This window comes from Pelobates fuscus, chromosome 8 (assembly GCF_036172605.1).
Source record: "Pelobates fuscus isolate aPelFus1 chromosome 8, aPelFus1.pri, whole genome shotgun sequence".
NCBI classification, from domain to species: Eukaryota; Metazoa; Chordata; class Amphibia; order Anura; family Pelobatidae; genus Pelobates; species Pelobates fuscus.
This window is the reverse complement of record NC_086324.1, coordinates 61,957,010-62,029,098: the sequence shown is the minus strand read 5'-3', so window position 1 is coordinate 62,029,098 and position 72,089 is coordinate 61,957,010. Positions and strand designations below refer to the sequence as shown.

Here is a 72,089-nt window from a genome sequence, read left to right as displayed (position 1 = left end):
GTGGTTTAGCTCAAGCAAATATTTTCCATGCAAAACATTTGGGGAAACGATTTGTGTGAATTTAAAGGGTGTAAACATGGGCCAGTGTACTGAAAAATATATACATAATAGAAATAGTATGTATATATTGCAGTTCATTGATAGGTGCATTTACCTATTTGGCTCACAGATCAAGTTAGATAAAGTAACAGATATATTGGAAAAGAGGAGAAGCAGAAGAAGACAATTTATTTTATTTATTACATATATAATGTAGAAATATATATATTTTTTTCCGCTGTTGGCCACTTCTCATTTCATCTACCAATAAATCAACATTTAGTGGCTGTTCCCTAACAATCAATCAACTTTTTACCCATCAATTATTTCTTTTTTGGCTCCATGGACGGAACTCCGAATTTGCAAAACAGCAATTCTCTTCCATTTCGCAAGATGTTTGTTCGGTTAAAGGTACATATGGCGCTTAAGAGTTATGGAATTTAGATGTCGAATTGTAATTCAGCCAAGAAGGAATGCACAAATCTAAAATTCACACTGTTAAAGGGAAACTGTCATTTCCCAGGACTTTTAATATTATGTTTACCTATCCCTATATTTAACAAATATGCTTTTGTGAAGTGTGAATAATAAAATATCTGTAGAAATTCTCACCTCTTTATCTTGCTACTGGGTGCCTCCATACAGCTCCCTGTCAATCCGTATTCTATGTTCTGCCCTTTGAATCTGGCAGTCAGCATAGAAAGAGCATACAGAAAAGAGAAGAAATTAAAGGGAAACTGTAATCACTTAGACCCAGGGCCAGACTGGGAAAGAAATTTGGCCCGGGCATTTTTTTATCACAGCGGCCCACTAAGAAGGCGGCGGGGCAGAGAGAGTGTGTTTTGTCATCACCAATGACAAGCAAGCCCCCTCTCAAAGTGAGCATGTTGGTTCAATGCCTTCCAAGGCAGATCATGCGCAGAGCTCTGCTGAAGAGATCTCACATGGGAAAAAGGCCCTGTATTTGTTCTGCACAGTGCAAGCAAATTTAATAACATGCTTGCGTTCTGTTTGCTTGAAACTTGTCTCTGGTGTCTCCATAAATGGGATACCAGGAGACAAATGGGCCAGGAAAGAGTATTGTGCATTTGGAGCCTGCTTGTGGGATTGATTGTGTGTAGAGTCAGCTGATTGTGGTGTGGTATTGTGTAAGAAGTTTTAGTTGTGTTGTGTTCGTGGTGTAATGTAATGCATGTGTGTATAGGGGATGTAGCAAGTGTGTGTGTGTGTGTATGTATAGGTGATGTAGTGTTTGTAGGGGTTGTAGAGAGTGTGTGTTTAGGGAATGTAGTACGTGTTTGCTTACAAGGAATCTAGAGTGTGTATAGGGGATCCAGAGTGTGTATGTCAGGAATGTAGTGTGTGTGTAGTGTGGTGCAGTGTGTGTGTGTGTGTATAGAGGTCTAGTGTGTGTTTGAAGTACCCATAATGTGTATAGGAGATCTAGTGAGTGTGTGTATATAGCGGATTCAGAGTGTATATAGGGATTTAGTGTCTGTAGATTATCCAGAATTGGGTAAGGGATCTAGTGTGTGTCTGCAATGTAATGTGTTTAGGGGTGCAGTATGTGTGTGAGGGGTGCTGCAATGTAATGTGTTTAGGGGTGCAGTATGTGTTTGGAAGTATTGTGTGTATGTGTGAGGGGTGCAGTGGATGTGAGTGAGGGTGATGTGTGTATCTATATATTAGGAGGGATTGTGTGGAGGGAACAAAAAAACAGGCGTTATATCCTCCCTCCCCCTCCCCCTCCCCCTCCCCCTCCCTTCTTACCTTTTTACCTTTAGCCTGGGAGGGGCCGTGCTGGCATCTCTGGTGGTGCTAGTGGAGAGTTCACTCTCGCGAGATCAATGGCATTGCCATGGAACTGCAAGAGAGAGTCCTTTCCTGTCTCCTTTCCCAGCCGGCAGCCGCATGTCTTTGCAAGTTGGCCGGTAAGTGAGATCTTTGATGACGAACATAAACATTGTGCAACGTTTACAATGCAGGTTTAAGGCCACCTCTTGTTGCTGTCATACAGACAGTAACGAGAGGCGCTTCTGCTGTACTGATTCAGTAAAGCTTGGTCACGTAACGCAGAAGCCTATAGGAAATCATTGAAAAGTATGTCATTTATAACGCATTGATCTGTGCACTTCAACACCTGCTATGTGAGTCTTTAAGCCTTTGCTGGTTGCTTTCTGCAATATATATATATATATATTTTTTTAAATCCGTTTAGAATAAAGGAAATGTGTTTTAATAGATTGGCAACAGTATTTTTTATATAATAGGATACAATGTCTTCATTATTTTGTTTATGTAAAAAATAAAATGTGGTTACTTTTGTTTTTTACTTAATTGCCATTCAATTTTAGTTTTTAACATTGCATTTAACCCTCTACCAAAACATAGTGTGTATCTGATGCACCCCTCCCACCCTCCCCCTCTCCCCCATTGTTACCCTGCTGAAGACTGCAAAATGAAGGAGTAAAGTAGTTTGTTTTATAAATGTAAAACTGGTTAACATTTTCCATTGTGGAATCTGTCAAGTATACATTTTGGATGGTCTTTGAAGGAATAGGGGCTGCAGGTCATCCCTGCAAAATTAGCAGTTTCAATGGGTAAACAACTGCAATGCACAGCAACAGGTAGCATAATGCACATTAACTTACTTTACAGTAATTACTTTTATTCCAACAATAGTCCTACCGACATATAGTGCTGGCTAGAATCAACATCATAGGAAAGCAATTACAGACAATTCCAAACTAACTTCAGTTATCATAATTCAAAAAGCTCACTACATACATTGAAAATCACTAACAGTATCTAACCAACAGCAGTGGTACTGAAAAACAAAATACATATTAAGATACTAAAACTCACTGCATACATTAAAATGGTACCACGCAATGGATCCAATGTAAGAAAAAAATATTCCCAGGAATCCACAGAACTGGAGAGGGAACAACAAATGTTTCCACATTCCAATAATGGGCAAATGGAAGCCTATAGACCCACATTTAACAGGGGGCTCAACAAAGTCTCTACTCTTCCTTCTGAAGTGAGGGGGAATAAATCATCAAAACCAATTGGTGCTAACCCTTCTCTCCGCAGTGGTCAGTAGACTTGATAAGATAAGATAATGATAAGTCGCAGGCCAGGGGGTGTCCAAGTCTCCTAGCCCAATAGAGGAAATGGAGGAGGTTGTTTCCCTGTACTTAACAAATATAGGGCGAGAGGGTCCACAAGTACCCCAATTTTCCTGGTCCCAACATAACAGTACGCCCTCGAAGTCCTACCAATTGAGTGTCCAAGAGTCCCCAAACAAACATGTCAATTTGAGACCTTACAAGGCTGAAATGGTCATCTGGGGTTGCTGTATCTGTCAGTCTGATATGCAAATGTTTTAGGCTCACTCTGTAATGGCACAAGATGCTAAAAGCAGCTTAAGAACTGAGCAGGGATGCACTAAAGGGGAAGCTATTTGAGTTGTTGTCCATTCTCCATTTTCAGTTTTCTCTTGCACCGTATTTTTTGTTGTTGCTCTCCCTATGGAAATTTGATTCCAATGAAAGATATTTCACAAGTTACATTTTCCTAAATGAGACTTACCTTACTTGTCTGCTTCAAATTTTTGTTCCACAAAGGGACATTAAGTGTACGGACACAGTACTAGCTGTTACATAGTTACATAGTTACATAGCTGAAAAGAGACTTGAGTCCATCAAGTTCAGCCTTCCTCACATATGTTTTGTGCTGTTGATCCAAAGGAAGGCCAAAAAAAAACAGTTTGAAGCACTTCCAATTTTGCAACAAGCTAGGAAAAAAATTATTCTTGACCTCAGAATGGCAGTCAGGTTTATCCTTGGATCAAGCAGTTATTACCCTACATTGAAAGATTATATCCTTGAATATTCTGTTTTTGCAAGTATGCATCTAGTAGCTGTTTGAACATCTGTATGGACTCTGATAAAACCACTTCTTCAGGCAGAGAATTCCACATCCTGATTGTTCTTACAGTAAAAAAACCTTTCCTTTGCCTTAGACGAAATCTTCTTTCTTCTAGTCTAAACGCATGACCTCGTGTCCTATGTAAAGTCCGGTTTGTGAATAGATTTCCACACAATGGTTTGTATTGGCCTCGAATATATTTGTATAATGTTCTCATATCCCCTCTCAGGCGACGTTTTTCTAAACTAAATAGGTTTAAATGTGTTAACCTTTCTTCATAGCTGATATGTTCCATTCCTTTTATTAATTTTGTAGCCCGCCTCTGCACTTTTTCTAGTGCCATAATATCCTTCTTTAGAACAGGTGCCCAAAATTGCACATCATATTCAATGTGTGGTCTTACCAGTGATTTATAAAGAGGCAAAATGATATTCTTGTCCCGAAAATGAATGCCCTTTTTCATGCATGACAGTACCCTACTGGCCTTGGCCACTGCTGATTGACATTGCACATTGTTGCATAGTTTGTTGTCTATAACAATTCCCAAGTCCTTTTCGTGTGTTGTTATCCCTAATTCGCTTCCATTAAGGGTATACGTTGCTTGTGTATTCTTTACGCCGAAGTGCATAACTTTGCATTTTTCAACATTAAATTTCATCTGCCATTTGAGTGCCCAGTCCTCCAGTCTATCTAAATCCCTCTGCAGCAAAGTAATATCTTGCTCACATTGTATTATTTTACAAAGTTTTGTGTCATCTGCAAACACTGAAACATGACTTTCAATGCTGTCTTCAAGATCATTTATAAACATGTTAAATAGAAGGGGTCCCAGAACAGACCCCTGAGGGACACCACTTGCCACCTCTGTGCAGCTTGAAAATTTACCATTAACGACAACTCTTTGTACTCTGTTTTTAACCCCTTAAGGACACATGACATGTGTGACATGTCATGATTCCCTTTTATTCCAGAAGTTTGGTCCTTAAGGGGTTAAGCCAATGTTCTACCCAAGAATAAGCATTTTTATCTAGACCGATTTCCTTGAGTTTGAACCAGGCCCGGACTGGCCATCGGGCACACCGGGCAAATGCCCGGTGGGCCGCGGTGGCCGTGGGCCGAGGCCGGCAGGGGAAGGTCCCAGGATCTCCCCTGCCGGTCTTTGCAGGGCCGGCACTATCCTAGAGCCGGCCCCGCTGTATTCCATGGAGGGCCGGTGGGGAGATCAAAGATCTCCCTCACCAGCCCACATGCTGTCAAAGGTGGCCGCCGGCGGGGAGAGAGAGGGAGGGAGCCAGCCTGCCAGCAGAGGAACCCGGCAGAGCTCTATCTTGCAGCTCCGCCGGGTTCCTCTCGCGAGATCCGGAGCGTTGCCATGGCAACGACCGGATCTCGCGAGAGTGAACTCTAGCCCGCAGGCTAGAGTTCACTCACCACTGGACCACCAGGGATGGTGCACCATGCCGGTCCCTCCCTCCCACTCACCAGCGTGCCGGACCCCCCTCCCAGGCTAAAAGGTAAGAAGGGAGGGGGGGACATAATGCTTACTTATGTTTTTATTTTTTTTATTTACCCCACACACACACACACACACACACACAATCCCTTCTAACATGTATACAGAGCACTCTCACACACATCACACTCAGCACTCACACACACATCACACTCAGCACTCACACACATCACCCACAGCACTCTCACACTCAGCACTCTCACACACATCATTCCCAGCACTCTCACACACATCACACTCAGCACTCTCACACACATCACCCACAGCACTCTCACACTCAGCACTCTCACACACATCATTCCCAGCACTCTCACACTCAGCACTCTCACACACATCACACACATCACACTCACACTCAGCACTCTCACACACATCATTCCCAGCACTCTCACACACATCACACTAAGCACTCTCACACACATCACACTAAGTTCTCTCACACACATCATTCCCAGCACTCTCACACATCACACTAAGCACTCTCACACACATCATCCACAGCACTCTCACACTCAGCACTCTCACACACATCACACTCAGCACTCTCACACACATCACACTCAGCACTCTCACACACATCATTCCCAGCACTCTCACACACATCACACTCAGTACTCTCACACACATCACACTCAGCACTCACACACATCATCCACAGCACTCTCACATCTGCACTCTCACACACATCACACTCAGCACTCTCACACACATCACACTCACACACATTACACTCAGCACTCTCACACACATTACACTCAGCACTCACACACATCACACTCAGTACTCACACACATCACACTCAGCACTCACACACATCATCCACAGCACTCTCACACATCATCCACAGCACTCTCACACACACATCATCCACAGCACTCTCACACACACATCACACACAGCACTCTCACACACACATCACACACAGCACTCTCACACACACATCATCCACAGCACCCACACACACAAATCACCCACAGCACCCACGCACACAGCATCCTCACACAAATCAATCACACACAGCACCCAAACACACAGCACCCTCACACACATCACACCTCACCCACACATACTGCACCCCTCACATACACACAGAACCCCCCCGCAACACTGCACCACACACATACACAATACTTCCAAACATATATATATATATATATTGTAAGGAAACCAAGTTTAGACAAACCGCGTTCGGTAGTTTCCTCCCGAAAGGTCAGAGTCTAAGGTAGTGCGAGCTTGCTTCGATAGTTACAGGAACCGAAATCCATACGGAATAAAACAGCTGCATAAGATAATTCCCTTGTTACAGCATACGAATTCCAAATAACAGTCAGAGTCCAGGTTCAGGATACAAGTAGAACTCACGTTTATTCACACACATGGCTTTTTATGCAGGTCCCCATGCAAGGGGACATCCCACAGGCAGGAGTAACATTTATCCAATCCCGAACAGTAAAAATATAAAACACACCCAATACAAACAGGCAGTTCCCTCCCCTAGTCCTGGAGATAATCAGGTCTGATATAGTAACAACCTAATTATCTCCAGGCTGAAAATTCACTATTTTCCCCAATTTCTGGAACACCCCTTTATACCTGGGGTATCCCCACAAATACTATATCCCCTGATAGCCCCGATCCGGGTGACCAACATATCCAAATTTCACCCGGATCGGTTCAGGGGTTCGCAAAAAGTATGGAAGTCCTTTGTGACCGGTTCACTGTGGGCGGACTGCCCAAAATAGTTCCAGAGGTTCGTGTGGTTTTGCCGGTCACTTCAGCAAAAGGGAAAAAATGCATAAAAGTACCGAATGAATTCCCCTGGCTCCTAGCAGCGATTGTTCCCCTCATTCGTGTGCATATTTGTACCGAATAGCGCTCTCCTAGCTAATCGGTATCACTAGTTCCAGCGTTCGTATGATTGAGACCGGTGTTTGGGAAGTCGAGTGTCCGATTTTAGTTCCAGACACTCGACGACCAAGTCCCGCTGCCTTTGTTTGGCGAAAAAAAAGATGGCCGCGGTTTTCTCTGCCACGTGGCGTTCGGCAGTACGAACGCTGACCGCACACATAGAGGGTGAAAGTGATGCCGGCTTTGTAGTTAAGTGAGCCAGGGGTGGTCTCTGTTCGGCAGTCCCATCTGCCGAATGAAAAATACACAAAAAAACAAGAACTATGCAACAAAATATCGAATAATATAGTCATTTCTTCACACTGCTCCCCTATAAGTCCATAGGTCGGCATACCCGCCTAGACCCTGTCGGGTTGGCTTGGGGATGTCCGAGAAAAGTAGCGGTTTAGGAGTCCAGTTCGGTCTGGCGTGACAGGCCATCCGCATTACCATTTTGTTTTCCGGGCCGGTACTGCATAGTGAAATTATAAGGTTGAAGGGCTAGGCTCCACCGTAATAGCCTGGGATTGTCTCCAGCTACCCGGTTAAGCCATACCAGGGGGTTGTGGTCCGTCATAAGGGTAAATGCCCGCCCATACAAATAGGGCTGTAGCTTCTTGAGTGCCCACACGAGGGCCAAGCATTCTTTTTCTACGGTGGCATAGCTGACTTCTCGGGGTAACAGTTTACGGCTGAGGTATGCCACCGGGTGTTCCATGCCGTCTGTGCCCACTTGGCTTAGCACGGCTCCCAGTCCGAACATGGAGGCATCTGTGTGTACAAGAAATTGTTTAGTGTAGTCGGGTGCTGCCAACACAGGAGCCTCACTCAATGCCGCTTTAAGCTTCTGGAAAGCGTCCGTGCACTCTGGGGTCCAGGAAACCTGTTTGGGGAGGGCCTTTTTGGTAAGGTCGGTGAGGGGTTTGGCCAGGGCGCTGTACTCTGGGACAAACTTTCTATAATAACCGGCCGTCCCTAAGAAAGCTAGTACCTGGGTTTTGGTCCGAGGTTGGGGCCAGTTCGCTATGGCCTCTACCTTAGCTGGCTCTGGACGCTGTCTACCGGAGCCCACCCTGTGGCCGAGATACTGTACCTCGGCCAGACCTACGTGACATTTGTCGGGTTTTAACGTGAGCCCTGCTAGGTGGATTCGTTGGAGTACCCTGGACACATGGCCCAGATGGTCTCCCCATTTTCCTACCCTTTGGCAGACGTCGCACGTCCTGCAGTAATACTTGAGGTCCTGGGTGACCCTGGGCCAGAAGAAGGTTTGGGTTAACCTGTCTCTTGTCTTTTTGACCCCTAAATGTCCTGCTAGGGGAATGTCATGACTGAGTTTTAACAACTCAGCCCGGAATTTACGGGGTACAATTAACTGTCTTTTGATGACCTGGGTGGCCCCCTGTCCCACCCCCTCGGTCACTCTATACAGCAATCCCTTATACCACTCAAACTTTTCGTGCGGGTTGTTCCCTGGGGTAACGGCCGCGGCCTTCCTATAACCCTCTAATGTGGGGTCGGTACGCTGCTCTTGTTCAAACCCCTGGGGGGTATCCCAGAAAGGAAAGGGAGGATCGGGTAAGGGGGGTATTTCGACTCTTACCTGGTTTTCCTCAGAGTGCAGCGGAGCTTCCAGTCTGGCTTGAGCTCGGGTGGTAACTGGGTATGCCTCGGCAGGTGGGTCTCGGGCCAGTTGGGAGGTCAAGCACCCTACATCATTTCCCAACAAAACTTCGGCGGGTAGTTCTTGCATAATCCCCACCTCCAGCTGTTTGGACCCGGAACCCCAATCAACAAGGATATTAGCGGTGGGCAGTTTGTGGATAGCGCCCCCAGCCACCCTCACAGCGACTGTGCGTCCGGTGCGAGCTTGCGCTCTGATCGTGTGAGGTTGCACTACAGTCAAAGTAGCCCCAGAGTCTCTCAGAGCCCGGGCCCCCACGCCATCTACGGTAATCCATTGGCGGTGGTGGTCCCGGTTGTCACCCCCAGCTTGAACTGGGTTGACCTCGTGTAACACACTCCACTGTTCTTCTTGGTTAGGAACACCGGTTGTGCCTTCCTGTTGCACACAATGAGCAGCTGCCCTGGGTTGTTGTGGGGGTTGCCTTTCCCAGCTTCCCCGGTTTAAGCGAGGGCACTGATTCTTATAATGCCCTGGTTGCTTGCAATAATGGCACACTGCAGGGGGACGTGGTGTGTTTGCTGGGTTCGGTGAAGGGTTACTCATGGAGGGTCTAGGAGGGGTAGGGGTTGTTGGAGCCTGGTAGTTAGGCTTAAAAGGTGGTCTGCTCACCCCTTGCTCCTTCCTCCTATTATCCTGATACTCATCCGCTAGCCTAGCGGCTTCCTCCACAGTTTTTGGTTTTCTATCTTTAACCCAGTCTTTTATGTCCTCTGCAGAGTGATTAAAAAATTGCTCCAGTAACATTAGTTGCAAAGCATCCTCCAGAGTGGTTGCTTGGCAGCCCTTCATCCAATTGCGGGCCGCCCGTTGTAGCCGAAAAGCCCATTCCGTATGGGAATCTCTCCCAGTCTTCCTCAGCTCTCTAAATTTTTTTCGGTATGCCTCCGGAGTTACAGCGTATCTGGCCAACAAAATGTCTTTTACTTTTTCATAATTATGTATGTCCCCCTCAGGTACTGCTCGCAGCGCCTCGGCTGCTCTACCTGACAATTTACTGCTAATGACTGCAGCCCATTTCGTGGAGTCTAATCCCTCCAGTGCACATTGACGTTCAAAGTCTTGCAAGTAACTGTCAATTTCCATCTCATTGTCATTAAACGATTTAAAGGCTGCATAATTTACCTTCTTTGGTATCTCCCCAGTACTTCCCGGGGAGTGCAGTAAATCTCCTTGTGCCGGCCTGTCCCGGTCCTCTCGCTCTTTTTGCGCTTGTCTGGCTTGTGCCATGACCTGCAAAAGCGCCTCTGTAGTTGGGTTGGGTCCCAATAGACTGACCATCCATCGGATGTCCTTTTGCATCACGGTTTCTTCCTCTTGATCCATCTCTGTATTACTGGTATTATCGCTCTGTATTAATTCCGCAATTAACGTGGCTTTTGTCTTGTTACTTGCCACTCTGCCTCGAGCTTCCAGTAAATCCTTTAGTGTGGTTCTTTTAAGTAGCTGGTACTGCTGAGCCATTCATTCCCTTGCTTGGTCTGTAACGTCCATTCGGGATTCGAATCCCTCCGCTTGCCACCAGTTGTAAGGAAACCAAGTTTAGACAAACCGCGTTCGGTAGTTTCCTCCCGAAAGGTCAGAGTCTAAGGTAGTGCGAGCTTGCTTCGATAGTTACAGGAACCGAAATCCATACGGAATAAAACAGCTGCATAAGATAATTCCCTTGTTACAGCATACGAATTCCAAATAACAGTCAGAGTCCAGGTTCAGGATACAAGTAGAACTCACGTTTATTCACACACATGGCTTTTTATGCAGGTCCCCATGCAAGGGGACATCCCACAGGGAGGAGTAACATTTATCCAATCCCGAACAGTAAAAATATAAAACACACCCAATACAAACAGGCAGTTCCCTCCCCTAGTCCTGGAGATAATCAGGTCTGATATAGTAACAACCTAATTATCTCCAGGCTGAAAATTCACTATTTTCCCCAATTTCTGGAACACCCCTTTATACCTGGGGTATCCCCACAAATACTATATCCCCTGATAGCCCCGATCCGGGTGACCAACATATCCAAATTTCACCCGGATCGGTTCAGGGGTTCGCAAAAAGTATGGAAGTCCTTTGTGACCGGTTCACTGTGGGCGGACTGCCCAAAATAGTTCCAGAGGTTCATGTGGTTTTGCCGGTCACTTCAGCAAAAGGGAAAAAATGCATAAAAGTACTGAATGAATTCCCCTGGCTCCTAGCAGCGATTCTTCCCCTCATTCGTGTGCATATTTGTACCGAATAGCGCTCTCCTAGCTAATCGGTATCACTAGTTCCAGCGTTCGTATGATTGAGACCGGTGTTTGGGAAGTCGAGTGTCCGATTTTAGTTCCAGACACTCGACGACCAAGTCCCGCTGCCTTTGTTTGGCGAAAAAAAAGATGGCCGCGGTTTTCTCTGCCACGTGGCGTTCGGCAGTACGAACGCTGACCGCACACATAGAGGGTGAAAGTGATGCCGGCTTTGTAGTTAAGTGAGCCAGGGGTGGTCTCTGTTCGGCAGTCCCATCTGCCGAATGAAAAATACACAAAAAAACAAGAACTATGCAACAAAATATCGAATAATATAGTCATTTCTTCACATATATATATATATATATATATACATACACACACACACACACACACTAGATTCCTTGTAAGCAAACACATACTACACTCCTAAACACACTCTCTACAAACACTACATCACTTATACACACACACACACTATAGCCTGTATGCACACTCTTGCTACATCCCCTATACACATTCTCTACAGCCCCTAGCCACATATGCATTACATTACACCAAAAACACAACACGCCTAAAACCGACCTTATAACACAATCAGCTCACTCTGCACACACACAATACCACAAGCAGGCTCCAAACACATGCACAATACTCTTTCCTGGCATTTTTGTCTCCTGGTATCCATTTATAGAGACACCAGAGACAAGTTGCAAGGAAACACAGTGCAAGCATGTTATTAAATTTGCTTGCGCTGTGCAGAACAAACACAGGGCTTTTTTCTCATGCTAGAGCTCTTCAGCAGAGCTCTGCGCATGGTCTGCCCTGGAAGAGCATTGAACCAACATGCTCACTTTGAGAGGGGGCGTGTTTGTCATTAGTGATGACAAAACACACCCTCTCTGCCCCGCCCCCTTCTTAGTGGGCCGCTGTGGTAAAAAAATGCCCGGGCCGAATTTTTTTCCCAGTCCGGCCCTGGTTTGAACACTAATCTTCTGTGTGGAACTGTATCAAATGCCTTGGCAAAATCCAAAAAGATCACATCCACTGCAACACCCTGATCTATACTTCTACTTACTTCTTCGTAGAATGCAATTAAGTTAATTTGACACGACCTGTGCTTCATAAACCCGTGCTGATATTTGCTGATAACCATGTTCTTCTCAAGGAATTCTTGAATACTATCCCTTAATAACCTTTCAAATATTTTACCAGCCACAGAAGTTAAGCTCACAGGTCTATAATTTCCAGGCAAGGATTTATAACCCTTTTTGAATATAGGAACCGCATCTGCCTTCCTCCAATCCTCCGGAACACTTCCTGAAAGAAAAGAATCTTGAAAAATTAAAAACAGAGGTTCACTTATTTCTACACTTAGTTCCTTAAGTGCACGTGGATGGATACCGTCAGGCCCTGGAGCTTTGTTTATATTAACTTTCTTTAGTTGCTGCAGCACCTTGTCTTGAGTTAACCAATTACAATTATTCTGCAAGTTTTTAGTAGCAATCATTTGCACATCTATTGCCATGGGTTCTTCCTTAATATATACAGAGGAGAAATAGTTATTTAAAATTCCTCTGTACCAGTGCCGATACGCGTTTCGCCCCTATGGGGGCTTCCTCAGTCGGTGTAATGTTCTGGGTCCTCTTCGCTTTATATATCTTCTTGCTGGCGTCTATTTACGGGTTTTTCCTTTTAGCTCATAGCTTCCGGGTTCCGGCGTTGTGCGCACGTGGAACGCAACGTGCGTTCCAAATTGTACGTCGTTCGCTCCATTTCCGGGTCGCACAGGGTGACGTCATTCATTGTTTCGACCCTTGCGTCCCTGGAACGCACAACGTCACAAATGTGCGTTCCAGTGTATCATCTCTACTCAAATGGTGTCAACAGATCGAATACATATTGCAATCTCTAATTTCGAACGAAAAAATAGCAACAACTTTAACTCTTAGAACTATATTGTATAGTATTCAATTTTGTATGGGAAAAAGCAGTCCATAGCACATACTATTGCAGCTAACTGTTCTAAATAATAACTACATCCATATAAAACCATATTCAGTTAAAATACTTAAATAATTGGTATATATATAAAATAACGTATGTTCTAAATTTCAAACTCTCATATGTAAAAATATATATATATATATATAAAAATAAATAAAATGGTGAAAAATATGAACAATCTAAAGGAATAATTTTTAAAAAAATGGCACAGTTCAAAATCCGAATTAAGACCTTGTGGTATTAAAGAGTTAAAATTAAAGATAAACTTCATTTCCTCCTTCCCTAGTTTATTAATATAGTCCCCACCTCTCCAATCTTTTTTCACTAATTTGAGGGGACAGAAAAAGAGGTTTTCTGGGTTTTGGTTATGATGTACCTTGAAGTGATTAGAGACGCTGTGGGTTTCTAGTCCCTTTTTAATATTCCTAATGTGTTCTGAAACTCTCACATTAACACATCTAATGGTCCTTCCTATGTATATTAAATTACATGGACACTTCAGGAGGTATATGACCCCTTTTGAATAGCAAGTTAGTTGATCCTTAATAGAGAAGGTGGTATTGGTAGATTCTTTCACTTCTGTTATATGTCTTTTTCCACTCTTCGTACTTCTGCAGGCTAGGCAAGACCCACATCCAAAAAAACCTGTTGTTTGATTCATAAAGTGCTTTAGTGCATGGGGTTCCTTACTACTGTGGACTATGGCTTTCTTCAAATTTGTGGCCCCCCTATAGGTGATCTGAGGTTTTGTAGGTAGCACTTGCTTAAGTATTGGATCGTCTTGTAAGACGTGCCAATACTTTCTAATGGTTCTATTGACTCTTTTGCTGTTGCCATTAAAATTGCATATAAAACGAGCACTCTGTGATGTTTTTTCATAATTTTTCTTTGGTTTGTAGGTCAATAATTGTTCCCTTGGGATTTTTCTCACCTCCTCTATCGCTGTGGTTAGAAGTGAGTCATCGTATCCCTTCTCCAAAAATTGGCTCTTTATCTTTCCTGCTTGACTTAAAAAGTCTTTGTCGTCGGTACAATTCCGTTTAATCCTTAGGAATTGGCCTTTTGGTGCATTGGTTAGCCATGGTTTGTGGTGACAACTATTTTGATCAATGTATCCATTGGCGTCAACAGGTTTAAAATAGTTTTTGGTCTTAATTAAATTATCTTCTATAAAAATATAAAGGTCTAAAAAGTTAATACTTGTTGGACTGTGGATCGTAGTGAGGATAATTCCCCATTCATTATTGTTAAGAAAGAATAAAAATTGTTCTAAAACTTCAATGGAGCCATTCCAGATCAAGAGGATGTCATCTATATATCGGCGATAGGACACCAAATTCGCCACCCATGAATGTTTCGAAAAGATACATTCTTCCTCCCAATAAGCCATAAAGAGGTTTGCGTAACTGGGTGCGAATTTGGTGCCCATCGCCGTACCGCGGATCTGTAAATAAAAAGAGTCTCTAAACCAGAAATAGTTATGGGTCAGGATTAGTAAAATCCCTTCTAAAATGTATTCTATTTGGTCGTCTTTAAAATTGGATCTTGTTAAAAAATGCTTGACTGCTTTAAGACCTATCTCATGAGGAATAATACTATATAAGGATGTGACATCGCTGGTGACCAGATGGTATTGGTCTTTCCATTGAATCGTGTTTAGGAGCTGAAGGACATGAATCGTGTCTTTTAAATGTGCTGTCGTATTGCTCACTAGGGGTTGTAACAGGGTATCGATGTATTCTGAGATTTTTGATGAAATAGAATCAATTCCAGATATTATTGGACGGCCTGGAGGGTGCAGGGGGTTCTTATGGACTTTCGGAAGATAGTAGAAAACTGGGGTTTTGGGGTGCGGGACAGAGAGGTATTTACCTTCTTTCTCAGTTAAAATTCCCTTATCAAGCCCCTTCTGTACAAAATTTGCAAATTGTTCTTTAATTTCATTAATTGGATTCGAGGTTAATTTTTGATAAGTTGTGGTGTCGGATAGAATTCTCTCCGATTCCTGTATGTACAAAGTCTCGGAGAGAACTACCAGACCCCCACCCTTATCCGCTGGTTTTATAATTAATTCTTTATTGTCTTGAATGTTCTTTAAAATCTTTTTTTCTTTTACAGTCATATTTTGTTGATATCTATTTAATTTCTTAATTTTATTAATATCCTTCATAACCATGGTCTCGAATGTTTTCATCTCATCCGAGACCATGTGTTTGGGGTAGAATTTTGATTTATCTTTTAATTCTGTATGGATATATTCAGTATCTTCATTTTCTACTACGTTTCCTTCCTTCCCGAAAAAGAACTTTTTCAAACTTAGTTGTCTCATAAACTTATTTAAATCAACAAAAAAATCAAATTTATTTAGGTCACAACTAGGAGCAAATTTTAATCCTTTTTTCAGGACTTTTATTTCTTCCTCATTAAATACATATTCTGAGAGGTTAAAGATGCCATCCGTGTTTACTTCTTCCCTCTTTTTCCCTTGTTCTCTATTTCTTCTTCCTCTGTTTCGTATCCTGTTGATCTTTGGCGTTTGCCCGGAGATTCCCACGATTGTGGTTTCTCTCGCCATTTCAGGTTCTCTATTGTTGGGTCCTTCCGAAAAAAAGAAGAAGTATAGGTAGAAAGGGTTTCTTGTTGTTCTCTGTCTCTCCTGTTCTCTTCTTCCATTGTTGGAGGTTTCATCATTCTCTGTTTTGGAAGAGATCTTTTTCGATCTCTTTTGTCATCTCTTATGGGGCTATTTCTTATATTTCTTTTTGGACTCTCTCTTGAATTTCTTCCCACCTTTCCAAAACCTCAGATCACCTATAGGGGAGCCACAAATTTGAAGAAAGCCATAGTCCACAGTAGTAAGGAACCCCATGCACTAAAGCACTTTATGAATCAAACAACAGGTTTTTTTGGATGTGGGTCTTGCCTAGCCTGCAGAAGTACGAAGAGTGGAAAAAGACATATAACAGAAGTGAAAGAATCTACCAATACCACCTTCTCTATTAAGGATCAACTAACTTGCTATTCAAAAGGGGTCATATACCTCCTGAAGTGTCCATGTAATTTAATATACATAGGAAGGACCATTAGATGTGTTAATGTGAGAGTTTCAGAACACATTAGGAATATTAAAAAGGGACTAGAAACCCACAGCGTCTCTAATCACTTCAAGGTACATCATAACCAAAACCCAGAAAACCTCTTTTTCTGTCCCCTCAAATTAGTGAAAAAAGATTGGAGAGGTGGGGACTATATTAATAAACTAGGGAAGGAGGAAATGAAGTTTATCTTTAATTTTAACTCTTTAATACCACAAGGTCTTAATTCGGATTTTGAACTGTGCCATTTTTTTAAAAATTATTCCTTTAGATTGTTCATATTTTTCACCATTTTATTTATTTTTATATATATATATATATATTTTTACATATGAGAGTTTGAAATTTAGAACATACGTTATTTTATATATATACCAATTATTTAAGTATTTTAACTGAATATGGTTTTATATGGATGTAGTTATTATTTAGAACAGTTAGCTGCAATAGTATGTGCTATGGACTGCTTTTTCCCATACAAAATTGAATACTATACAATATAGTTCTAAGAGTTAAAGTTGTTGCTATTTTTTCGTTCGAAATTAGAGATTGCAATATGTATTCGATCTGTTGACACCATTTGAGTAGAGATGATACACTGGAACGCACATTTGTGACGTCGTGCGTTCCAGGGACGCAAGGGTCGAAACAATGAATGACGTCACCCTGTGCGACCCGGAAATGGAGCGAACGACGTACAATTTGGAACGCACGTTGCGTTCCACGTGCGCACAACGCCGGAACCCGGAAGCTATGAGCTAAAAGGAAAAACCCGGAAATAGACGCCAGCAAGAAGATATATAAAGCGAAGAGGACCCAGAACATTACACCGACTGAGGAAGCCCCCATAGGGGCGAAACGCGTATCGGCACTGGTACAGAAGCTACCTAAGGTACCATTTGGACTTTCATACGACACATTGGACTTTTAATTTGTTTTCCTTTTGGGACTTTTACGATTGGGTCTGATCTGATTCCAGACAGTACCCATACAGAGATATCCCACATATATTATTTTAAACCACTACCAGCACTTATATATAGGTGCTTACTTTTGCAATAAAGAATTGTCCTTTCACAAAGACGTCGTTTTTCATCTATCACCTGCACCAAACACAACAAGAAGCAGGATTGAGGACGTCCTAAAAGAGTCCTCCTGCGCTACTCATGAGAGCCTTATGATTATATTTGGCTCCATGTTTATTCGCCCAAAGTGTTCCACCAATTGTATGTATTTGTATTTTGATATTTAGAGTGGTATAAGGGGTTCCCACTCAGGTGGTTTATAGCACTGGTTGCTAACACTTCCTCTCCCGCATATTGTGTATTGTATCCTTTTTTCATTTAAAATTCCTGCCTTTTCCTGTGAAAGGTTGCTGGGTGACGTCATCAAGCTAACAATTTCAAAGAGGAATACTATAAATTAAAAAGATCAATTGTCTTGTCTGGGAGATAGGTTGTGGTGTCTAGGCAACCTTTCAGTTAGTCCATGAATGTAGAGATCAGAAGTGGTACCTTGTCAATAGGGGAAGGTGGGGCCCTAGGTTTTGTTAATAAAAGTTCCAATCTATTAGGATCTTAAGGACCTAGTGAAATGGTTTTCAACATGAGATGATGTCCCATCGGGGCAAGGTTGAGTACGTGTAGCTAAGTGGGCAGAGCTATCAGGACAGGGGCAGCAGTGCTTCGCCATCTTTAAACTTCACTACCTGCCAGTGAGGATCAGGGGAACAATATCGAAGTTATATTCCCATGTTTGTAAAGTAGAATTTGGTTCAACAGAATGAGTCATGGGTTTCAAAGTTGGGTTTCAAAGTTCTGCAGTGTATTGAGTTCCATGTGAGCATATATGAGTGCCTGCAAATTGTCATATTGTCGTCTCATACCTCATATTAATTGTGTTTTTATATTGTTTAGTTAGTTGACAAAGCACCAGCGAAATGTTAAAACAATGTAGGTAAGCATAGTGTTGCGATAGTTAAGCTTGAAGTTGCTGTTTTTGTGGGTTTACCTTTCTCATGCTAAACCAGATTCAATTCTGACACAGGATGAAGTTATTTAAATTCCTCTCTGCTCATACGGAAATCCCTTATATTCTACTTTCTACAGTGCTACAACTAATCAAACTTATCAGAGGACCAGAGTGTGCATTTTGTTTTACAAAGTAGCTTAATATAAATTGGGAGCTCACCAACAACTTGCCAAGCCCTTTATATATAAGAGTGCTGTAAATGAAAGCTCACAGACATGGTCACTTCAGTACTGTGTATTTGTATTGTATTATCTGTATTCATCCAAATGTACATGAAAAGTAAAGAGATAACTGAAAATTTAAATGGTAATGCCAAGAACCATGACCACTTCACTGATTTAAAGCTGTTGTGATGCCTGGAGTCTGTATGTGCACCATGAAACATACATATGAAACGCTGAACATACAGAGTTTTAACCCTCTGCTGCCAGAGGTGTAACTCCACCACAACTGTGTCAATGGGGCGTCATTGGGGCGTTATTAGCCAGCCCAGAATAAAGGATGATAGGGAGTGATGTTAGCTGAGAGGACAACTCGGCCTTGGCACTGGAAAAAAATATATTTTAGTTATTTTATTTAAAAAACATTTGGGGGAAGGGGGGAACCTGTATTGGAATGGTCAGTATGACCAAAAACAATAAGGGTTATTCACTAAAGTGAGAACTTAAGGTTAATTCAAAGTGACTTGCAAATTTGAGGTCAAAATGGTTGAACTGGAATGTAGAAATTCACTTTAAATTCCCATCGTAGTAAATAATGTTTTCTGAAACCACCGTCTTGTTTTGTTTTTGGTCAGAGTAGCCCTTTTCGTAACAATAGAAGATAATGGATAATGATAGATTCTGCCCATTTTAGCAGATTTTGTGATACATTTTTTATTATTTTCTTTGACTCTTATTACTTCACGATTCTTGTTTGTCAAACTTCATGTGAAACATTTACAGGGATATTTACTAACATGAGATTTCAACATGAACTTAAAATGTAAGTTCAAACCCTTGCTGAGAGCATAACTAACATGTAGATTTTTTTCTAGTTTGGTTATTTTCACCTTAAATTTGAAAATTCACCTTAAATTCACTTTGTATCCTCATTTCACTGAAAAACCCAGTTGTACTCACCAGCAGCTATTTTATTAACAACGCATTCTACAATCTTAACCACTAGATGGCAGCAGAATACAGTGACACAGTAAAGGAGAACTGTCACCTTGACACTTTTTTAATATAATGATCCTTTCGTCAAGGTTTGAAAGGGAATAGATTATTTCTGAAAGGCTATAGGCACCTATACCACTTCATCTCATTGAAGTGATGTGGGTGCAGTGTCCCTGTCCCCCTTAATTTAGCAATGTAAAGCACCACAGTTTTAGACAATCTGAAATGTTGACATTGCAGTACTAAGACTGGCTATTGTGGCTGTACACCAGACAGCTATTAGAGGTGCTTCATGGAGTTTCACTGAGTTTGACTCCATGAAATGATAACATTTCCATAAAAAGACGCTTTGCATAAGGACATTCAACATCTTCTATATACCCATAGCAAAGCTTTGATACAGTGCCTTCCTAAGGAGAGGCCTATTGTACATGAGACAACTGACATTGGCAGAGCAGGAGCCGGGCCCTCCGTTCTGGAATTAAGAAAGTGAAAGAACCATTTTTAAAATCATTTCATGGACATGGGGCAGGGGGGGCGGGGGACGCACTGTGGGGCACAGGGACACGTTAGGGTTAAGAATGCATTTTTGCATCCCTAACACTAGTGTTCCATTAAATGAAGTATATGTAAAAAAAATTAGAAGACTCGTGTATATCTTTAGTATATGACAGGATCCTTCTGCCATATACATGCACCTTGGATCAGACAGTGATAAAAAAAACCTCTATATAGTCTCTATGGTCTTCCCTGCTTCACATTCTGCACAGTGCAGTGACATCATCAGGCAAACTAATTGTCAAATTCAAACGCTGCCTGACCCAAGGTGTGTGTGTGGCATATGTGCCTGCTAGCTAGCCTACTGCCATATACGAAGACCCCGTTTGGGAGTTTACCTCCCCAGCTGCCATTAGCAGCTCTCCCTTGGTGCCCCTGATTCATCACTTTCCCTTCATTCGAATGGAACCAAACACAAGCTCCCTGACGGCCATTCGCATGAAGAAACCAACAAATTGACCTCAGCGGTCCTTAGCCGCAATCGTTATGGGACTTTTTTCGGCATGAGGTGACCGTGCGGCTCCTGGACAACTTGGTCTGGGGTTTTGAACGACTTTACAATCTGCCAGGAGAGCGCTTTTTGAAACGCTACATGAGAACTAGGCAGTGCACCCCATATTTCGGACGCAGGAGCTCCCGAATGTTGACCAGCCAAAGCACCAAACGCCCTGGAACTATTTTGGGCATAGGACCACTTGTGCGGCCGGTTAGAACTTTAACACGGTGGCTTTTCCCTTATACTGCATGGATCTGAGCGCTATTTGGAGAACTTAGGCATTCGGATGAGGGCTATTTGGGGATGTATTATTTGTTGGTTTATTCCATATTTTTATGATATTTTGGGGTATTTTTATGTTTTATATTTTTTGTGTTTGCCTCTCTGTTCCTGGGAGATAATTAGCTTACCGGTCTTTAACGCAATTATCTCCCAGGCACAGAGATCTTTGGGAGGGGCTTGCATTGTATTGTGTAGAGACCCCCTGCTGGGGGTTGTGTATATAAGCAGGCAACTTAGCCATAATAAAGGAGTTGCTTTACACCCTTCACTCAGTCTGGGCTAGTGTTTGGGTGGATCAGCTATACTCTCTGCAGGAGAGCTTAATTACTTGAAGCTGTACCCAGGACCCTGTTCCAGGGAGGGAAGCGACGGAGAGACCCCAGCCAAGCTGCTGCGGCAGCTAGGGGCTGAAGCACTCCTGTGTCTCAGAGGAGAGCTAGGAAGCAAGCTTGACTGAGGTACGCAGTTGGGGTGCTAGGCGGTCCGTCACAGTGTGAATATGGCTGAAGGATGAAGGATTAAGGTTTTTTTCCTTTTATTTTTTTCCCATTTATTTAACTTAACAAATAATTTATTTCCCTTCAAAAGGCTAATTATATTAAAAGATAGTGTTGAGTTAACTGTACTTCTTTAAGTTATTAGCATACATGAACAATGAGAAAGCGGACCAAGTGAGCATCTCCCACAGAAGGATAACTATAATGCACAACTCGAGACATTAGTGGATTAGTAAAGTTAAAAGGTAAAAGAAAAATCTCTGAGTATTCAACTTTGAGTATTCAACTTTGAAGGGTATCCCGATATCTGCCTATAAATGACCTAATTAGTCAAAACCAACTAAACACTGTGTCTTCGAGGGCACTTAAGATGAAAAACCAAGCAGTGCTACAATGTCTAACACTATATAGAATCATTAGCTACATTAAGGCCTCATACCCAAATTAGCCAGAGAATAAATCTGTTTGCTCAATATAATGATCATGTATATGCATAATGTCCCGGTTAAAATAAGAGTTGGAGCAGAGCTCCAAAGAATATTTTGCCTGTCAGGCGGCTCTCCCCTTTAAGGCTTAGTGTTTAGGTGGTTTTTACTAATTAGGTAATTTATACTCACATATCTGGATACCCTTCGAAGTTGAGCACTTAGTGTTTTTTCTTTAACCATTTAACTTTTGTAATCCACCAAGGTTGTGAGTTGTGCATTATAGTGATTTTTATCTGTGGGAGATACTCACACTGGATGCTTTATAGATAACGCAATTTACATAATTTGTATCAAATTTCTTTCCATGTCTGATATATATATATACACTGCTCAAAAAAAATAAAGGGAACACAAAAATAACACTCAGATTACTAAACTACGACAACATTCAACTTTCTGGTCAAAATACTATGACTAAAACTAAAATGAAATTTGCTGCCAAAATTAACATTGTTTAACTGTGCTATATATCCTCCAGCAGGGATTGTACCACTTCACTTGGACCTGGTCATAAGCTCCTACACGTGTGAGTGTAAAATCACCACCTATCTAAACTGTAACTTTATTCTACTTACCAGATAATACTACAGCATTGTTTTTTTTTTTTATTTAATTTTTTTTTATTCTTTATTTTGGCGTGCTGTGAGCGGAAGATAGGGTTAACATTCACGTCGATTTACATTACAGTATTATACAGTAGTCATTAAACAATTTGTGTGCTACAGCTTAGCACTTAGCACATTTTGCCTAGGCGGTATTAGGAGACAGTAGTGAGTTTATTTACGTCTGTTGGATCGTAAATGCCGTTATCTAGGTTGCGTAGTGGTATGATCCGGAGTGGTTGCTTTATGTCAGATATACAGATGAATGCTTTTTGTCCCATGGGAAGCAATTTAGATAAGTGCCACCAGTGGATCAAAAGGGTGGGTATAGTTTTGATTAGAGATGCATGAGAGAAGACTGTGTGAAAGCTTTTCCTCTTTGTGGAGGTGTAGTATATCCATGCTGTGTAGGCTACTCTGGAGGGGTAGTGACCCTAACCTTGGCGTCGCTAGGAGGTTTGCGCACTGTGTTACCGTACGCCTTATGTTGTTACGCTAGTGGACCTGGTCTGTAACCGTACAGCGACAGTAGAGCCACACTGTCTATATGGTAGTCAGCAGCAAAAAGTATAAAAATAAAGAGAAAGTACAATTTATTTATTTTTTATAACTGATAACTTTGTATAGCCTTTGATCAAGCTTGGATACGAGACTTCTCCTCCCAAACCCGTCAAGTGGCCAGAGGGTCTTCTCGTCTGTTCCTTGGTGTGAACGGCTCAACTGCCGCCAAATCCCAGTTCGGGGAGGCGTTCTGGCCGCGTGTGGTTGTCGTCGTATGCGAGAGACCTAGAGTTCATAGTAGCGTGAGGACTTCAGTTCCTGAGGTGATTTTGTGTGTGGCACAAGTGACGATGAGGGATTGTGGGGTTCCCCATCGGTATGTCACCCCTGCTGTGCGTAGGCGGCTGGTGAGGTGGCTGAGTGTCTTCCTACACTGTAGCATAGCTTTAGTTAGGTCTTGGTAAAAAGTCAGTTGTGACTCTTCAAAATTGAGTGGTGTCTTGCCCTTTATCACGGCCATAATGTGACTCTTGTCTTGGGCTAGGGTGCTGTCACGTATTCATCTGCTTATAGAAATGTGGTTAATGACATTTACTGTCCACACAGGAAAAGTTGTGCCGAGCAGCAACCTAATCCACAGAAGGGTTAATGCTGAGCAGCAATTATGCAAATGAAACCTGGTAACTGACTTTTGGGTCAAAGGTCGGTTACAGCCTATCAGAACTGAAGGAGGGGTATTTAGGCTCAGTTCTCATCCTGCTCAGTGCCCTGTCGTGGTTTCCCTTGTGGTTGTCCGAGAGTGTGTTCCTGTAATTAGTTTTCTACCTTCTCTATATTCTGGTATCCTGACTCCTGGCTTTCCTCATCGCTGCATCCCTTTCTGTGTTCCCTGACCTCGGCTAGTATTTTGACTTTCCTATGTACGTTAAATCCGGCCATTCTAAGGACCGGTTATACGTTACTTATTTGTCATCCGTGCTATACAGTTCTATGTGCTGGATCAAACAGTAATCCTGACATTACGACATGGCCATAGATCCTGTAGAACTGTGTCAGCACATAGCTGCTTGCGAGAGGAAATTAGAGGAGAATGATCACCGCATGGATCAATTCGCTCAGGCTTTCAGTACGCTTCTCACTAGAACGGCGCATCTGCAGCCTGCAGCGTCTCCTCCTATAGCACCTCTACCCTGTGTACCTCCACCCACTGTTAATAGGACTCCTAGCATCTCCTTATCGCCATCCCTACAGTTTGATGGCAATATCCAGGAATGCCGTTTTTTTTTTTAATCAGGTGGACTACCATTTTGAGGCCTCACCAGGGTCGTTCCCCACTGACAGAGCAAAAATTGGTTATCTAATGAATCAATTAGAGGGCAAGGCCCTTGCCTGGGCTAATCCGTTGTGGGAGAGTAATCGGAGCATAGCTCATAATTACCAGGAATTCCTTGCCGAATTCAAACTCACGTTTTAGCCATTGGGTAGAGAGGATGACGCCTCCACTACCCTAATGCACATCAGACAAGGTAACCGGTCTATCTCGGATTATGCTATTGAATTCCGTACGTTAGCTTCTGAGGTAGACTGGACTAACAATGGGTTAATCTCAGCATTCAAAAAGGGTCTCTCAGAGACTATACTAGATGAGATAGCCGCTAAAGAATTACCTAAGAGTCTTAACGAATTTATTACGTTTGTCATGCATATTGATAATAGGTAAAGACTCAGAGAAGTCACCAGAAGCAAGACCAGACGTACGGCTATGTCCCTAGCTCCTCAATTCTCTAAACCTGTTTTGTCTAACCTCCCTGTACAGTCCGAACCCAAACCTATGCAGTTGGGGGTCACTAGACTGTCGGAGGCCGAAAAACAGTATAGGAGAAGGGAGGGGTTATGCCTATATTGTGGTAGAAAGGGACATATGATAACTAATTGCCCAGTGCGTCCGGAAAACTTCCGCACCTAAGAACCTTAAGGGGACAGATCTTAGGTGTGATGGAGTTGTCCTCTAACAAAAACAAAAGTAGATTCCTCCTTGAGGTATCTATTTTACTTGATAACAAGAAGTTTTCTTGCAGTGCCCTAATGGACTCAGGTTCTGCTGGAAATTTTATTGATGTCCAGTTTATTAGGGGTAATGAGTAGTGATGTCGCGAACATAAACCTTAGGTCCCCCACCCCTTTTTTGTATTTATGGCCCCCACCCGCCGCTCAGGGGTGGGGGCCAGGGGGAGGACCTTAGGTCCCCCCCTTATTAGTATTTAGGGCCCCCACCCATGTCATTGAGTAAACTTTGACAACCCCCCACCCCCACCCCCGAGCGGCGGGTGGGGGGGTTGTCAAAGTTTACTCAATGATATGGAATAGGGGGCGGACCGAACATCGCATATGTTCGCCCGCCGTGGCGAACGCGAACAAGCGATGTTCGCCAGGAACTATTTGCCAGCGAACTGTTCGGGACATCTCTAGTAATGAGATACCGGTCAGGGAGAGACCTACGCCGCTAGCTGTAGAGGCTTTTGATGGTAGACCATCACCATCACAACCACTTATAACCCACGAAACTGTCCCTATTACGATCTCTATTGGGGCCTCCCATAGGGAGGAGATGACGTTTCAGGTTATTACTTCTCCATCATGTCCTATCCTATTAGGGTTTCCGTGGCTGAGTAAGCACAATCCCTATATTGACTGGGCTAATGGGGAGATATTAGAATGGGGTAAAGAGTGTATGGGGAGATGTATAAAACCAGTACTAAAGAGATTGGATACTATTGACCTTCCCACTACCACTCCCCAAACTCCTGGAGTTTCCATACAATACCGACAACTTCAGGAGGTGTTTAACAAGGCTCAGTTCGATGTATTGCCTCCCCACAGAGCATATGACTGTGCCATTAACCTGTTTCCAGGCGTATGCCACCTAAGGGGGCAGTTTATGCCTTATCTCACCAGGAGAGTAAAATAATGGAGGAATACATCAAATAATCATTGAGCAAAGGGCACATAAGAAAGTCATCCTCACCAGCTGGTGCAGGATTCTTTTTTGTTGAGAAAAAGGCTGGTGAGTTACGCCCTTGCATAGACTACAGGGCACTTAATAAAATCTGACTTCAGGGAGCTAAAGTATTTACTAAGCTTGACCTTAGGAGCGCTTACAATTTGGTTAGAATTAAAGAGAATCATGAGTCAGGCCCGGACTGGCCATCGGGCAAACCGGGCAAATGCCCAGTGGGCCACGATGGCCACGGGCCGATGCCGGGGAGATCCAGCCGGTCTATGCAGGGCCGGCACCACTGTGGTGCATGAAGGGCCGGTGGGGAGATCAAAGATCTCCCTCACGGGGGGGCGGAGCCAGGGACTGATCCCGACAAGACGCACATTCTGCTAGCTTCCGCTGAAAACTAACTCTAACCGACAAAAAAGGCAAAATCACGCTAAAATACCAACCTGAAAACAACACCGATTGAACTAGGGCACCGGGAGGAACAAGCTGATGCCCTTCTTCCAGCCCACGAGAACCGGTAAGGCCAAACGCAAAACTCAGGTCTACCGCCAGCCCACACTCCACACCCTGGAGACTTACCTCGACGGCTTCTGGGGACTGTAGCGGTACTTACCTTATCCGGGGGCCGGCCGCGGTCCTCTCTTCAAGCCGCGCGCGGTCCTGCGGCTGCACGAGCCGCGCGCGGCTCATCCGACTGCTCAAACAGGAAGGCGGGCAGTGACCGCGAGAAGCGGTCACGTGTCCCGCCTGCAGCTAAGAGCGCGCCGCGAATCTCGGGCGCGCTCTTAAAGAGACAGTGGGAGCCTAAATTGCAAAAAGGCTCCCATTGGCTCCTGTCACGCCAATCACCCCATACACTTACCTGTTGGGGGAGTGGAAGAGACAGGAGCCAATCACGTTAGTTTGAAGGCTACTTATACTTACCCTTTTCCCTTAGTTCCTTGCCCTATCGTGGTTTCTGCTACAGTTCCCTTTAGTGCTTGTTGTATTCAGTTGTGTTTCTCCGTACTTGACCTTGGCTTTGTATTCTGACTTCGTTTTCGCTTTATCCTTGTCTGTACTGTTTGCCGGCTTGCTGATTCCTGTGTACCAGACCCCGGCTAGTTCTCGTTTACGCTGTCTCTTTGTGCCCTTGACCTCGGATCGCTCCTGACTCTGTACTTCTCCTTTACGTCGAGTCCGGCCACTCTAAGGTCCGGTAGACGTATCTCTCCTCTGTGCTGTCTTCTGTTTTGCTGGATCCTGCGTGTAGGGGTATATACACGTTACATTACGATAGGGCCATGGACCCCGCAGATTTAGCTCAACAGATGGCGACCCATGAGGCTAGATTTGTAGAGCAGGATCACCGTATGGATCAAATAGCTCAGGCTCTCCAGACGCTCTTAGCTAGAACCATTCCAGCAACCGCACCTAACCCTCCTGCACCCCTGCTTCCTGAAGTATCGACTATGCCTAATGCTACAGCACATTTAACGCCTCCTCCTAGGTATGGAGGGGATTCTAAGACATGCAGAGGGTTCATTAACCAAATAGAGTTTCATTTTGAAATGTATCCACGTTCATTTCCCACAGAGAGGTCCAAAGTTGGGTTCTTTATGCACCAACTTACCGACAAAGCACTTGAATGGGCAAACCCTATTTGGGAGGCTAATGGACCTATGGTGCATAACTTTCACAGTTTCCTAACAGCTTTTCGCAGAACTTTTGACACTATGAAAAGGTCTAAGAATGCCGCTAGAGCATTAATGAGGGTTAAACAGGGTTCTAGGTCTGTGGCTGATTACGCTATACAGTTTCGTACCCTTGCCTCACAGGTCGATTGGACCAATAATGGGTTAACTACTGCCTTCATGGAAGGCTTATCAGATTCTATATTGGATGAGGTAGCGGCTAAGGAACTTCCTGTTGCCTTAGAGGACCTTATTGACTACCTCATCGATATAGATAATAGGATTCGGGACAGGCTCTATACCAAGAACAGGAATAGACGTTTTGTTACGCCTATTCACCCCAGAGTTAATCCACCGGAGAGTGTAAAAGTATCTGAAGAGGAGCCAATGCAATTAGGGGTTGCCAAACTCTCTGATAATGAAAAATTACATAGGAGAAGAGAGGGACTCTGCCTATATTGTGGTAGGAGAGAACATATGGTAAAGGAGTGTCCTCTGCTCCCGGAAAACTCTCGCACCTAAGACCTTATAGGGGACTGGCCTTGGGTGTGATTTCTAAGTCTCCTACATTGCCTCCTAACCGACTGCTTCTCCCTGTTTCTTTACATATGGGAGAGAGTTGTATAGTTGAAAACATATACGCCCTGGTTGACTCTGGGGCAGCTGAGAATTTTATAGACTCTGGTTTTGTAAAGAAAAACAATATTCCCATCAGGGAGAAGGAGATACCCTTGGCCGTTGAGGCCATAGATGGTAGACCATTGATATCTCCAGTTGTTACTCACGAGACTGCACCGCTACACATGTACACAGGGGTTCTACACTATGAAACCATTCGGTTCCAGGTCATCACCTCTCCCTCTTCACAGTTGGTATTAGGGTATCCATGGTTACGTGCCCACAATCCCATTTTTGACTGGGAGACAGGGCAGATAAAATCATGGAGTGAAGCCTGCCATGAGTCATGTACTATTGAAGTCACGCCTGTGAATTCTATTAACGTTCCTACTGTTCCTCCTTTATCTACGGCTATACCCTCTCAGTATTTAACTTTAAAGACTGTCTTTGATAAAAGAGAGGCTGACAAATTACCGCCTCACAGACCCTACGATTGTGCTATTGATTTGTTGCCTGGTACTATACCTCCCAAGGGCAGGGTGTACCCCCTATCGGTTCAAGAAAACCGTGTCATGGAGGAGTACATTAAAGAATCATTAGAAAAGGGATTTATTAGGAGATCCTCTTCTCCGGCTGGAGCGGGGTTCTTCTTTGTATCGAAGAAAGAAGGTGATTTAAGACCTTGCATTGATTATAGAGGTCTTAATAAAATCACCATCAAAAATGCTTACCCTATACCGTTAATAACAGAATTGTTTGACAGGCTCAAACATGCTACGGTATTCACCAAATTAGATCTTAGAGGAGCATACAATTTGATACGTATAAAAAAGGACCACGAATGGAAAACAGCCTTTAACACTCGGTCAGGTCATTATGAGTATACCGTCATGCCATTTGGGCTTTGCAATGCCCCAGCAGTGTTCCAAGAATTTATTAATGATGTCTTAAGGGACTTTATTCACTCATTTGTTATTGTGTACTTGGATGACATTTTAATATATTCTACAGACATTCACACTCATCACAGACATGTTACGACAGTTCTGAAGACCCTTCTTGCTAATGGTCTTTATTGCAAATTAGAAAAATGTCTATTCGACCAATCCGAGGTCCAGTTTTTAGGGTATTTGATTTCCGCTGAGGGTTTTCGGATGGATCCCCAGAAGCTCGCTGCGGTCATAGAATGGCCTCTGCCACAAGGTCTGAAAGCCATCCAGCGTTTTCTGGGTTTCTCTAATTATTATAGACGTTTTATCAAAGGTTTTTCGTCTATAGTAGCGCCTATTACTCGTATGACTAAAAAGGATGGCAATACACGTGTCTGGTCTACTGAGGCACTTCAGGCTTTTGACTTTCTTAAGACTACGTTCGCCTCTGCCCCTATTTTACAGCATCCTGTCCCCTCATTGCCATATATACTTGAGGTTGATGCTTCCGATATAGGGGTAGGCGCTGTCTTATCCCAAAGAGAGTCTCCTGACAAGCCATTGCATCCTTGTGGCTTCTTTTCTAAACAAATGTCCAAAGCAGAAAGGAATTATGATGTGGGTAATCGCGAACTCCTTGCTATCATTTTAGCACTTAAAGAATGGAGACATTTGTTAGAAGGCACTAAGGATCCCATCCTCATATTTACGGATCATAAGAACCTGTCCTACCTTAGCGAAGCTAAAAGATTGTCTTCCAGGCAGGCTAGGTGGTCACTGTTCTTGTCTCATTTTAATTATATAATAACCTATAGGCCAGGCGACCGGAACACTAAAGCGGACGCTCTGTCCAGACAATTCGAGACTATTGACAAACAGGAGATTGATGTCACTCCTGTCATTCCCCCAGACAGGATAATAGCAACTACTATATTGTCTATTTCCTCGTCCCTCTTGCAGGCCATACAAGCGAAACAGAGCATGGCACCTGGCGAGAGGCCTAATGATAAATTGTTCGTTGACGTTCCCGAGAGACGGGATATTCTGTCACTGTATCACGATACTAAGACTGCTGGACATCCTGGTATTTCCAAAACAGTGTCAGCCGTTTCTCGGTATTTCTGGTGGGATACCTTACGTAAGGATGTTACTGACTATATAAGTGCTTGTTCTACTTGTGCATGTATGAAAACCTCTCGTAGAGTTCCTTGTGGGCTGTTGCATCCGTTACCCGTTCCCGAGAGACCTTGGTCTAATCTATCAATGGATTTTATTGTTGAATTACCCCCTTCGAATGGTAACACAGTCATCCTAATGATAGTAGATCGGTTTTCCAAAATGGCTCACTTTGTGTCTCTTCGCAAGTTGCCCACTTCCAAGGAACTGGCTCTTATCTTCGCTAAAGAAGTGTTTCGATTACATGGTATTCCCTTATCTATTGTATCCGATAGGGGTAGCCAATTTATTTCCAGGTTCTGGAAAGCCTTTTGTTCGGAGATGGGTATTTCCCTCTCATTTTCTTCCGCTTACCATCCCCAGTCTAATGGAGCTGCTGAACGTGCCAACCAGTCTCTGGAGCAGTACCTCCGTTGTTTTGTGTCTCACCATCAGGACAATTGGTCTGACCTGCTTCCTTGGGCTGAATTTGCTCGGAATAACGCCACTCATGATTCTTCCGGCAAAAGCCCTTTTTACGTTGTCTATGGCCAGCATCCCGTTGTTCTTCCGGCTGCATTCTCCTCACAGGGCATGCCAGTTCTGGATGAGCATTTGGCTGGTTTGCGTAATACTTGGGAGCAGGTTCAGCGTTCTTTGGTGGACTCTGCTGCCCGCCAGAAGGCTCAGGCTGACAAGCATCGCAGAGCGGCTCCTTCCTATGTTGTGGGGGACAGGGTTTTGCTTTCCACACGGAATATTCGCCTCCGGGTGCCTTCTATGAAATTGGCTCCCCGCTTCATTGGTCCTTATCGCATTATACATAAGGTTAATCCCGTTTCTTATGCCTTGGGTCTGCCTAAAAATCTGCGTATACCCAATGTATTTCACACCTCGTTGTTGAAGCCTTACGTACGCAACCGCTATACCCGGAGTACACCCCCTCCCCCTCCTGTCTCTGTGGAGGGTCATGAGGAGTTCGAAGTGTCTGCTGTTATTGACTCTCGTTTCCTCAGGGGTCGGCTTCAGTACTTGGTACATTGGAAGGGTTATGGGCCTGAGGAGCGCAGTTGGATTTCTGCGGATGCTGTTCATGCTCCCCGCCTTGTACGTTCTTTCCATTCGCGTTTTCCTGCCAGACCTGGTCCTGCCCGCCCGGAGGGCGTGTCCTCAGGGGGGGGTACTGTAGCGGTACTTACCTTATCCGGGGGCCGGCCGCGGTCCTCTCTTCAAGCCGCGCGCGGTCCTGCGGCTGCACGAGCCGCGCGCGGCTCATCCGACTGCTCAAACAGGAAGGCGGGCAGTGACCGCGAGAAGCGGTCACGTGTCCCGCCTGCAGCTAAGAGCGCGCCGCGAATCTCGGGCGCGCTCTTAAAGAGACAGTGGGAGCCTAAATTGCAAAAAGGCTCCCATTGGCTCCTGTCACGCCAATCACCCCATACACTTACCTGTTGGGGGAGTGGAAGAGACAGGAGCCAATCACGTTAGTTTGAAGGCTACTTATACTTACCCTTTTCCCTTAGTTCCTTGCCCTATCGTGGTTTCTGCTACAGTTCCCTTTAGTGCTTGTTGTATTCAGTTGTGTTTCTCCGTACTTGACCTTGGCTTTGTATTCTGACTTCGTTTTCTCTTTATCCTTGTCTGTACTGTTTGCCGGCTTGCTGATTCCTGTGTACCAGACCCCGGCTAGTTCTCGTTTACGCTGTCTCTTTGTGCCCTTGACCTCGGATCGCTCCTGACTCTGTACTTCTCCTTTACGTCGAGTCCGGCCACTCTAAGGTCCGGTAGACGTATCTCTCCTCTGTGCTGTCTTCTGTTTTGCTGGATCCTGCGTGTAGGGGTATATACACGTTACAGGGACATAACAAGCCAAGAGAGGAAAGGGGGAACCCTGCGATACCCGCGGACACTTCAACAACAATGTCAAGCCGCTCTCAGAAAGGCCGGCAGAACTCCCCAGCAGAACAACCCGGCATCGGGGAACTGCTGCAACGCAAGGCTCCACCTAAGATGGCGGCGGAGGAGCCCTCCACTGCACTAAAGCGGCCCACGCTGTCAGCCTCACCACGGACAACCTCTGAACCAACGACGCAGCCTCAACCCACTGACCAGCCACAGGCAGCACCAACACCTAAGACGCAGCCTGCACCTTCACCCCAACCACAGGCGGCCACAACAGAAGGGACACAACGGGTCAAACTCCCAAACCTTCAAGAATCCGCCACGGAAACTGGGGAACACACCCTGGCCATGAAACAGGACCTCCAAATATGGATGCAGGCACTCCAGGATTTCATAACCGAGGACATAAGCACCATAAAGACAGAGGTACGGCAAAACACAACCAGGGTAAATACACTGGAGGAGAACGTAGCCAGGGCCGGCGCTACCTGTAAGGCGGACTAGGCAGCCGCCTAGGGCGCCCCTTGGGAAGGGGCGCCGCCAGGAGCGCCGGCCCCCCTAATGCTGCAGCCGCCCGAGCGCTCTGTAGAGAGCCTCAGGCGGCTGCAGCTTTGCCCGGGCTGGTGCGTCCATGAGGGCGCACCGCCCGGGCACAGCATGAGGAGAGGGAGGGGGCTGACAGGAGGGAAGCGCTCAGCGCTCCCTCCTGTCACTCCCTCTCTGTAGCATGACCGAGCGCAGTATAGTCCGCCGGTACAGGGAGCATCTGTCTCCTGTACTCGGACGGACTAACAGGAAGTGAACACTGGTGTTCACTTCCTGTTAGTCCGCCGGGTACAGGAAACAAAAGCTCCCTGTACCCGCGGACCATGATACAGAGCTCGGCCACGCTACTATAGAGGTAGGGGAGGGTGGGGGGAATAAATAGAGAGGGGGGGGGAGATAAATAAATGGAGAGGGAGGGGAGGAGGAGAAATCAATGAAGGGGGGGGGAGAAATAAATGGAGAGGGAGGGGAGGAGGAGAAATCAATGAAGGGGGGGGGAGAAATAAATGGACAGGGAGGGGGAGAAATAAATGGAGAGGGAGGGGAGGAGGAGAAATCAATGAAGGGGGGGGGGAGAAATAAATGGACAGGGAGGGGGAGAAATAAATGGACAGGGAGGGGAGGAGGAGAAATCAATGAAGAGGGAGGGGGGGGGGAGAAATAAATGGACAGGGAGGGGGGAGAAATAAATGGACAGGGAGGGGGGAGAAATAAATGGACAGGGAGGGGGGGAAATAAATGGACCGGGGGGGAAATAAATGGACAGGGAGGGGGGGAAATAAATGGACAGGGGGGGGATAAATGGACAGGGAGGGGGGGAGGACAGGGAGGGGGGAATAAATGGACAGGCAGGGTGTGGGGAATAAATGGACAGACAGGGAGGGGGGAATAAATGGACAGACAGGGAAGGGGGAATAAATGGACAGGGGGGGGGGTAAATGGACAGGGGGGGGAAATAAATGGACAGGGAGGGGGGGAATAAATGGACAGGGAGGGGGGGAATAAATGGACAGGGAGGGGGAGGGAATACATGGACAGGAGGGGGAGGGAATAAATGGACAGGGAGGGGGGGATAAATGGACAGGCAGGGTGGGGGAATAAATGGACAGGCAGGGTGGGGGGAATAAATTGAAAGGGGGGGGATAAATTGACAGGGAGGGGAATTGACGGGATTAGGAGGGGGAATGAGAGTGGGGAGGGGAGAAGAGAGTGACAACGGGGGAGACGAGAGTGACAAGGGAGGGGGAGAAGAGAGGGACACGCAGGGGAGAAGAGAGTGACAAGGGAGGAGGGGGGAGAAGAGAGGGACAAGAGGGGGGAGAAGAGAGGGACATGGGGGGAGAAGAGAGGGACAAGGGGGGAGAAGAGAGGGACAAGGGGGGTTGAGAAGAGAGTGACGAGGGAGGGAGAGGGGGAGAAGAGAGTGACAAGGGAGGGGGGAGAGATTGACATCCATCACACACACACAATGCACCCCTTGCACACAGAAAAACACACAATGCATTACACACAGACACACACACACAAGCAATTCAACCCTTACACACAATGCATCCCTTACACACACAGAAACACACAATGCATTCCTTACACACACTCAATGCACCCCTTACAGACGCACACACTGCATCCCGTACATACACAGAAACACTCATTGCAGCCCTTACACATACAAACACAGATTCACACAATGCATTCCTTACACACATATCAGGACATCCCCTACTCCTGTGAACAAACTAATTGGTGGAACATGAAGGTGGACCCTGGGGCCCAGACCTTGAGCTGTGCAAAGGGCCTTAAAAAAAATGGAGCCTTCTTCCTGTTCTCCCAGAACACAAACAGCCTCCAGAGAGCCTGTTCTACACCAGACCAGTGGAGCCAGACTGCAGGTAGAGCCCATCACCATCCTTATCTGATTGTAAGTAGGCAATCTAGTATATTATTTGTGGCACTAATCTCTAATTTACATTAAAGAAACACTATAGTCCCCAGAACCACTGCAGCTTAATGTAGTGGTTCTGGTGTCTATAGCCTGTCCCTGCAGGCCTTTTAATGTAAACACGGTGGCACTGCAGCACTTGCGTTAGTTAACATGGGGCATTGTGATGTCATATCAGGGGGGGGGATGGGGGGCGGCAAACTTTACTTTTGCCTAGGGCGGCAAAAATCCTTGCACCGGCCCTGAACGTAGCACAAATCACAGGTGACATGTCCCACCTCCAAAAATCCTTGCATGACCTACAAACGACCCAACAGGCGCTGGCAGCGCAGATATCCGCCCAGGGGGACCACCTGCGCCGCACCCATATCAAACTCCGGGGGGTACCCGCTACAATCCCCCAAGCCGAAATACCTCACTACATCAGGAGGCTCCTGAACACGATATTATCACCCCAAGCTGCCCGAAAAATCACCTTACAGGGCACTTACCGCCTACCACCTGGGCCCAACTCGCCTCCCACGGGAGCAAGAGACGTCATCATCTGCTGCACCACGACGCAAGATAAAATAACCATACTAACGGCAGTAAAAGGCAAGACACCCTTGAGCTTTGAAAATGCCCAATTACTTTTTTTCCAGGACCTGACAAGGGCAACCCTACAATGGAGGAGAACAATGCACACACTAACCAGCCGCCTGAGGGCAACAGGAGTGCAGTATCGCTGGGGGGCACCCAGGGTCCTGACATTCACGCACAATGACAACACCTACAAGGCCACGTCGGAGGCGGACATACCTGCTATACTGGCTACGCTAGGACTCACAGAGACACACAGGAATACGGGAGGCCCATCTCAGATGGGGGACCCTGCCACGGCGTCCTCCTTTGTACCCCGACCCTCGGGGAGTTCACACACAACTCCCTGACGCAAACCTGTACCCCATAGCCGGATCAATGAGAACTCAGCCACCTACACCAAGGACATGGTCCACTAGGTCCTAACGGACTCTTGATTTGCAACTGCTTTTTGCGACTGTATTGTGTGCAATTTTTCCTTTGTATTTGATTTGTTTTCCCGTTCACACACTTGTTTATGTCGGTTTATACCTCTTAGAATGCAACCGGGCCCACCAGCCCACATTTAGCCTCAGAAGGGACACGCAGAGTACAACACTCACCCTTCCCCCCGCCACCCCCTTGGTTAGGGGTACCTACCAACGCGTAACACAACACCACAACGCACATCACATAGCAACCCGTGGTAACCAGACACGATCTAGACTAGACTATAGCGCCTACCCCGCTCGTCACAAACCTGCAATATGCCAGAATAACCAAGAGATGAGCTAGGGCACATAACAGAACTGAACCTAAACGCAGCTAGGCAAACGACATGGGTGCACAGTCCTACACTAGGGACCACACCAGTAACGTAACCTGTTTGAAAAAGTTGAAAATGTGTGCAGACTCAAATGACGAACCACTAACCCGTTTTTCTTTCTGTATGTAACACCATCGTAGTCATTGTAATGCAAGTAATCTTACCATGCACCTTTAAAATAAAGAATTTAAAAAAAATAAAATAAAAAGATCTCCCTCACCGGCCCACATGCTGTCAAACGCGGCCGCCGGCGGGAGAGAGGGAGGGAGACAGCCTGCCTGGAGAGAGGACCCGGCGGAGCTCTAACCTGCAGCTCCGCCGGGTTTCTCTCGCGAGATCCGGGCTGTTGCCATGGCAACTGGCCCGGTCTCGCGAGAGTGAACTCTAGCCCCACAGGCTAGCGTTCACTTACCACGAGGACCACCAGGGATGGATGTCGGACCCCCCTTCCCCTCCCGCCCCCCCCTCCTCTCCCTACCAGGCTACAGGTAAGAAGGGAAGGGGGGGGGGGGTATAATCTATTTATTTTAAATAATAAAAAAAAACTCACTATTGGCATTTACCTGCCTCCCCCCAATACACAATCCTTGCAAACACACACATCACCCTCACCCAGCACCCTAACATACTCACCCAGCACCCTAACACTCACCCAGCACCCTAACATACTCACCCAGCACCCTAACATACTCACCCAGCACCCTAGCTCACACAGCACCCTAACACTCACACAGCACCCTCACTCACACAGCACCCTAACACACAGAGAACCCTCACACAGCACCCTAACACACACACATCACCTTCACACAGCGCCCTCACACACACATACTGCACCCTCACACACACACAGCACCTTCCCACATGCACCATACTCCTCACAAATGCACACGACACCCCTCACACACACAGCAGCCCCCAAACACGCTGCACCACTCCTATGCACACTACACCCCTCACACACACAGCAGCGCCCAAACACGCTGCACCACTCCTATACACAATCCACACACACTAGATCGCCTATACAGAGACGCTGCACCACCTACACACACACTACATTTCTGACATACACACTCTGGATACCCTATGCAGACACTAGATTCCATTTAAGCAAACACATAGTGTCTACATAAATGGGATACCGTGAGTATCCCAATTATGGAAACCCCTGAGATAAGTTTCAAGCAAACACAACGCAAGCATGTTATTAAATTTGCTTGCGCTGGCGGAGCCTGGCAGCCATCCTGTTCAGACGCCATCTAAACTTGCTCTCCCATAGCCAGAAACAATCTGTCGAATATCCCCTACACCAAGCACCATCAAGCAGCGAAAAATACCTGACGTTGATCAGCGTTCCTTGCTGCATCGATTGATGCCTTTTTTCCAACCACCCAAGCAGCACAGGCAACGGCGCAAATCCGCGGCCTACCGCGCATCGCCCATCCAGAGCCTGGAGGCCTACCTAGACGGAAGCCTACTCGGGTACCACGCACCCAACCTGAACCCTGACACCACGGGTATGGGCCGCCGATCAAACAAACCTGCAACAAGCGCGACCACACAAGCCAGGGATATTGGCGAGATGTGGCTCCGACCGGTGCAAACCGAAACAGCGCGCACCACACACCGCCCTCCCCCCGGGCAACCGTCCGAGCCTGACCGCGAGGAGCCGAATACAAACAGTACTCCCCTGGCGGAGCACACACCGCCGCAAGAGGCCCAGGACGACTCGGCCCCCACGACTAAAGGCGACTTGAAAACCCTCTGGACCAACATACAACAGCTGCTGGCGGCTGATGTCGCTATAGTCAAAAAAGACATACAGTCGGTCACAGAGAGAGTGACAACAGTGGAAGCTGACATTACCACCGTACAGGACACCGTGTCCACCCTCCAGGACTCGATTCAACGCCTACAGGCAGAGCAACATGTACTCGCCGGCCAAATTATGTCATTGGAAGACAAACAACGCCGGAACCATATCAAAATCCGGGGCATCCCAAACGCTGTCACGACAGAGGAACTGCCGCAATATGTAAGGCGGCTACTTACAACACTGCTAGCCGCTAAAAAGATAACCCCGGACGGGATTTACAGAGTGACCGGGTCTACCCGCATACCACCCAACATGCCAAGGGATGTCATCATGCGCCTGGCGACAACATCAGACAAGATCCAAATAATGGTCGCTATAAAAGGCAAAACACCTCTGGCCTTTGAGGGCTCTCAGCTCTCTTTTTTCCAGGATGTCACAAGAGCCACATTGTTAAGGAGAAAGTCATTCGAACCTGTGACAACGTCCCTGCGCAAGGCCGGCATCGCTTACAGATGGGGAAACACAGGCGCACTACTTGTCCACCACAACGGGACAGCACACCATCTCACAACCCCAACCGGAGCGCCCACCTTCCTGCGGACACTGGGACTACAATCCCCACAACTCACCTCCATGACCGCGAGCCAACCAGAAAGCTGGGAACAGGACGACGGCTCCACAAACGACCAATCAACCACCGAGTCACCGACACCTACCACCTGACCCCGACCAGGGACTGAAACCAGGGGTAACGTTCACTACAGAGCAGGGACTGCCAGTGTGAAGACCTGATACCCGTGAGAGAGATGGGGTATCCCCCAATGAACACTCACACCCGTGACTTTGTCCCCATATAAATGGCACTGCTGCATCTCCCTGGTTTTCTTTTTCTTTTTCTTCCCCTTATTTTTTCTTATTTTTCCAAGTTCTCTCTTTATCTTAATGTTTTTCATGTTTTTCTGTACTGTATACGAGCCTCGGTGCTCCCATGCAATTATTCTTTCTTTACCTTGCAATGATAATCCATATGTATTGGCTCAGCACGTATTCATCCTCTACACATATGTCACTGAGGCACATCTAGACTACAGCGACACACGATAGCGAGTTTATAGGTGCATATTGTAGAATCTAGCCACTCCGCCTAACTCCCCCCCCCTCATCCCCAGGGTTACAGGGGACACACAAGATGCCACACAGGGTGCATCGCTCTCCGGAACCACTTCCACACTAGCCAGACCACGAAAATCTACTATGTTCCGCTAGCGAGCACGCACGAGCATCCAAACCCACATACCTGCACTAACCTGGATTACACGCATACCACCCACACACCTGGAGTATCCCCTAGGGAAAGTAAATACACCCTACCAGACCAACCACAACACTACTCACCCTGGGCATGTCACTATACCTATTTGTTAAGAGAAAATGTGCTTACAAACTTGAAATATGAACGCTAACGCTAAAACATGTACCTGCTTGCTCCCTTTTTACAAATATGCTCTGAACTGTACTTTGTACCCATATTCTACCAAGCACAAAAAAAATAAAGAATTTAAAAAAAAAAAAAAAAAAATTTGCTTGCGCTGTGCAGAACAAATACAGGGCCCTTTTCTGTGAATAAAAAATGCCCGGACCGAATTTTTTCCCCAGTCCGACCCTGTCATGAGTGGAAGACGGCATTTAATACCCGTAGTGGACACTATGAATATCTGGTAATGCCATTTGGGTTATGCAACGCCCCGGCCGTATTCCAATACTTTATAAATGATGTACTCAGGGAATTCATTTACTCATTTGTCTTGGTTTATTTGGACGATATTTTGGTGTATTCCCCTGATCTTCAAACTCACCACTCCCATGTGAAACAGGTTCTGCAGACGTTGTTGAAAAATAAACTTTATTGTAAATTAGAAAAGTGCATATTTGACCAGCCTGAAGTCCACTTTTTGGGTTACAACATCTCTGAATCGGGATTTCAAATGGATCCTAAAAAACTAGAGGCTGTACTACACTGGCCATTACCCTTTGGTTTAAAAGCCATTTAAAGGTTTATTGGTTTTGCCAACTATTACAGAAGATTCATCAAGGGATTTTCTTCTGTAATAGCCCCCATCACTAATATGACTCGCAAAGGGGTTAGTAGCACGGTATGGTCCAAAGAGGCTGTGAATGCTTTTGAGACCTTTAAACAAAGATTTGTCTCTGCGGACATACTAAAACATCCCGACACCAGTAAACCTTTTATATTGGAGGTTGATGCATCCGAGACAGGGGTAAGGGCTGTTCTCTCTCAGAGAGAAAGCCAGGCAATACCATTGCATCCTTGTGGCTCCTTCTCCATTAAGATGTCTCCTGCTGAGCGCAACTACGATATTGGCAATAGAGAACTGTTAGCCATTATTCTTGCCCTCAAGGAGTGGCGACATCTTTTGGAGGGTTCCAAGGACCCCCTGTTGATCATAACCGACCACAAAAACCTGGCATATGTAGGGGATGCCAAACGTTTGTCTTCCAGACAGGCTAGATGGTCACTGTTCCTTTCACGTTTTAACTTCCTCATTACTTATAGACCTGGTTCTAAAAATACCAAGGCTGATGCCTTGTCCAGGCAATTTGATAATGAGTCAGCTCCGGAACAGGTGACATCTCCTATTATTCCACCAGAGTGTATTATTGCTACTACTGTCCTCTCACTGTCTTCTCCACTGCTTAGCACCATACTGGAGGCCCAGCCTCAGGCGCCCAGTGGTAAACAGTGTGATAAACTGTTCGTTCCCCTATGTGAAAGGGTTAATATCATGAAAGTGTTCCATGACAATATAACTGCTGGACACCCAGGCATCAATAAGTTCACTGCCGCGATCACTAGATCATTTTGGTGGGATTCACTCAGGAAAGATGTAAAGGAGTATGTGCAGGTATGTTCTGTGTGTGCAGTTTCTAAGGTGACTCATGCACTTCCTTGTCGCCTGTTGCAGCCTCTCCCTGTTCCTGAGATTCCTTGGTCCCACTTATCCATGGACTTTATTGTTGAGCTTCCTAGCTCTGCTGGGTTCACTACTATTCTCATGGTTGTAGACCAATTTTCTAAGATGGCTAACTTCATTCCTCTCAAGAAGTTGTCCATCTTCGCAAGAATTGGTCCTAATTTTCATATACGTGAAATTGTCCGTTTGCATGGCATCCCTCACAATATAGTGTCTGATAGGGGCTCTCAGTTTGTGTCCAGGTTCTGGAGGGCATTCAGTAAACAATTGGGGATTGATCTCTCCTTCTCCTCCTCCTACCATCCACAGACCAATGGTACAGCTGAGAGGGCTAACCAGTCATTAGAAGTTTATTTGCGTTGTTTTATTACTAGCACACAGGACAATGGGTATGAACTACTCCCGTGGGACGAGTTCGCTAGAAACAATGCTGTTCATGACTCCTCTGGGCACAGTTAATTTTTTTGTCAATAATGGTAGGCATCCTACAGTTCTCCCTGCGGTATTTTCTGATACTGCCATTCCTGCTCTGGATGAGCGTCTGGCCTCCATTCGGGATACCTGGGTTAAGGTTCAAACTGCTCTAGGGGCTGCTGCTGAACGCTTCAAACATTTTGCTGATAAGCGTAGGAGTGCCAACCCGATGTACCAAGTGCGGGACCGGGTTTGGTTGTCATCTTGCAACATCAAGCTTATGGTCCCTAGCATGAAGTTTGCCCCCAGATTCCTTGATCCCTATAGAGTGCTTCGTAGGATCAATCCAGTGTCTTACTCTCTGGCTCTTCCTGCATCTTTAGGGATTCCCAACACTTTTCATGTGTCCTTACTCAAACCTCTTGTCTGCAATAGATATTCTGTTCCTTGTGTTCCTCCCCCTCCGGTGGTGGTGGGTGGTCAGGAGGAGTATGAGGTATCTTCTATCGTGGATTCTAGGTTTTCTCGGGGCACTTTACAGTACTTGGTTGTTTGGAAAGGTTACGGTCCTGCTGATCGTTCTTGGGTTTCGGCTCCTGACCTGCATGCGGGCCGTAAGATCTGCGCTTTCCACGCCAAATTTCTTCTCAAGCCTGGTCCTGCCCGCACGGTGGGCGTTCTTCAGGTGGGGGGTAATGTCACGTATTCATCTGCTTATAGAAATGTGGTTAATGACATTTACTGTCCACACAGGAAAAGTTGTGCCGAGCAGCAACCTAATCCACAGAAGGGTTAATGCTGAGCAGCAATTATGCAAATGAAACCTGGTAACTGACTTTTGGGTCAAAGGCCGGTTACAGCCTATCAGAACTAAAGGCCTATTTAGGCCCAGTTCTCATCCTGCTCAGTGCCCTGTTGTGGTTTCCCTTGTGGTTGTCCGAGAGTGTGTTCCTGTTATTAGTTTTCTACCTGGTTTTTGACTTTGGCTTTGTTTATTGACTTCTCTATATTCTGGTATCCTGACTCCTGGCTTTCCTCATCGCTGCGTCCCTTTCTGTGTTCCCTGACCTCGGCTAGTATTTTTGACTATTCTATGTACGTTAAATCCGGCCATTCTAAGAACCGGTTATACGTTACTTATTTGTTATCCGTGCTATACAGTTCTATGTGCTGGATCAAACAGTAATCTTGACAGGTGCATCAGATGATGACATCTCCAGCAGGGGGCGTAGGAGGTTCGGTCGACGTGGAAAGGTGAGTTTCCTCGTTACTGCTGGAGGTAGTATGGATTGCATGACCCATCTCATAATAGTGAGGTAGTTCCTCTTTGGCAACAGAGGCTGGTATGCCTCGGATTTTGATGTGGTTACGTTGGTTCTTGTCTTCTTGTGCTAACAGTAGTGTTGAGAGGACTTGTTGGAGGATAGACTATTTTACTGTGGAAAGTTCACCCTGGATTATCTTTACATCCCCCTCTCTGTTCACCACCTTCTCAGTGATTTGTTGCATGCTCGTTTTAAGGGCAGGTAAGTCTGCAGCCAGGAGACTTTGTATTTCCTGCAGTGTGGCGAAAGTGACCTCGCCATTGGGTTCTGGAGGGGCCTGATTGCTCGCCTTTTGCCCCAAGATTATGGCCCTGTGGTGTATGGCCCTTTAAAAACTGCATGTGGGCATATTGGGACTTTTTGGAACAATGCCCCTTTAAGACTGTGTCCCCAGACCTTTAAAATACTGTGTATTTTTAAACAAATGGAGGTTTTTTAATTACCTCCAATGGCCATGAGAGGATAAGCTGACCTGCCAACGTCAAGGCAGACCCACCTAGGTGGGTCCTAACTTTAACCATTCACCATGCTTCCTTGAACTTCTGGCAAAGATCTCTAATGAGACAGAAAGGGGTATTTCTTGGTCTGCCTTGATGTTGGCAGATGGGCTTATCCTCTCATGGCCATTGGGGGTAACTAAAAAACCTCCATTTGTTTAAAAATACATAGGGATTAAGGAGAGAGCACAGGTAACTTGTTTTTCTTTGGTTTTTACAATATATTGGGGCTGATGTGTACTGTAGTCTTTGCTGCCGCCCAGTGAAGGGAGTGAGCGCAGGACTTATCTTTCTGCATTTGTATCCATTTTTTGTATCACTCAACCTTGTTACAATGCAGCTGCCCATCCCATGTGTTCCCTGTTAAGGGTTAATAATATATAGGGGTGTATATAAAAAATACTCCTTTCTGTCTCATTAGAGATCTTTGCCAGAAGCTCAAGGAAGCAAGGTGAATGGTTAGAGTTAGGACCCACCTTGGGGGGAGGACTGCCTTGACGTTGGCAGGTGGGCTTATCCACCTGTATCTGGTTTCTGGTGTCATCTGGGCAGTTCCGACCGAGCAAATGTTCCAGGCCGTAGAACGCTGGCGTGAGGTAGGCCCCAGCTCTGCGCTTCGGCTTAGCCTGTTTTGGGTATGCACCGGAAGGGCATCAGGTGGTGCAGTAGTGGTTCCCCCCTTCTTGTTCTTTTTAGATGTACTGGAGACCTATTCTACGAGCAAATATGCCACATCTGCCCTAGGAGAAAATTCTGGACTGTGTCCTTCTGGACGTGTTTCAGAATTTTACACATTAATTGTTGATTGATTGTTAAGGTGATTTACACTCTTTAAATAGGGTAGGTTGCACTAGGGTGATAGCTTGACAAAGGCCACTGCGTAGACCGAATCGTTGCTCTTTCTGCTGTAATAAAATCTGCTTTTGAGAGATCCTGAGTGCCTAGACCTGATTTACTCCTTATTGACACAATTATAGCAAACATTATATGGAGAGAAGGAGAGATGTCATGTCTCCCATAGAATTTGCAAAAGGACCTCTTTGCCCAGTAAATGGTGAGATATTCATTAATGCTTCTAAAAAACAAAAAAAATATCTTGATATGATGGGATATGTCCAAAGCACACAGGAGAAACAAACAACCCAACTCAGCAGACACCAATAGCAAATATCTTTTGGAGAAATATCACCCATAGATTTTTCAAAAGGAGCTGTTTGCCCAATAAATAGTAAAATGTAGATTAATGCTTCTTAAACAAACAGACATACTCTCAATGACATACACGCAATCTCACTGCATTGAAACAGACACGCTCACTGACGGAAATACTCACTGACGGAAATACTCACTGACGGAAATACTCACTGACAGAAATACTCACTGACAGACATACTAAAACACACTCTCAATGGCAGATACCCACTCTCACTGATTTGAAACAAGCACTGACAGACACACATGCTGACAGAAACACTCATTGACAGACACACTGATACACACTCTCACTGATTTGAAACAAGCACTGACAGACACATTCGCTGACAGAAACACTCACTGACAGACACACTGATACACACTCTCAATGACAGACACACAATATCACTGATTTGAAACACTCACTGACAGACAGACACGCTCACTGAGAGACACACACACTGACAGGTACACTCACAGGCAGAGATGCACACCCACACTGGCAGACACACTCACACATTTACGCATTCTTGAATACACACTCAAAAATTCATTTTATTTTTTTAATTTCAGTGAAAGGAAATCAACGCAATTCCAACAAACGGCCACTAGATGGCGACGCTGAGCTTCCCTTGGCAATCGCCCCAGAATCAATAGCTTGCAACGTCCATATATAAAACCAGCAGTCTCCACCTCTACTATTGCTACTTCCTGCCTTACACCCTGTCATTGTGCATTTTGTGACAGAGCAATGTCTACAATGGCCACCCGGCTCAGTATATTGGGGAGATCAGCCCAGCAGCTAAACAGAATCTACACCAAGCATGCCCCATGTGTATCAACCAGGGGCTCTCTATGGGCTGGAGATCACATCAGGTAAATAATGTCTGTATTCCTATGCCATATCACTGTGATATAATGCAGGGATAGATAAAACATGTTTATAAGTTAGATTTCCTATAAAGCTTATCCAGCAGGATGGCTGTGCATCTTGGGCAGTGTAGTCCACAAACATCTGACTTGCCAGTGGTAACAAAACTGGTTTTACTCCACTTTATAGGAAAAGTTGTTTTTTCCAGTATTTATCTGAATTGTGCTTAGATACAGGCAGATTGTTATTAATCAAGCTTTTAATGTTATTTTGTGTGTTTTTTTTCTTTTGATGACTATCCCTAAAAGGTATAGACCCAGTGAGTATTGTAAGCTGGCACAAGTTGCTCACAGCCCTCTGACTTTCCATGGCTCTGAACTTTGCCCTAGTTTCGAAGGGGATTTAAATAAAAGGGCAGATACAGTGTTTATCAGTGTGCACAACTCGTTTAACCTTCATATGCTGTTGCAGGCCTCTGTAACTCTCAGCACAGGCATCCGACACCCCCATCACAAAGCCATCCAGATGGGAGTGGTAGTCCAACAACCCTATGGAAAGGGAGCAGGGAGTGAAACAGGCAAAATATATTCATATTTTAACTCTGCTACGTAGTAAGTGTTATGTTCTGACTCCTGTTGCTAAAGGCATTCCAGATTCTGATCATATCTCGCTCTCTCATGGGTGTGAACTTTGCCCTACTTTTTGACAAGATGTAATAAAGGGACACGTACAGTGTTTATCAGTGTGCAGAGAGGATTCAGGTTTCATGCAACACTTATTATTTATTGCAACATTAACACCATTCATTAAATTATTTCTTAATATTAATTGCTTTGTATGCATTTGTTATCTGTGAGAAGTCATAGAGCCAGACATTATTCTCTAATTTCTCATTTTATTAAAACAGCTCTGTCACTACTTGGACAGTCATTGATTGATTGACATATACCGTATTTATTCGAGTATAACGCGCACACGTGTATAACGCGCACCCCTAATTTTCGATTAAAAATCGGTACAAAATTTTGCGCGTTATACTCGAATAAATACGGTATATACACACACACACACACACACCACCCCCCCCCAGTTATTCAAATCGGTATAGTGAACAGACGTGCTGGTAAAGATTAAAGTGACATGAGCCTTTTATAAAGCAAGTAATTGCTTATAATAAGTGGGTGAATGCATTAAGTGCAAGACACAATTGCCAATACCTCAATCATTAGTGCAAGCATAATATAGTGATTAGTGACCTATGTTATACATGTACATTAATCGTACCATAAAAAATAACTGAAACGTTGATTTATTTTTTATTTATTTTTATTTTTTTAATGCATGTCCAATAAAGACTCGGAATTTTACAAAAGACTGTGAGTGCAGCTCATATCTATCTATCTATCTATCTCTATCTATCTATCTATCTATATTCCTTTTTATAAAATTCTCATATTGTTTGCGTTGGAAGTTCACTGCCATTAGGATACTATAAGACAAAGCAGAGTCTGCCTAGCCTTATGGTGAAGCCCAAGGTTGATAAAATGTGACCCCACTAGGAGCTTCTCTCATTAACTGTTGTCCATTCCCACTTCTCTTGCTAGCGTGATGTGGTTAGTGGAAGATCCTGTAGTCTTGCTTGATTAGTTGTTCTCAGTGTTGTACTCTCACATGTGCAGGGGAGTACAACAGTGACATGGCTCCTGGAAGAGTTAGTGAGTGGAGCTGGAGATGAATTTGTTATGGTGCCTGGCGTTTCCCTTTAAACATTTTATTTCAAGGTGGAAAGTTAATGGTTCTTCAAACTTTGATTTGTTTAGCTCAGGAGAAATAAAATCTGGTTAATTCATGAATGTGTTTATAACTAAATGCATATCCTGGTTAACAGGTTTTGTAGAATATTAGTTACTATTTGCTAAACACTAACGTTAATACGAAATATGAATGATATAAAAAAAAAACACTCCGTATAAACTGATTCCAAAAAGGCCAATCAATAGAAGTCGTTGTCATTTCATGATAACTTATTCTCCATAGAGATTTTGAGGACTGTTTATTAATTTGCAGAAATATTAGGTCAAGGATGATGTCTGTTTGAGACATTTATATTAAAGAAACACCATAAACACCATAACCACTAAGTGTTATACGGTTAATTTGACTAATTCCTTCTAACTATTAATTCAGGATCCATGGTTGGTGAGTGATGCCTCTTCTCACATCACAAAGACCAAAGATCACATCATACAGGATACTCGCCAAATAATTAGCCTCCCTAACTATAGGCAATTCTGTTATATATGCAGCATGCTGCGATATCTCCTAGTTTGGCCCTGCGTGGCCAGATTGATCGTCATGATGTGAAAGACCTGCGTGTCTCACCAGTGGTGGACTTCCATGATATTCATTCCCTACATCCTCAATGGAAATGTTGATTAACAAAAAAGATCTACTTAAGACCTGTGTCTCATATTTTAACTAATGCTTTTGGGCCCTTGACTTATTTATTTATTTGTAAAATATTTTACCAGGAAAGATACATTGAGATTTCTCTCGTTTTCAAGTATGTCCTGGGTAATCCACTTATACATGATACAGTTTTACCCGGTTTCTGGATGTACCCCAAAACAGTCAGGTACAATTCTCTAAGTGGCACCCCCTGGTAGCCCTGATCTGGGTGACCAACATATTCAAAATTCACCCAGATCGGACCAGGGGTTCGGGAGTTAGGTGGAAGAGACAATTTGACCGACCGCACATGAGGTAGTAGCCGAAAAGGGTTCCATGTGTTTTGGCCCTGCGGTCGGTCTCCGTTCGGGAGATAAAATACACAGAAATCCTTGACATCCACCATTAAATCGGTATTCGTATGAATACCCTTGTTCGGTACTTTTAATTCACCGAACGAGGGTCTGGTTGGCCCCTCCATTCGGGAGTTACGTAGCTCTGGAGGTCTCACCGGTGTTCCGGTGATTGAGTGTCTGATTTGAGTTGCAGACACTCGACGACCAAACACCGTTGAGTTTTCGTGCGTAAGATGGCCAGATACCCAGATACATATACAAAGTACCGATTGCACCAATTAACTTGCGGTTAGAGAAGTGTGAAAGCCTAATAAGGTACACACTTCTCTCTGGGGTGGTCTAATGGTTCGGTAGTTTTCATTCGTATGAAATACGGATGAAAACTACCGAACAATCACACGAATGCTACATACAATTTTAGTTATACATGAGAATAAATACACGAATTGCATTTTTAACATAACCTTTGAGGACAGCCCAATGCCATCCGCTACAATGTATTTACAAAAAAAATAAGATATTTTGTCCTAGAAAAGTCAAACTGAATTGGTAATGCATATGAACAAAGAAAAAATATTTGAGGTTTGGTTGCCAACAGTAACATTTTCATTAAATGGTAATTAATTTCAAAGCGTCCACTGTTTAGCATGTGAGTTAGAATACTGGAGGACTTATTTAAACCATGGGAACAGATATCTGAATACATAAAAATACCTGTAACAAAATACAAAAAGGAAATCTTAACCAATATGACAAACTGTGGAATAATTCAAAGTAAACTAAATTGAAGATCCGTCATCCAGTCTCAAAGGGGTATATAATATCAGAATCTGCAAACTGGGATATAAGCACTTGAGAAGTTCCCTTTCACTCCTTGGCTTACTGGAAGGAATCTGGACCAATGTCGTTTTATTATAGAAGGGGCTGTGACCAGACAGTGGTACGCTATGTGCTTGGACTTTGTCTAAGATGTTCTTGCAATCCCTTGAATGAATGTGCCACATACTGGATTGCACATGTGCTGGTGGTGTTCATACTGTACTGCAAGTACAGTTAAAGGTGATATATTTGACTCATGGAATATTGGCTCTCATTAATATGACATGTTTTTTATTTTATATTTATTTTTAATATGTTATTTATTTATTTTTTATATATTTTTTTATAGTCCTCCCATATGGATAATCCCACCATGTATATAAATCCTTATTTTGTAAATGGTTTATCATGGTTTGTACTATAGTCCTGGTTTTATTTTTTACACTAATATTGGGAGAGTGGGGGGCAGGGGTGAACATAATTGCAAAGGTGATGGCACACATACCATGTTGTGCCTTAGAACTGTATATGTGGCTTAGAACTTCGATCTATCAGAAAATATTAATATATTTTTTATTTTATTTTTTTTTTTAAGGTGCCAACATTCCAAAGCAAGTGATGACGCACGCCCTGAGACTTCTCATGCAAAAACCTTAATGGACATTGGTACAAGACGCGTATTTAATGGTGATCATGATATTTTCAGAGAAAGTGCCAGAAGGTTCTTCCAACAGGAAGTAGTCCCTCACCATACGGAGTAAGTTTTTTTTTTTTTTTTTTTTTTTTTTTAACTACATATGAAGTAGTGGATATAAAATATTGTTGAATCTTCAATATGTTTATTAGGCCATTGTGCAAGAGTATTCTGAAGTGCAGTTTGTGACATTTGTCTTACTATATTAAAACAACAAGTCTTTTACTTGCCAAAATGAGATCATAAAGGGTTATTTCAAGGGCCGTGACCTCTTCAGTGGTTTGTAGTGGTCATGGTGCGTGTAGTTTATGTGTGCAGTGTTTTAGCTATTGTTTACTGCATGTTCGGAGCTTAAACTTTCTGTTGCCTGAAATGTAACTCAACCTCCATCAGTGTCATTGTTGGCCAGCCTGGAACCTAAGCTCAAAGATGCCTTCTACACCCCATCTGATGTCATTGCTTTGCTCTCCATGGTCCGATCAAACGCTTCTCATAAAGCTGACTGAGAGAACTTTACTAGTTAGCCTTTCTATAAAAAAATATCTACGTTCGCTATGCTTCCAGTCTGGCTACTCTGCCCTTAAATTTGAAATTTTCTGTGAATTTACTTTGAATTCTTTAGTGCAGCGTTTCCCAATTGTTGTTCCGCGGAGACAAAACTGGGGTTCCGCTGCATTTTGTCGCATCCAAGATGGTCGCTGCTACCTGCTGTTCCCGGAAGGTCAGAAACAGCAGAGATTGCAGAAGCACAATCTTGAGCCCTGCCATCAGCCAGCCACTTAGACTTGGCTCGTCCGTGAGAGAGCCCGCCCAGCCGTCAGCCATTTTCTGTCACTCGTGGTAGAGGAGTGATAGAGTGGAGCTGATGGTTAAAGCTCTGTTATTGCCATAGATGGAACACTCTGTACGATAAGGACATAGAAAGACTCTTTGAGGGGCAAAAAACTGTTAACTGAATTTTTTTAAAGTGTTCAAATCTTTTTGCTCCAAGTCTAACTCAAAAATCCTCTTCTTTCTAAGAGCGTTCTCAAAATCGGCATCCTTTTCAGTCAGGTTTTGAGAGCTGTATTTTTCAAAGGTGTGTTTTTTTTTTTTTTCTTTTTTTTTTTTTTTTTACACCAATAAACAACCATGAATTTGGAAAGCTGGTTAAAACAGGGAACTCTACTGTTCCTCAAGTAGCAGAGACAAGTGACAAGTCAAAAAAAAAAGAAAAGAAAAGCACACAAAGAAAAGAAAATATGATGATCGCTACTTGTCATTTGGATTTACAAGTGTCAGAAAGGAAGATTATCCTGAAGCACAATGCGTACTTTGCAATAAAATATTGCCAAACAGTTCATTAGCACCTGCTAAATTACGTCATCATTGTGAGCAAAACCACGCAGAGTACAAAGATAAAGACATTGATTTTTTTTAAAGCGAAGTCTAAAGGAGTATCAGAAGAGTCACGTCCGTCTTTAACGCGGGGCAGCTGCCCTGGGCCCAGTTGCTCCGGGGGGCCCCAGAGCAGCTGCCCCATGGGCCCTGCGATTTGCGCAGCCCCCATAGACCCGGCGTTGCGGCTGCACAGAGCCGCACCGGCCCGCACACTAAGAAGGGGCCCCGGGTGGCCCATGCACTAAGGGCAACCCGGTGGGCATGTGTCAGCAGGGGCCCAGTCAGGCGCTGTGACACTTATACAGCGCGACCGGGCCCCTTCCTGTTCGGCAGCCGGCTGGGAGGAAGTGAGTGCCGTCCGTCATTTCATCCCACCGGAGATCAAAGCCACGCGGGAGGAGGGGAGTTCCAGAGGAGAACTCCCAACTGCCTCAGCCTGCCACTGGACCCCAGGGAAACCACCCTCCAGAAAAAGGTAAGAACCTGGAGGGTGGCTAAATGTGTGTGTCAATATGTCTGTCAGTGTATGTGTCTGAATGTGTGTCTATATGTCTGCCAGTGTGTGTGTGTTTGTGTGTCAGTATGTATTTGTGAATGTCTTAATGTCTCTGTGTGTGTATGTGTCTGTGTCTGTCAGTGTGATTTGAGGGTTGGGTGTAATTGAGGGGGTGTGGGGCCCAAGGGGCGGGTGGTGGGGGGTGTGTGGGGCCCAAGGAAATGCTTCATCCAGGGTCCTATTCATATTATAGATGGCCCTGAGAAGAGTAAACAATTTTATGAGCAAAAAATGTCAAAATGCTAATGAAAGAGCCACAGAGGCTTCTTACACACACACACACACACAATTTGGGAATCCCTAACAAAACCATGTGCCAAAGAAATAGTGTCCTGTATTTTAAGTGAGCAGTTAAGTAAAAAAAAAAAAAAAATTTAAGCTGTGCCACTTTCCAACAACACAGTTTTGCGCCATATTGCTGATCTTGCTGATGACATCCATACTGAACTAATTTCTCGACTGCATCAATGTGATGGGCACTCACTGCAATTAGACCAGTCCACAGATGTTGCAGGACTTTCAATGTTGTTGTTTTTTGTTAGGTATAATTTTGACAAACAGATTGAAGACTTGCTTCTGTGTGAAACTTTAAAAACTCAAACCACTGGTGAGAAGAACATCTTTAACTGCATCATAAACATGCACAGTATAAATTGGGACAAATGTGTAGATGTGTGCAGTGATGGGGCCAAAGCAATGGTTGGGAAGGTGGCAAGCGCTGTGACATGAATAAGAAATGTAGCAAAAAACACACCAGTTCTCACTGGTAGCTAAAAATACTTCAATCTCACTTCAAACTGTGCTAGACAAATCGGTCCAGATGATTAATTTTATAAAAAGTCGACCATTACAGTCACGACTATTTAAAATTATATGTTCAAGTAGAGATTGTAGCCGTATTTGTCCAGTGATGTAGATGTAAAAAAACAGGAAAAAAAATCGTATATTTTCGTACCCGAAAGCTTGTCATTAAAAAATTCTGTTCGTCCAATAAAAAAGGTATTAAAATATATATCTTGTATCTGTTTTTTACATATAAAATTATATGGGTAGTCACCACTCTGCTCTGCTTTTGCATTCAGAAGTCCGTTGGCTATCACGAGGTAAATTCCTTGTTAAATGTTTTGAATTGCGTCAAGCGTTGTTTGCATATTTCCAGGATCATAAATTTGGATTATCTGATCGATTTAACAAACACTCTGTGGTTATCCAAAGTAGCATATCTTGCAGACATATTCACAAAATTAAATGACGTATGTTTATCACTCCAAGGGAAAAACACTATTTTTAGCTGCAGTTTTGGACCTCATCTGATGAGCAAAATAATTTGAACTCTTTGCCAACACTTAAGGATTTCCTTGAAGAATCAGAAATTGAACTTGAAGGTGAAATTCTCAATGAAATTGTGGATCATCTTCACCATTTAATCACATCTATTAATCAGTGTTTTCCATTTTTGAATGAAAACAACGAGTGGGCTCAAAATCCATTCTAAAAGACATCAAGCCAATTTTTCTGATGTAGATTTTGAGAATCTGATCGATATAACTTCTGACAGCCAACTAAGCCAAAAATACAAAGAAGTTTCTCTTATTGCTTTTTGGAGTGATTTACGCAAAGAATACCCAGAATTGTCCAAGCGGGCAAGCAAAGTTCCATTGCCAATCGCCAGCACATACTTATGTGAAACTGGCTTCTCGCTTTACTCTGCAACAAAAACAAAGTATTGAAATCGACTTGACGCAACTGCAGACATGCGAATACAATTGTCAACAATTAAACCAGATCTAAAAAGAATTTGCCAGCAAAAGAGAACATTACACTCTGCTCATTGAAAGGTTTACGCGGCGCTACTCTACAGCACACATTTAAAACATTTTTTTTTTTTACATTTTAGATTGGGGTTCAAACGTTTGGCTATACAATGTCAAAGGGTTCCAAGGAAAAAAATAATTGGGAATCCCTGCTTTAGTTAATAACTATGGTAGGATTCTACTGAGCAACTAATGTGAAAAATTGTAAGGTAATGTTAAGTTCATTATAATGTCATTTTGACTGGCCTTAAACATGGTTACAATTTTACCACGCGTCAGACTACAGAATCCATCAAATTTACTGGTAAAGCTATGGTGAGGTTGTTTGCTCTTCCACATGCTAAGCTTGCCGTACTAGTTCATTTTGTTTTCTAATACCGTTTTAACATAATTGTCTTCATGCTATGCAGTCCTTCAGACTTCTGAACTGTTTCACCTTACCACTACCACCTGGTTGGCTCGAAGGTCAAACACAGAGCCTTGGATAGTGTTGATAAAGGCGCAGGCCTCTTCTGTTCCTGGCAGTCATTCACCTACTCAGTTGTGGGGAAGCAGCTTCATGTATGTAGCATGGAGTCTCTGGTCCATGTGAACTCCTATAGCATCGATTTTATACACTATAGTGTGTGTGTGTGTGTGTGTATATATTACTGTATTATAAAACTTGTAATTTTGTTACACATTTTCATGTACTGTTTCCTATTTTCAGGTGGGAGAAAGCTGGACAGGTGAGCCGTGAAGTTTGGGAGAAAGCCGGACAACAGGGTCTTTTAGGAGCCACTATTCCAGAGGATCATGGTGGCATTGGTGGGGACATCCTGTCATCTGCCGTTGTGTGGGAGGAGCAGTAAGTAATCTAGGAAATTCCTGTAAATGTATTTTCAAATTTTATATATGCTTGTCCATTGTAGGATTAAACATTCATGTCAAGTAGTGTCTCTGAAGAATAAATAGTTTTTGAAATTCTGTGTCTAATTTCTGTTCTAGGAATATCAGCAGGCACATTTACCAAATGCACTATGCAAGTGCTACAACAACCTGTGCTGTTTGCAAATGTTATGGTTAAAGGAGGTTCCGTAATACTGTATCCGGACTAGTAAAAATCACTGTATAAGCCCACACCATCATTCAGAATGTCCAAGTATCAGTACCTGTATAGTGTGCACCTGCAGTACGAGTCTCTACCTGCTCTATCATGTTCCTTTACTGTGAAAGATTCAGAACCGCATCCTTACCTGTACCTCTATTTAAAGCAGGGGTGGGAAATGTCCGGCCTGCGGGCCGTGTAAGGCACACAAAATAATTTTGTCTGACCCTGCCAAGGCAATCGCAGTTCGGACTCAAAATCCAATAGCCCTGATGACAAATAATTTTTTCCTCTCTGACTGTGAGTGTCCAAGGGAATTAAGGAGGGAAGTGCTGGGGGCTGGTGCGACTGCATTACAGTTGTCGGAGGGAGCACTGTAGGGAAGGAGCTTTCTGTGCAGCTGACCTTGCCGACAGAAAGATGATGGAAAATGGTAACTTTATCCCCTATTGCTCCCATTAATTCAGTGCCAGGTAGGCTTACTTGGCAACACATGACTGAGAGTGAGCTTGTGTGTGTATATGTACCTGCTAGTGAGTGAGCTTGTCTGAAGTGACCGTGCGGATCAGTGAGCATGTGTCAATGAGCTTGTTAGTAGTATGCATCTGTGTGTGTCAGAGAGTTTGTCTGAGCTACGTTTTGTTTTCCCCGTAAGCTTGTAAGCAGTTGCGAGTAGCAACATCATGATCAATACCAGTTAATACCACACTCCTCCCCAAGGAGAAGCAGTTCCAGCCATCACATTAGGGGTGAGTTAATGTTGACCAAATGTGTAGTAGGCTAATTTTCAAGTTGATCATTTTGTATGGCCCGCGAATGATGTTCTCAATATCCAAATGGCCCTTAGCAGAAAAAAGGTTCCCCACTCTTGATTTAGGGAATTGGGAATGGAGTAACATGATGGCATCCAATTATCTGTTAACAGAGCTATCTGTTCAGGTAGCAGGTTCATTCATTTTATCTGATAAACTGAAATGCTGCAGAGCCTGTGCAGGACAATCTGGGGTGTTCCTTTATGTAATACAAACATATATTCCTAACACTATAGTGTTGCCCTACCTATGTAGGTGTCCCTCCCCCAAGATTTACTTGCCTTATAGCCTGCTGTGCACTGGTCTCTATGGCGAAGCTCCGCATCTGAGATCATCAACCTTTAATGAAAAATGCCACTCTGACAATCAAATGGTCTTTGGTTGAGATAAACTTGGCAATTGAGGCGAAAGCACCTTTATTTACTGTCAAAAGGACAGGCACTAGTGGCATATTAACCTTGCAATGCCAACAAAATTATTCCTGCAAAAGGCAATGGTTTTCAGTTGCAAGGTTGAAAAGCCATTGGGATGAAGTGGTTTTGGTGCCTATAGAGTGAATTTTATCATTGTGTGCATTTTTTAATGATCGTTAAATAATTTAACTCCCTTCACTTAAATATAGAGCACTAAACGTGTTAACATTCTGACCAGTCTGTATAACTCATTTAATGAGTTATATAGTTAATAGTTCATCTATTAGCTATTGTTAAGTTTATTTTTGATTGTGATTTGAATGTCCGTTGAGCATTGTTAGACAAAACAAAACCCAAGGGTTTCCGTAGACTTGTTTAATTTGTTAACCCACACATTTCTTTGGCATACCTTACATTCCATGCAGGTATGGAATTCAGAGTAGTCCCAGAGTACTTACCTTTAACCTTTTTTGTATCCTTTTTATGTATGAGCATTGGCAGATTGTAGGTGTAAATCAAGGTGCTGCTCCTTTGCCAATTTACAAACTGTGAGGCCTTATGACTTTGCCACAGGGTTGCTGAGCTCTAAAAACGCGGCACTTAAACTTCCGAAATAGAGAGCAGTAAGGGGCACAACCTCCCCAAAACAAACCTGAAGGTGCTTCTCATGCGATGAGATGGAAATCCAAGAAGCCCCGACCGGATCGTCCCAGATTCTCCGGCCGATATCGCAGATTTGCTGCAGAGGCTGTATGGCGAGGTGAGTCCTGACATGGTGGTGGACCTTGGAGATTTTTCTGACACGTCGACAGATTACGGTCTTTATAATGTGGAAGACCTGGACACCCAAGCCCACCCAGCCAACTGAGGGGGTGTCACCACAGCAATACTTACCATCCTCTTGGTGGACCTGTCAAAACCTATCCTCAGAATTCTCACAGGTCAGAGGGTTCAATGTTCGACTGGATGCAGTGAGAAGACCACCATAGCACATGCTGCACAATTCATCGAGCTGCAGAAACCGGTCAGTGACCTAACTTCAGCCAATACCACTCTGAGCCACAAGCTAGTACCAGTAGATGATAAGAGGCAGTGGCAACTGAAGATTAGGGGCCAAGCAGACTGCCACACTGCCATGGGAGGACTGCCACACTTTCTATGCAGGCTCTTTGCAGCCCTCCTACCTCCTTAACAAGCAGAGGGCATAATGCTGAATGGGACCTCTCTCGATTGCGGCTTCACCCACCAACGACATTGCCTTTTACTCCATCCTTTCCCACGTGACCATGGCGGCTCTAGACTTTGTGAGGCCTTAGTGGGGGCCTCATGTTTGAGTTTCGCCTAACACCCAAAGTGGAAAACAAAATGGGGGTTGCATTGTGTGTGTATAAGGTGCTGTAGCTGTATTGAAGAACAAGCTTGCAGAGCTAGTTTATGTATTCATTGTTCAGAAGCTTGCAGTGTCGCGGCTCCCTGTGCCGCTGCGTTGTGAGCGAGTTATGGCATAATTTACAAACTAAATTAATTTTGCAATAAACAAATGAAATTAGCAATTATGCTAATCATTTTAAACATGACTGTAGGGTATGGCAGTCGTGTATACATTAGTGCCGGAGTGTGTCTGGCATTGTCTATCTGTGTATGTGCATAAAAGTGTGTGTCTGGCCGAGAGTATCATTGTGTGTGAATGTATGTCTTTATAAACATGTGTCTGGGACTGTATGTGTGTGTGTGTGTGTAGTATCTGCTTGCAATGTGTTGTATTTATGAGGGCTGCCTGTGACCTTTTGTGCATGTGTGTATGATGAATGTCTTCCGTTTGTGACTGTGAGAAGGTAGGGTGGCTGTGACAGGGTAGGGAGGCTGTGAGAGCATAAGGGGACTGGAGAGGCTGTTGCATGGTGGGGGACTTGAGGGGCTGTGACAGGGTGGGGGTGGATTGGCTGTGACTGGGGGTAGAGGGGAGGGTGGAGGGGCTGTGACAAACATTGTGTGTTTGTTTGGGTATGTGTCTGTATTAATGTTTCTATGTATGTGTGTGTCTGCATGTATACCTGTTTGTCTGCGTGTGTGTGTGTGTGTGGGGGGGGGGGCAACGTATGGGTGATTGGCGGAGGGTAGACGTATGTGGGGGCACCCAGGGCAATTTTCGCACCGGGGCTTTGTGGTTTCTAGTTACGCCTCTGGTCCCACATATCATTAATAACAATAGTATGCCATGTACCATACCTTTTTGCAACCTGTACCGTACAGTCTAATTGTGATGTATGTAGGAACTGTAACATCAAAACTTATAAATAAAGAATTAAGAAACAAAAAAACAGCTTGCAAAACCTGCAGATCTCTTGTCTGCTGCCTTTACAAGCGCTCCCTTCTAACCCTGCCCAGACATTCTGTGGCTGTTCAATCAGACTTCCCAATGCAGCTCACTAAGAAGTATTTGCAAACAAAATATACACAAGGTGTATAGTTGTGTAGGCGCTTCCAACTTAAAATAGACAATAAAAGTAAGTGTGACAGAAAGGTGTAATCCCTTAACACCTAAAGATAAAGTGAAACAATTAAAATAATTCACACCCACTTAGAAAAATATACAGAGTAAAAAGGATATACCACCTATTGCAGATATAGATATGGTGGTTACATCTGTAAAACAAATGAGACATACATAGTGTTTTCCATATACCGTATATACTCGAGTATAAGCCGACCCGAATATAAGCCGAGGCCCCTAATTTTATCCCAAAAAACTGGGAAAACTTATTGACTCGAGTATAAGACTAGGGTGGGAAATGCAGCAGCTACTGGTAAATTTCTAAATAAAATTAGATCCTAAAAAAAATATATTAATTGAATATTTATTTACAGTGTGTGTATAATGAATGCAGTGTGTGTGAATGAATGAAGTGTGTGTGTATGAGTGCAGCGTGTGTGTATGAGTGCAGCGTGTGTGTATGAGTGCAGTGTGTGTGTGCATGAATGCAGTGTGTGTGTGCATGAATGCAGTGTGTGTGTGTATGAATGCAGTGTGTGAATGCAGTGTGTGCAGGGCCGGTGCAAGGATATTTGCCGCTGTAGGCAAAACATTTTTTGCCGCCCCCTCCCCCCCCATATGTCCTGACTTCCCCTCCTCCTCCCTCAGTGGTCCTTCCCTCCCCACCCCCGTGTTCCTTCACCACCTCCCCTCCCATAGTGGCCCTTATCCCACCCCCTCCCTCTCATAGTGGTCCTTATCCCCCTTCTCCCTCCCATAGTGTTCCTTATCCCCCCCATCCCTCCCATAGTGGTCCTTATACCCCCCATCCCTCCCATAGTGGTCCTTATCCCACCCCCTCCCATAGTGGTCCTTATACCCCCCCTCCCTCCCATAGTGGTCCTTATCCCCCACTCCCTCCCATAGTGGTCCTTATACCCCCTCCCTCCAATAGTGGTCCTTATCCCCCCCCTCCCTCCCATAGTGGTCCTTATCCCCCCCCCCTCCCTCCCATAGTGGTCCTTATCCCCCCTCCCTCCCATAGTGGTCCTTATACCCCCCTCCCTCCAATAGTGGTCCTTATCCCCCCTCCCTCCCATAGTGGTCCTTATCCCCCCCCTCCCTCCCATAGTGGTCCTTATCCCCCCCCTCCCTCCCATAGTGGTCCTTATCCCTCCCCTCCCTCCCATAGTGGTCCTTATACCCCCCCTCCCATAGTGGTCCTTATCCCCCCCTCCCTCCCATAGTGGTCCTTATACCCCCCTCCCTCCAATAGTGGTCCTTATCCCCCCCTCCCTCCCATAGTGGTCCTTATCCCCCCCCCTCCCTCCCATAGTGGTCCTTATCCCCCCCTCCCTCCCATAGTGGTCCTTATACCCCCCTCCCTCCAATAGTGGTCCTTATCCCCCCCCCTCCCTCCCATAGTGGTCCTTATCCCCCCCCTCCCTCCCATAGTGGTCCTTATCCCCCCCCTCCCTCCCATAGTGGTCCTTATACCCCCCTCCCTCCCATAGTGGTCCTTATCCCCCCCCCTCCCTCCCATAGTGGTCCTTATACCCCCCCTCCCTCCCATAGTGGTCCTTATCCCTCCCCTCCCTCCCATAGTGGTCCTTATACCCCCCTCCCTCCCATAGTGGTCCTTAACCCACCCCATCCCTCCCATAGTGGTCCTTATACCCCCCCTCCCCTCCCATAGTGGTCCTTATACCCCTTTTTTTTGTTATTAATTTTTTTTTTATTATTTTTTTTTTTTTATTATTATTTCTTATTTTATTTTTTTCGTCCCCCCTCCCTGCTTGCTAGCTGGCCAGGGAGGGGGGCTCTTACTCCCTGGTGGTCCAGTGGCATTGGCAGTTCAGTGGGGGGGAGAGGGGGGCTGGCAGAGCTGTAACTTACCTGTCCTGCAGCTCCTGTCAGCTCTCTCCTCCTCTGCGCCGTCCGTTCTGCTCTTCTGTCAGCTCCCAGTGTAAATCTCGCGAGAGCCGCGGCTCTCGCGAGACTTACACTGGGAGCTGACCGAGGTGCTGAACGGACGGCGCGGAGGAGAAGGGAGCTGACAGCAGCTGCAGGACAGGTAAGTTACAGCTCTGCCAGCCTCCCTCTCCCCCGGTCTGTATTATGGCAATGCAAATTGCCATAATACAGACTCTGACTCGAGTATAAGCCGAGTTGGGGTTTTTCAGCCCAAAAAATGGGCTGAAAAACTCGGTTTATACTCGAGTATATACGGTAGGTAAAAACAAACAATTGTATCATATGAGGATTGAACTCACAAGGATGGAGCCTCTTAGGCTCTATGTACTTCGCTCTCGGGTGCCTATTGAGGCTTTCGATAATTTTCAGTTGAAGACCCAGACTCCACGAATTCAAGAGTAAATAAGGGTTTATTAATTGATGAAATATTATATTAAAATATTAATAATATAGGACAAAAATAGGCAGATATATGTATAAAATACAGCGTGGTATGGTACTGCAATAATGGCCAAAATTAAAAGCAGCAAAGCACCACAGCATATACACAAAATAACAATACCGCCAAATGAAAGTCCCAGTAAAAAGTCCAGTAAAGTGCAAACGCGTTTCAGCCCTAGATAGGGCCTTCCTAGTCAGGTGCTCTTGGCATTTGCTGCCTGTTGAGTCTGGAGGTGGTCTGGAGTGTCCCTTTAATTGGCTGAGTGTGCACTCATGCTGCCATTGCATACCTCAAACTCATCATCCATTGTGAATGGGGAAAATAACAAGCGTCAAAGGAGATATATGAAAACTTTCACCATTAAGAAATGTTAGTGTTTGTTGTATTAAAAATAAAGCAAGGTAGGCACACTCCATTAATTAATACAAGCTAGCCCCTTTAAATGGAGCTCTGTAAGAACTAGGTATTGGGTGCTAACTTACATAAGGCTCTATCCCCAAAAAGATGCAAGTACGAATTGAGTAAGGAGCACAGCCATAAATGTTTATATACAAAAAACACTTTAAATAGGTACACACTAATAGCATATCTCATTAAATATGAAACCATAATCATAACATATTGTAAAGAAACTGCCAGAAAAATTCTGGATATATATCAAGGGAGCTCCCTTGATAAAGGCATTTTGCTGAAACGTTGGGAGTTTTTTGATTGACTCTGTCCCTGCTTCTCACTAGGTCTGGTATGCTTTTTGTATTTTTTCTATATGGGTTTGTTCTTGTGGGTTTGGATTGTATTGGTATCTCATTTAGTTACCTATGATATTGAAACGTGGTTATTTCATGCATTACGCCTTTGGCACTTGTATATACCCAGAATGTTTCTGGCAGTTGCTTTACAATATGTTATGATTGTGTACTTTGGTTTCATATTTAATGAGATATGCTATTAGTGTGTACCCATTTAATAAAGATTTTTTGTTGTTGTATATAAACATTTATGGCTGGGCTCCTTACTCAACTCGTACTTGCATCTTTTTGGGAATTGAGCCTTGACTGCCAGTAGGTGGCACTCTTTAGCAAAATTAGAATCCTATGTATGTGAAATCTTCAATTAAGATATTTTACTTGGATAAAAAAGACCAGAAATAGATAAAAAAAAAAAAAAAAGAAATTAGGCAAAATTAAATAACTAAAACAATTAAAATAATTTGATTATGCAGTTTTTGTTGGGAGGGGGGAGGAGAGGACTTGATATCACATTTAGAGCAAAAAATTCCAAAGCGCTATTCATTACTGCTAGTTTGATACTTTTTTTTTTTTTTTTCTCTCTCTGCAAAAATGGGGTATGACCCAACTTAATTTTAATATGATCGCATCTCAAATTGTAAGATTTTCTTTTAGTTATTTATGATACATTTTAATTTTAGTATTGCCAGATTATCAGTTGGGATCTTCATCATTGTATATGACTAACCATTTAATCACAATATTACAGGAACACAAACATATTTTCCTGACCCTATAGTGTTAAAACCACCATCTCCCTAAATATAGTAAAATCTTACTTGTATTCAAGTCTCAAGCTGCTGTCGCTGCCTCTGGCTGCTGACATCATCAGAAGTGGTGATCTGAGCTAATCACAATGCTTCCTCACAGGAGTGGCTGAGACTGTCAAGGAGGCTTCTCAGGGGCAGAGCCAGCACAAGTCAAACACAGCCCTGGCCAATCCCCATCTCCTCATAGAAAAACATTGAATCAATGCATCTATATGAGGAAGGGTCAGTGTCTGCAAGCAGAAGGCAGAGACATGGAATGGCAGTGCTGCACACTAGGCAAGACTGCCCCAGGAAGCACCTCTACCTGCCATCTGAGTGGTGGCCAGTGAAGTTATCCCTAGGCTGTAATGTAAACACTGCTTTTTCTCTGAAAAGACAGTGTTTACAGCAAAAAGCCTGAAGGTAATGTAGTTGTTCTGGTGACTATAGTGTCCCTTTAAATAAAGCGCCGCAGTAAAATCACCAACTTTCTTTATAGGTAGCAATAACCATCCTTTCACCTATATAGATAGCTGAATAAATATTCAGAAATTAATTAGATTTTCTTCTTGCGTAATTTGTTATTCATTATAGTGTGAATTGTCTGGATTTAAGCGTGAGTTACATATATTAGGCCACAGTAATAGAGACATTTTTAAAACCTGTTATGTTTGCAGTTCAACTACTTTGGCTCACAATTTTAAAATTCACTTTGTTTCGATGGCAATTCACACCTTCGTGAATAGCTCCATTCCTTTGCAAACTGTTCAATAATGCTTCTCTTTATTCTCCAGGATGTATGTGAATTGCACCGGCCCGGGATTTAGCCTCCATTCTGATATCGTGATGCCTTATATCTCAAGATATGGCAGTAAAAGCCAAATTGAGAAGTATATTCCTAAGATGGCTGCTGGTCAATGGATAGGCGCGATTGCTATGACGGAACCCGGAGCTGGAAGGTAAGATGGCCTTTAAGATTGTCAAAGTTTATAGAAATAAAGCTGGAGAGAGCAAGTGTAACCAGCAGCCAATCAGAAACAGACTTTCCACCTCCCCCTTAACACCCCCCTACATTTTATTTAAGTAAAACATAACAACATTGGTGTCGGGTTTACATAAAGTGGCTCTGTCACCTCAAACTTACTTTTCTCCTGCGGTTTCCGCTTCTTTCTCTCTCTAATAATATGTTCTTATTTTCTTCCTTTCTGATCTTTCTCTTTAAATCAAAAGACAAAGTAGAGTCTTATGTTTTTGTTTTTTATTTCCTGCACCTGACAAAAGGGTGGAGCTTAAGGCAAGGTCCACTTCCTTTGTCAAGATAAGAGTGTAAAGCCTGCCGTAAGCTCCACCCTTTTCAATAAAAAATCTCCCCTTTTAAAATTTCTGGGTTAAATGTCACTTTATTTTTTATTTATTTTTTATTCCCTCTTGCCATGGGGAAGGGCATGAGTACTTGGCGGTCCCTGGTGGTTGCAGCTTGCAGTCTGCACCTTCTGCGGGTGCAGTCCCTTTGTACCTTTTTGTTTCCGATCTGGTGCTTTTCTAATGAAACAGGCCATTGTCATTGTAACCCAAGGCAATGGCCTAAATCCTGGTGAAGCGTCCTAGCATGCTTGAAGGTTCCCTGTGGTACCTGCACGCCCTGGAGGTGAATACCAAAGGCTCCCTTGCACCAGAGTGCATGGACTCTCCTGGCCGACTGGGGAGATCCACTGATCTCCCTAACTGGCCCATTTGCCTTTGGCGGCCTCATGTGCCATGCAGAGGACGCCCGCGTGCCATGTTATGTCAAAACCTGATCTATACACTAAGAAAACGTAATTCAGCTAAAGATGTTCTGGTGCTTAGTGTCCCTTTTAATGAAACTGGTATTCATGCGAAAGGTTTATCAGGAAGGTATGGAGAACAATGGGACTTTTTTATTTTATTTATTTTTTAAAGAAATCCAGTTTAAAGTGACCATAGTAAATCTTCTCATTTAGTGACTTGCAAGGGGTTCGAACAAACGCTAAGAAGGATGGCAGTGACTGGATACTGAATGGTAGTAAGGTAAGGCTCTCTGCTAGTTAATCAATGTATCTTAACATTTTCCTTGTAAATACCATGGATCGCGGCTCCCTGTGCCCACATGACCGTGGCGGCTCTAGACCTAGGAGTTTGATCCCTTCCTGTCAAATGCCATTAACTAATGAATTGCCACAGGACAACATCTGTACTTTTTAAAATGTCTTTATTTTTTTCTCATTTCTTTTATGTCATGTTGACATGGCTTCTGATTCTAAAATGTGTACATTTACTTTGATTCAGAATTGTATATGTGATCTACAAGACTGACTGACTGTGGGTATACATTGATGCATATATCCCTGGGAAAACATCATATCTATGTTGAGTCTATTAATATACATATTTTTTCGTGGTTTTATTTCATAATTTAGAGCATTTACGCAACACTATGATAGTCACAGGACACAACTGGTGCTGAAAGGGTTAAGAGTGACTGATTCTTATTAAACCATAATAATTGGAAAGTGTTTTTTTTTTGTGTAGGTATTTATCACCAATGGCTGGATGAGTGATGTAGTCATTGTTGTTGCCGTCACAAACCGTGAATCTCGCACTCCAGCTCACGGTATCAGCCTCTTTCTCGTCGATAACGGTACCAAAGGCTTTGTGAAAGGACGGAAACTGGAAAAAATTGGTTTGAAAGCACAGGTACCGTGTCTGCTAACTTATCTACTTTGGGGAAAAGAGATTTGACTGTGATTTGGAAACTCGTTCAGTCATATACTGTGTTACTGTATGTACATATAAGAGTGCATACAATCCAAAGGTTAAATTCCTTTTCTGAAAATTGTGTGTATATATATTTATTTTTGTATGGGGGGAAAATAAGGGATTTATCCACCTAAATTACACTATAGTAAATTGGGGAAAACAGAGTTGAATTGGTGAGTTTTTGTGCCTTGCATGTCAACTCCCCACAACGCAATGTTCAGTAAATAGACCCCATTATACTTTAACATTCAATGTGTGCAAACTGCAAGTCAATTGTGTAATACTGCTTTTACACCAAATCAAAATGCTATAAAGATCCCTACATCAACTGTAACATGGTGAACCTCCTTTGTTTTAAATGTTTAATTTAATTGATGAAAACCTTTTTATTTTGTGGGGGGTATCTTATTGCAGGACACTGCAGAATTATTTTTTGAAGATGTGAGACTTCCAGCAGATGCTCTGTTAGGAGAGGAAAATAAGGGTTTTTACTACCTAATGGCTGAACTGCCCCAGGTGAGGTGTTTTATTTATATATTTTTTATACACACGATAGTTACTGTACCCTTCGGTGATATGATGCATAGCATTTTTACACTTTTTGAAATGAAACATTCTGATTTGTTGATGAAAGGACAGTGATATTGGTGCTGCTGCCTTATCTCTGACTTTTGGCACCTCCATCCCCCACATCACCTTTATTCTCAGGTAGGAGTAAGAATATGGAAGATGCCTCCTAGAAGATCCTACGAGATGATTAACACCAACACGATCTTGCCATGTATGTTCATAGGATGACTGGCTATATAGTCATATATTGCATATGGCTGTTAGAGGGCTTACCTATTGATAAATATGGGTTTAGCCCTCTAGCAAATGGAAAGCCTATTATTAAAGACAAAGTAGTCTCTCCTTTCTAAACGTGTCCTATTACATGGTGGCTCTTTATTTCAACCATACATTGTGCTGTCTGGTTTTAAAGCAGACATTGTCTTGGAGGCCAAAGTGTAGCCTGACCTGTTTTATCCTAAGGAAAAGTATTGGAGGCTTTCCTACATATCTGAACAGTGTCATGGGTGCTTTCGCCCTCGGTTACTCTTTCAATATTTGCGTGTTAGATGGGGGCTTGTCAGGGTTTGTGGGTTGATTTTAATTTTTGCAAGGTGTTTCTCTCACTCACCATACAATTCATAACAGTCCCCACATAGTAATTAGAAATACACCCGTATCTATCTGTGTGTTTTTGTTGTTTCTTTTGTTTTCTTTCTTGTTTACGGTGCTGGATCCTCCTTTCAGTTTCTGCCACCTTCTAATTACTGGTAGTGGTGTAACATCACTGCTTTCTTCTGCCCAGAGTATGGCATGGGATCCAATTCCCACGCATGTTCGACAAAGGAACTGAGGCTTTCCTTAAGCACCATCCTTTGTCAAGATTGTCAAGCGTTGGAAAAATACTTAAAGGGATACTCCCCTGCCCAAATACAAAATGAATAAAAAAAAAACAAAACACTGCTCAGTAGATGTACCCCCTCCCCCCTCTCCCCCCCAATGGAAATATGCATGCATCTAATTATGTATTTTTCATTAGATATACCTAAACTCAGCTTGCAAAACCTAAAATTTTCTCGTCTGCTGCCTTTGCAAGCTCTCCCCTTCTAACCCCGCCTAGACAGACTTGCCAATAAAGCTCAATGAGAAGTCTTTGTAAGTCAGGTGCTTTAGGCAATTGTTTCCTCTTCAGGTCAGCTGCATTGAGCTAACGAAACCAGGAAGTAACATTACCGGTTGTCTGCTTGAAAGCCAAGGGGGTGTAACCAGGCTAATTTATAAAAGTGTAAATTTCTATTCAAATCTGCACTTTTTGCAAAATGGGAAAAAAAGAGGACACACTCCTTGGATATAAAGCTTTTCAGCAAGCTAACATTGTTTTAAGGGTCTGGAGTGTCCATTTAAGACAAAGTAGCCCCTACTTTGTAAAAGATAAATAGATGAGAAAAGAACAGATCCTGAAAGAGGCAGAGAAGAGGAAACAATGGGAGAAAGGTATGTTTGGAGTGAAAGGGCTATTTTAAAGCTAGAGAAGCGTCATAGGAGTTGTAGCAATTGCAGTTATATGGAATTAAGAGATTTTAAAGGGATATTCCAGGAAGCTAATGATGCGCTCACTTGCATCTTACGTGTGTCTGTATTTCCTAAAAACATGCTGCACTGTGTGGGTTTTGTTTTTGTCCTTGATTGAGTGCTTCTAATTCCAGCTGTCTCATGAATTTAAAGCAGGGAGCCAGTCTGTTTGGTCATCGTGGTACAATGTATGGAAAGCTTTGGGGTTTATGGGATACATTCAGCTTACTCCTAAAAATCAATAGCCGGTTCAGGAGTGGGCACTGTTTATTTTGAGGTTTTGTTTTAGGTTTGTTGTTTGGGTGATTTTTTTTATTTTATTTTATTTATTTTTTCTGAGTGGGAGGAGTTTATTTTTCAAATAGTATATTTGTTTCTGATGTTTGTAATTCACATTACCTTTCAGGAAAGATTATTGATTGCAGACATGGCCCTTGCAAGCTGTGAGTTCATGTTTGAAGAAACCAGGAACTATGTTAGGCAGAGGAAGGCATTTGGAAAAACAGTTGCACATTTACAGGTATGTTACTTGTCATATTGCTAATATTGAATTTAGTTTGGGAAATAAACACACCATCACATCTATTTTTTTTTTTATTGGCTGATTCGCTGACGTTTTATTTTCATTTGTCATTTTCAAGGTTATATTTAAGAAACTGTTAATTTTTAATATATAGCTATTGGGGGTCTTTGCATATTTTACAAAGGCCAATTAAGGTAACTCTCTGGTTAGGTGGAAGAGGGGTGCAATGGAAGGTCAGATTACTCGCTAGTATCAAGTAGTTGATTTGGCTGCTGCCATCTTCTTCCACTAAGTCTTTCTGCTCCTGAGCAAAAGTATAATACTAATCGCAAGAGCCTACATAGGTGTTTTCTTGCGAGTAGTGAGACCATGAATGAATCCATAGCGGTCGCTTGCAATAGCTGCTGAGATTAGGTAAAGGTTTACGGCGAAGCTCAGAAAGTGTAGTCCATACTTTGTCACATGGTATCTTTGGATTGCGTTAGAAATTCAATGGAATTTCAACGCAGTCGGCATCCGTATATCAAAGATTATTGAAATACTCAGAAATGTTAGTCAAGGGTGCTCTATGTGCTTACTGTTCAAAGGGCTGCAGTGTTTTTCCCAGCTTTTTCAGGGAGTTAATAACTTGATTAGATTTTTGTTAGGTAATCTCTAAAGACTAAGTGTATTTTTACTGGTAACACACCAGTAGTATAGGTATTGTTGTCAAAATGTGAAAATTAATTAGAAATACTTCTGCCTGTTATTATTATTATTATTGGTATTTATATAGCGCTAACTAATTCTGCAGAACTTCACAATATTATGAAAGGGGGAAATTTTACAATAAATGAGACTATTACACAGTGACACAGGAACAATGGGTAGATGAGGGCCCTGCTCAAACAAGCTTACAGTCTCAGAAGTAGAGGTTCATTCTGAACCCCTTTCAGACAATATGAAATATACTAAATAGATAACGAGTCTGTTACTCTTATCACTCCAGGATTATGCACTATATATTAATTATTTATACTTTCCACTTCTTAGATGTTTAACCCCCTTATAATAATAATTGTTTAACTGTTTATTTTGCATAATACAAAATTGTTGGTGTGTGTTTTTGATTTTTTTTTGGGGGGTGGGGGGATGGTAAAATTTCTTTGCAAATCATTCTACTCTCTTATTAGGCAACAATCTTTGCTAGGACTAATCTATTTTAATGAATTTTCTAAAACTTGTGTGGTTTTTGTTCTAATTTTCCCATTTAAGACCGTTCAACATAAGCTTGCGGAGTTGAAAACTCAGATCTGTGTGGGTCGTACATTTGTGGATAACTGTCTCGAACTTCATGCCCAAAGACGTTTGGATTCTGGCACAGCTTCCATGGCGAAATACTGGTATGCGTGAGAAAGGGACTGTTGGTGGAATTTAAAATGTGCAAACAAAGGAGCATTTATTTACCTATCAGAATTGTCTGGCTGCCAGTGACCATAAACCAGTGTAGAATGCATTGTATCCAAGAACCGTTCGTACATAAAAGGACCGTGATCTCCTGATAATTAAAATATAGATGTCTGCCTGAAATGTCTTCATAGATATGAGTTTGATAAAAACGGAACTGTGCCTATCCAGCCTTGATGAGTAATACGTAGTGAATTTTCTAACTTATTGGGTTAAGCTGTTTTTAACACCGGTTTTGGTCTCCATGGAGCTGCCCTTCAGCTCCTTGGTGTTTGTTTCTACTTGATCTTTTCAAGGCATTGTCTCTTGAAGGGAAGCTGGACGTCAGCATTCCCCTGTTTATAAGCATATAAAGCACGGATTCATTTAACGGTCAGGTATGCCTGCTGACACAATAGCAGACCCTTGATTTTTTTTTTTTCATGGGTGCATTCCTGGAGCTTGTGGTTACTTCAGGAGGACTTTCTGTAGCTTGTTTTCGTGTGAAAGGTCATAGACTTTATAGAATTGACATTTAAACCATTCAACAGCAAAATGGAGGATGATGTGTTTTTAATAAAGAATATAACAATCTAATATTCCCAAGTAAGTGGGTTAATCTCAGAAGAGCAGGCATTAGGTTGTTAGCATAGGATCTGCCAAAAAATGCAATACATTTGTGCTGTGACTATGAACTTTGAAACTGTTGATTTGTAAATGGCCCCAGCAGCACCCTTATAATGTATGCATGTTTTGATGAGTGCAGCGTGTGTGTATCTGTGCATAGATATCTATCTTTCTCTCTCTCGTATACATATATCTATCTAATATATAACTAGACTCTAGATATATATTAGATAGATATATGTATACGAGAGAGAGAAAGATAGATATCTATGCACAGATACACGCACTCTGCACTCTAGATTCTAGAGAGATAATGTAATTCTTTGTTGAACTAATTTGCATATGACCGCCCAGAATCCTTTGCAGTAGTAACATTATTGCAAATTTGTGATTTCTGTTGGGAAAAGCAAGTGTTATGGCTTGACTGGTGTGCAGATGTGTTGAGGAAAAAAAAATAAACACTATATGCCCTGCAGTGGTTTTGGTGCATAAAATGATCCTTTAACCCCTTAAGGACACATGACATGTGTGACATGTAAATAGACAAAAACTTTTTGTTGTTTTTTTTAAAGACCAAATGTATCAATTTTACATGATGATCCTTCGTAAATCTCCTCATACTGTGGAAAAAGAAAATTCCAAAGCACTAAAACAATGTTTTAGTGTTAATTTTTAAACTGATCATATTGCTCCTTGAAATACAATACAGGGGTTTTAATTTGTGACTTCATTACTGCAGTTTGATCAACACGTTGCAGTATGCCAAGTAACCATCATCTTGTCATAATGTGGCTCTATGATACTAGAATGGCTGTTAACACCGTAACATTTGAATAACTTATGAAGATGAGCTGAATGGGTGCAGGGACAAGAATGTTCCGTGGGTTCTGCAGAATTGATATACTTTTTCGCCTTATGAGACGAGACCTCTATTTTGCTAAAATTCACTTTTTGTTTTTTGTCTTCCCCATTCCAGGGCTTCTGATCTCCAGAATAGTGTGGCAACACAGTGTGTACAGCTTCATGGTGGATGGGGGTACATGTGGGAATATCCAATTGCAAAGTAAGTGTATGTAGGGGATTTATTTATTAACATTACACATGGGTTTAGTTATGGAGGGGTGCAGGGATGTCTGTCTTTGTTTGTTAAAGGGGCACCCTAAGAAACATAACATCTACACTTAATCATAGTTATGGTGCAAGAAGACTATGGGAATTCCCCCCCAACCCCCTAAGGATTTATGTCAAACTGTTTTTAAGGGGTTTGACAATAACAGGCAATTGCTTGGCAGCCATACTCTGTCCCTGTGCCTCTTAGTTAGTGTAGATTACCCATATTTCAGCACCAGTGAAAATGGTAGTCTAACACATCGTGATCCACCAATCATTACCTTCACTTTTACATTAGCTGACTGGTAGTAGGGTCAGGCAGTACTTGCCTAGTAAGCACCACAATGTAAAAATTGCAATGTCCCTGAAACAGCAGTGTTTTACATTGCGGGAACATTGCCCGATTACCACTTCATTGAGATGAAGTGTCCTGAGTGCATGTAGTTCTGTTAAACTTGGGGAAATAAATGCAGTCAATCAAATGGGTAGAGAAAGACTGACTTATTCTAATCAATAAAAGTAAATTTATATTGTCTCTAGTTATTACCCAGGTTAATGGATCTCCTTTTTTGACGTCTTAGAGTATGAAAGGTTAGAGTTTACCTTGCCGACAGTTAAATCTTTCACTTTGAGATAGCCCAGTGGACAGGACTCCAAAACAATCTATCCTTCCAAATATACCTATATTTGGACAGGTGTCTATATATAGTGACAGCACGTTGCTATACATAACAATTGTGGCTATTTTATGGGTGTAGTTTAATTCTAGTCAGAGCTAGAAAGTCTGTGATATTAGGACATCTGTGGGTTTAAAAAAGTCATGAAAAGGCCACAAAATGTATTTTTTTTTTGCATTTAGGTCTGCTGGACCAAAAAAACAACACACATAAGCATTAACTTGTTTTTCTTACATATTTTATTTTACAGAGCGTTTGTAGATTCTCGTGTTCAGCCAATTTATGGGGGTACCAATGAGATTATGAAGGAACTTATTGCAAGAGATATTGTCAAGGATAAATAATCCTTTATTTTGTACTTGGAAAAACGTGCCTGAAATTTTAAGTTTGGAAATTTGATACCGACATCTGTTCTTGTAAAATATAATATAATGTGTACTTGTTATAAACCTAATTAATAAAGTGAATTAACATGTTATTTTGTTTGTTTATTAAAAATTCACAAAAACAGAATTGGTTAAAATAAGACGAATCACTCTTATGTGTCTGGTTGCTTGGATCTGGGATTAAATTGGAAACTCCAACTTTTGTTAAAGGAAAACTGTCATCAAATCGTCACTTCTGTTTATTTAAAAGTTCATTATTACATTTAATAAAACATATATATATATATATATATATATATATATATATCTCATTTGTGTTTCCCATCTGGCTGAGCAACCATGTTTGGTCAAAGTCTGTCATCTAACTAGC

The 72,089-nt window shown here is 43.5% G+C and overlaps 1 protein-coding gene across 1 annotated transcript; it reads left to right on the top strand.

The window, feature by feature from the left end:
• Nucleotides 1-45,090: 45,090 nt before the first annotated feature.
• On the top strand, nt 45,091-71,811 carry ACADL (acyl-CoA dehydrogenase long chain). The gene is made up of 11 exons (XM_063428723.1): nt 45,091-45,272; nt 49,486-49,647; nt 54,044-54,181; nt 62,867-63,031; nt 64,055-64,121; nt 64,623-64,787; nt 65,265-65,366; nt 67,378-67,491; nt 68,749-68,876; nt 70,523-70,609; nt 71,584-71,811. Exons 1-11 carry the CDS (start codon nt 45,148-45,150, stop codon nt 71,675-71,677), a joined length of 1,347 nt encoding a protein of 448 aa, XP_063284793.1. The 5' UTR covers nt 45,091-45,147; the 3' UTR covers nt 71,678-71,811.
• Nucleotides 71,812-72,089: the final 278 nt, after the last annotated feature.

Bases quoted from the DNA above. Each gene is read 5' to 3' on its own strand.
- ACADL (XM_063428723.1), top strand. From the start codon at position 45,148: ATGTCTACAATGGCCACCCGGCTCAGTATATTGGGGAGATCAGCCCAG. The intron at 67,492-68,748 runs GTATGTTACTTG...TTCCCATTTAAG, and splicing joins AAACAGTTGCACATTTACAG to ACCGTTCAACATAAGCTTGC. The intron at 68,877-70,522 runs GTATGCGTGAGA...TCCCCATTCCAG, and splicing joins GCTTCCATGGCGAAATACTG to GGCTTCTGATCTCCAGAATA.